The sequence below is a fragment of the Rhinopithecus bieti genome, unplaced genomic scaffold, assembly GCF_001698545.2.
Source record: "Rhinopithecus bieti isolate Rb0 unplaced genomic scaffold, ASM169854v2 scaffold_2872, whole genome shotgun sequence".
NCBI classification, from domain to species: Eukaryota; Metazoa; Chordata; class Mammalia; order Primates; family Cercopithecidae; genus Rhinopithecus; species Rhinopithecus bieti.
Genome location: NW_016803832.1, coordinates 3,957 through 72,274, shown reverse-complemented (window position 1 = coordinate 72,274; position 68,318 = coordinate 3,957). Strand labels below are relative to the sequence as shown.

The 68,318-nt window shown below is 38.0% G+C and overlaps 2 protein-coding genes across 2 annotated transcripts; one reads left to right on the top strand and one right to left on the bottom strand.

Moving 5' to 3' along the window:
- Positions 1–25,626: 25,626 nt before the first annotated feature.
- Positions 25,627–36,996, top strand: FBXL21 (Putative F-box/LRR-repeat protein 21). The gene is made up of 5 exons (XM_017854877.1): positions 25,627–25,698; positions 31,808–31,992; positions 32,456–32,578; positions 35,499–35,670; positions 36,037–36,996. The coding sequence occupies exons 3-5, from the start codon at positions 32,564–32,566 to the stop codon at positions 36,678–36,680; spliced, it is 831 nt and encodes a 276-aa protein (XP_017710366.1). The 5' UTR covers positions 25,627–25,698; positions 31,808–31,992; positions 32,456–32,563; the 3' UTR covers positions 36,681–36,996.
- A 2,011-nt stretch (positions 36,997–39,007) lies between these two features.
- LECT2 (leukocyte cell derived chemotaxin 2) lies at positions 39,008–50,034 on the bottom strand. Its single transcript, XM_017854888.1, has 4 exons — positions 49,782–50,034; positions 47,880–47,976; positions 46,233–46,378; positions 39,008–42,533 (listed from the first exon to the last, which is right to left on the bottom strand). The coding sequence occupies exons 1-4, from the start codon at positions 49,825–49,827 to the stop codon at positions 42,367–42,369; spliced, it is 456 nt and encodes a 151-aa protein (XP_017710377.1). The 5' UTR covers positions 49,828–50,034; the 3' UTR covers positions 39,008–42,366.
- Positions 50,035–68,318: the final 18,284 nt, after the last annotated feature.

Below are 68,318 nucleotides of genomic sequence, written 5' to 3'. Positions count from 1 at the left end.
CCCGCCTCGGCCTCCCAAAGTGCTGGGATTACAGGCTTGAGCCACCGCAAGTGGTCTTTGAATTTCCCACTAAAATTAAGTTAGTAAAAATTCAATTTAAACTCTAGTTTCCATGAAAACTCTTCTACCCCAGATACAGCCATTCAACTTCTCTTTTTCCAAGATCTGGCAACCACTGCCAGATCCTAAAACCAGTCATCTGGTTTCAGTTGTTCTTCTCCACACTCTTCCCCGTTCCTCAGCATCTCTCCATCTTCTTTTTTGCTACTTAATTAAATTTTTATTTTAGAACAGCTTTTTTTTTTACCAAAAGATTATAAAGGCAGTACAGAGAGTTCTCACATACCCCAAATCCAGTTTCTACTAGAAGGGTACATTTGTTACACTTAATGAACCAACATTGACATAAGATTATTAATTAAGTCCATGTCTTATTCAGATTTACCTAATTTTACCGAATGTCAAGTAACTTGCCCAAGACCACATACCTATTACTAGATGATAGCTGGTAATTTTTCTGTTCCAGGATCCTTCCCAGAACACCGTATTATATTTAGTCATCATGTCTCTTTAAGCTCCTCTTGGCTATAATTTCTTAGACTTTAGGGCCAGGCACAATGCCTCACACCCGTAATCCCAGCACTTTGGGACGCAGAGGTGGGTGGATCAGCTGAGGTCAGGAGTTCAAGACCAGCCTGGCCAAAATGGCAAAATCCCATCTCTACAAAAATACAAAATTCAGCAGGGCATGGTGGTGCTTGTCTGTAATCCCAGCTACTCTGGAGGCTGAGGCAGGAGAACCACTTGAACCTTGGAGGCAGAGGTTGCAGTGAGCCGAAATCATGCCACTGCACTCCAGCCTGGGTGACAGAGTGAGGCCCTGTCTCAGAAAAAATTCTTAGATTTTCTTTGATGACCTTGACAGTTACAAGGCACACTGGTCAGGTATTTGGTAGAATGTCCCCCCGTTGGGATTTGCCTGATGTTTTTGTCAGGATTAAACTGGGGATATGTGGTTTGGGAGAAAGACCACAGAAGTAAAGTGCTATTTTTGTTATATCATATCAAAGGTACATATTATCCACATAATTTATCATTGCTGATATGATGTTGATCATCTGGCCAAGGTCGTGTTTGTCAGGTTTCTCCACCACAAAGTTCATCTTTCCCCCTCCTTTCCATACTGCACTCTTTGGAAGGAAGTCTCTATGCATAGCCCACACTTCAGTGGAGGCGAAGTGTGCTCCACTTCTTCGAGGGCTGAGTATCCACATAATTATATGGAATTCTTCTGCATAGGATACTTGTTTCTCCTATTTATTTATTTATTTATTTATTTATTTATTTGTTTATTTATTCATTCTATCATTTGTATCATTAAGAGTTCATGGATATTTATTTTATACTTCGGGTTGTAATCCAATACTGCTTTATTTATTTTGTTGCTCAAATTGTTCCAATGCTGGTCACTGGAGCCCCTGTGTTCCTGTGTTCCCTTTGGCCCCTTCAATGTGGCTTTTGAGATTTTTTTTTTTTTTTTGAGCACTTATTACTTTGTGGCACTCCAAGACACTTCAGGCACATCTTGTCTATTTCCTGCCCCAGTCCTAGATGCAGTCATTTCTCCAAAGAGCCCAGGTTCCTTTTACTGGAACCATTTTATTATAAATCAAAATGGCAGCTAGGGCGTGCTTATTATTACTCCTGAGATATTTTTAGTTGTGCTATGGTACCTTTTATCTTTAGGAATTGTTTGACTATTTCTTCCTTTCCATAACAGCCTGCTCTTGCTTTAGTGATGTAATAAAACAGTTACCCCAGGTAACCTGCCTGTTATGATGTGATGTCTAACCAGCCCTCCCCTGATTCTCTTCCTGATTGTGCCATCCCAGTCTAAAACTTCATAGCATAACAGGGTTGATGGATTAGTTACTTATTGCTGCATTCAAACTATTGCAAAACCTAGCAACTTAAAACAGCACATATCTATTATTGCACAGAAGTTGCGTCTGTCAGGAATTGAGCACGGCTTACGTGTTCCCGTGCTTCAGGGTCTCCCGCAAGGCTGTAGTTAAGGTGTTGACAAAGGTGGTTTGGTCTCCTCTAAAGGCTCCATTGGGAGAAAGATCTGCTTCCAAGCCCACACGGCTTTGGCAGGATTCAGTTCCCCCTACCAAACTTGCTGGGCTGAGGATCTTGATTCCTCCCTGGCTGTGCACTGAAGGCTTCTTTATCACATGGACTTCTCTAATGTGGCAGCTGGCTTCATCAAAATGTGCACACTGAGAAGGCAATAGGGACATCTGCTAGCAAGAGAGAACTTGGAATCTTTTATAACCGTGTCGCTGAAGTGGCATCCTATCACTAGGTTCACTTCACACTTCAGAGGAAGGATTGTACAAGAATATGAACGCCAGGTGATGTGGGTCCTTGGGGGCCACCTTAGAAGTCTGCTCATACAGGTAGGGATAAGACCCGCCTACTCCAGTCCCCAGAGAGGATACATAGTTTTTCATCTAGATTGTTTCTGTGGGATATCAGGAAATAATGAGCATAGAACAAGGCATGGAACACTACCTTAGTCCTGGTACTGTGATGTTGATTTTTAATATGCTGAGTTTGAAGTTATGGAAGGAGCTCAGATGAAAACATTCAGTCAGTTGTGGCTGAATGAGACTTGTTTTAACCTTTCTTACGAGCCAGCTCTAGACTTAGATATTTTGTAGGATTATCTCATCTTAAACCTCGTAACAATTCTATGAGGAAGGCATTGTTACCTGAAGTTTGTGGACAGGGAAACAGAGGTAGAGAGGACCTAGGTAACTTTTCAGTGCCTGAGCATCCTAGTACCCTAAGCAGCACCCCCGCATTCCCACTACTGCTTGACTCATGCAATTGCAGTCTCCATCTCAAAGGAGACCGGGCTCTGTGCTTCAGCACTTCAGAGACAGCAATAGCTTCCACTTCCCATGCACCCCTCACATCTGCTAACTCTCTCAGGGGTTGGCCCCAAATGCATACTATTGACCTCTGCCTCTTTCCACCTCTCCGTCCTGCTCCCTTGGATGGAGTGCTTCATGGCAACTCTCTCCCTGGTTCCTGACTCACTCCTCCCCACAGTCATGACAAACTCCTTTCTTCTTTCATGACTTGTAATGGGTTCTAGAAGCTCAGTCCAAGTTAGAGAGAAGGCTCTAACCCACTGGATTACTCTAAGCTCACTGAGCTGGTGAGAGACAGAGCCAGGATTCAACCTACCTTCTTTGTCCTACTTCATTCTGCCTCCCTGGTTGACCATCAAAGTAAACATTTAATTCAAACTCTGAACTCAGACACTATTTTCTGATTATTCTTTCCATGGTCTAAATATTCTCAGTTTGATGAAATACGTAAAATGCAGTGGAAGAAATGAATAACATTCCTACTACGGCTGTAGGGATGTCACTGTTGGGAGTGGAGGTCAGGGTAGGGGTAGTGGGGCACAAGGAACTCAGAGCAATGGCAGGGAGAGGCAGCAGGGCGTGGGCGTCGCACACACCCCAGGGGTTTAGTTCCACTGCTCCTCTTGGGGGAAAAGGTGGCTCTACCTCTGGTTATGCTCCTGCCATTGCCAGAATGCCTGAGACACCAAGCACAGGACCCAGCAGGAGCCTCACCCACAATACCATGTGTCTGCCTGAAAGGATGAAAGACAAACATGTTTTCCAAGTTGATTTCAGAAAAAGATAAGCAAAGCAAAGAAAGAAATAGTCATTCTGTTCTTCATGCTACTTCATAAGAAGCAAACTGGGGATCTTGTGCAACAACTCTAAAAGTTCTCAGCACCAGTGTGGGAACTCCAGCGCCCATGTTCATGACTTCAGTCATCCTGGTGGGGCTCCAGCTGGGCTCAAAGAGCCCTGCATTTGCTAAATAGAGTATCATCGTAATTAAAAATGGTGACATGATTTTACAGAGTTTTGTGATCAATGGACCTCTTAAATAAATTATTAGTTGTGGGGTTTTTTTTTCCATTTCAACTAATTTTCAGTGTATCCTTCTAAGGAAAAAATGAAGGTCTGGGTCAGGGTCAGGGTTAGGATCAGAGTGTAGGTTAGAATTCTTCTACAGGCTTGGCATCCTAGATACAATTAATTCAACGAGCATTTTCTGCCTCTGGAAACCTGCTAGTCTCCTGGTCCCAGGGGCACCTCTTGCTAATAACGCTTTTCCTATCTTATGCACTGCTCCCTCTCAGTCTTCTGTGCGGTTCCTTCACTTTTTTCAGTCTCTACCTACCAGATTGCCCCAGGACTCAGTCCTGAGCTTACTGTTCTTCTCTTCCATGATATAGATGTTCCCATTCAGTCCATGGCTTTATTCATCCACGTGCTGATGACTCAAATGGTATCTGCAGCATCAATAGCTTCCCTGAGCTACGAAATCACATTATAATTGTGACATGTTTAAATAGGAACAGATTTTCTTTCCCTTATCAATAATCAGATCACCTTTTCTCCAACCTCCTCGGCAATCAAGATGCAGCTGTGAGACTGAAAATAATGTTTATAATCCTTAATATATTTAGGATTTAATATACAAAGAGATTTAATGAAATTTCATGAACAATGGTCCTCAGATAATTATGAGGTTTTTTATATATATATTATATTTTTTTTTTTTTTTTTAATTCATTTTTTTTCTTCATTTCAACTCATCCTCAGTATCTTTTTAAGGAAGAAATGAGGGTCTGACTCTGATGATTGGGCTGTGGTCTTGCTGCCCCCGGGCAGAAGAATGAACCAGGAGGAGTAAAAGTTGGAAGCCCAGCTTATCTGGTACCAAGGGATCAGAGGCAGCCATGTGGGTGCTGATCTCCCCTCTCTGAACTTCTGGCCAGTCAGGGAAATATGGGTTACAGCTCTTCAGGGGAATGCTGAGAGGAGAGTTTTTGCCTGATTTATTTTAGGAGCTCTGGGAGAGATCATCACCCAACTGGCCTTTATGCCACCAACCTGGGCAGTGGGAAGGAGGTGACAGGCAAACATATCAGAGTACAATCAGTGGCACAACTGGGTCAGGCAGAGACAGGGCTGGATTGTAGCTAAGCTACCTTAAGGTCCCCTGTGGTAGGGATGGGATGCAGAAATTCCCACATGTTGCCAAAGTGTCAGTGGACCATGTCTAGGTGGAAAGCTAGGGCCTGTGGCTGCAAGAGGCACAGTGGGCCACTGAACCAGGAGCTGGGTGGAGAGTATGGCAGACAGCTAGAGGGGTGCACAGGGCAATCCAACACGGGGCTGAGTCAGGGAGTCCCAGAGCATCCACCAAGCCCTCACCATGCCACACTAGCTGCCAACTTCAACAGTGAATGCCAGCAGGGCCAGTGATGTCCAGGGCTTTGCAAATAAGGTGCATGACTGTGGAGTTCAGAGGAGGCAGAAGACACTAAAATTCACAAAGACTCTTTCCCCGCCCTGCTGGAGGGCATGATAGGCTCCTGGCATCTTGGAGAAGAGGAGTGATGGGCTGAACATCTGAGAGATTGCACCTGTTTAAATGCTGCCCTCAGAAGAAGAATCCCAGGCTGGACTAACTCTAGTTCCCTCCCCCAGTCAACCCCTATCCCACAGTAGGTCAGCAGTCATGAAGAAGATCCGAGAGGAGGATATAATTGTATTGCACTTCTGAGTTACACTTAATGCAGTCACAAATTTCCTCAACTCATAAATCCGATTGTTGACATCTAACATGAATCTTAGATCAAACCTAGCTTAAACTGAATTCTTCTTCCCTCCCTTCCTACTAAACAACAACAACAACAAAATAAAGCACTCCACTCTTAATTTTCCCTGCCTTAGTCAGCGGCAGCATATCCTCCCATGAGTTTAAGTCTCTCGGTTGATTCCTCCTTTCCCATCACCCTGCACATCTCATCCACCAGAATGTCTTGCCAGCTCTACTTCCAGGCATATCCTAAATCCACCCCCCTCTCTCTTTCTCCACCACCACTATTATCCTTACAAAGATGATTGCAATCTCCTCTTCCCTGTTCCCACCTCTGAGGCAGCTTCCACATGGTGCTTTGTATGCAATAAAAAAAAGACAGCCCTTTCTACATGTGAGCACAGTCCCAGGCTAGACATGGAGCTTGGTAAACGGGCAAGGGCTGGATCTCAACTCCTACGCATCCACTCTGCCTGGCGCCATTGTGTGGACTCCACCCTACTAAAACACAGCCAGCCGCCCTCCTTGCTTCTTTGCTTGCACCCTATGATTCAGTATCCACCAGCAGCCAGAGGGATCTTTTAAAGACATAAATGAGATCTCGCTGCCCTGCTGAATATCCTTAATGTCTTCCCAACACTCTTAGAACTGTATTTCAACATCCCCCCATGACCTGTGATGCCCTGCACACTGGGACCCTGCTTCCTTCTCTAGCCTTGTCATTCTCCCTCACTATTACCCTCTTTTCCTCCCACATGATGCCAGACCATTGCTTTTGCTTTTTCTGTTTTGTCAAACTGGAATACACAGACTGGCTCCTTCTTGTCATCTAGGTTTGGGCTCCAATGTCACCTCCTCAGTAAGGATTTTCCTAACTGACCCCATTCATATTCTCCTCCTCCCACACGTTCTGTCATATTACATATTTTTTTTCCTGATGTTTATCAACCTCTAAAATCATTTATTCATTTGCATGTTTCTTGTTTCTTCCTCTTTTAATTCAGCAAGAATAAAAATTTCAAAAGCAGGGACCATTTCTGTCTGGTCCACCTCTATTTTCAGGATCGTAAACAGTGAATGGCACATCTTTGTGGAATGAACCCTTGACTTAAAGAATCAGTGGTGAAAATTTCATGTGGTGTTATTGTAGGTGTCTCATAAAAAGACAGTTAAGTTGTTGTTAACCAGCAAATCCAAGGCTTTAGTATTTCTCAGAAAGACAGTGACATGGACCTAGAAACACACAGATGGAAGAACAGACATAAGAAATCACTAACAATTTGCTGGACAGTGAACCAGCCACTCAGGTTATCCAGTTTTCAGCAATAAATTGCATGGCAAGTTGATATCAGTGTTGTGAGTTTATCTTAACAGATTTCATACTTCAGTTTTCTAAATATTTCAAAAGTTCAAAAATAGTTACTATAACATATTATGCTTGGAATAAAAAACTGTTGATGAAAACATCAATAAAACCCATTTATAACTAAAATTGGATCTTCTAGTTTACCATATGTTAAACTAAAGATTTCTTACTCGAAGAAAATACATTTTTTCACTCTGTTCCCAGGGTCTCACTGTGTTGCCCAGGCTGGAAGACAGTGTCATGATCTCAACTCACTGCAGCCTCAACCTCCAGGGCTCAAACGATCCTCCTGCCTCAGCCTCCTGAGTAGCTGGGACCACAGGTGCATGCCCCTATGCCCAACTAATTTTTAATGTTTTTGTAGAGACAGGGTCTCCTCTCCCTATGTGGCCCAGACTGGTTTCAAACTCCTGGGCTCAAGTGATCCTCCCACCTCCACCTCCCAAAGTGCTGGGATTTCAGGTGCTAGCTACCACACCACCCAGTCTGAAAATCCTATTTTAATACCTGAATTCACATGGCATATTCTATTTGGTTAATTCAATTAAGGTAATAATGAAACATCCCTCCCTTCCCTTGTTCACAATGTCTAAAGTTTAACTAAATACAGCATGAGAAAAGACACTTTTCAGTTGCGTGATTATGATACTAAGGAATCATTTAGGGTGTTGCCTTTCATTACTGAATTTGAAACTAGAAAATAGCAAGTTTTCAAGTGGCTGAATGCTTTTACAAAGTCATGGCAAACAAATTCTTTTGATAACCATCTTTTCTTCTGACTCTGAAACTTTTCTTCACCATTTGTCTGCATCCTGTTTGTGGTTTAAATAAAATCTGATCACAAAGAATGATATGACACATACTAAACAATAGTTAAAATCATCTTAAAATGTATTAATCACTAGATGTTCAAGTTTACTAAAACATTATTCATGGTGTTACCAAATCCAGGAACTGCTTACTTCTACACAATTTACTCTAATATACAGCCCTTGCAAACGAATATTACTAGTGATGACTGAGCCTTGTCATGACCAGTTCACAGAACTACTACAGTGAGGGTATTTATCAAGTGTTACCATCTTCTGTTACCTCATTTGCTCCTAATCTTCAGCCCTACTATGATGACCTTGTGGTCTGAGGCTCGGCCTTGAGGTTTCTCTTCTCACAGTTTCTTCGGTTCAATTTAGGAAAAGCAGTAGTTGCACAGTGGACTAAGTCTTATAGACATATTTTCAGATCACTGTAAGATACTGGTTATTAAATGTAAGCTCCGTTGAACAGTAGGAAAAACAATTTTTACTTGAAACCCACTCTATTTTTCTTTCTTCTTTTCTTCATCCTTCCTCCTTTTTTTCTTTCCTTCCTTTCATCTTTCCTTCACATATCTATTGTGTTTCCATTATGCAGGAAGTCTAGCATGAGACAACTATTTATGTACCATGAAAAACCCTGTTGCTATGCCTGAAACAGAGTAGATCTTCCATTGGAGGGGGAAAAAAAGAATGAAACACATGGCTTCTACCTTTGATGTTGACATGATTGAATCTTTTGTTTGAACTTACCTGGACACAGATCAACTAATCTAAGCTCTTGTCTTATATTTTAGAATCCTTCAGAAATGGTCCTCTATCTTTTGCTTAAATGAATGGATTTTTCCATCATGTAGTATGGTAGGGGAAGAGAACTGTACTATTATTCAGAAAATGTGGAATAATTCCCAAGAGAGAGTGCATAAAGCTCAGTGTAGTAGCAAATGCGTTGGAATTGAAATCAGTAGACCCGACTTCAAATTAAGATTTTGTTTCCAACAAGCTGTATAACTTTGAATCAGTCACTCCCTCCATATGAGCCTCACTTTCCACATCTGAAGAATGAGAAGATATATTATTACTTGGAATTCTTTTAAACAAAAGTGACAGGAACCCAGCTGAAACTAGTTCAGGCAATAAAGATAATTTTTCAACTAAACGTCTTCAGACACGGCTGGATCCAGGAATTTAAACCACGGCGCTAGAACACCATCTTGTTCTCAGCTGTGCATATTTCTGTGTTGGCCATTTCTCTCCTCCTATAAATGGGTTTCCACTGTGGGCCTAAGAGAATTAGCCACCGGTAACTTTAAGTTTGCATCATCCCAGCTTCTTAATTCCTAGAGGAAAAGACTTTTAATTCCCAAGATCTGTGGCTCAGTCTGAGGGAAGAACTCAGGTTGGCTGTGCCCTGTTCACACGCCTATCCTCTGGAACTATCTCTGTTGCTAGGGGAGTAGGGTTCTACTTTTGGCCAAATGTGGAATTTATGTCCACCTCTGTAATTGGATGTGGGAGGAATTTTCTTGGTCCCTGCTCTATTGTCCATTTTCTGGCCACAGAAAAAGCATTAAGACAGCACAAGTTTTGCCCTCAGTCTTTCCAGGCAATGTTTCTCCATGCCTGTGATAGATTAGGAGACGTGGAACCAGTGAGGCATTTCATCTATAAAGCAAAATTATTACCCATGTCCTTTGCTCACATACCTGTCATATTCTAGGGAATAATAGTTTTGTTACTCACTAAGAAGGTTTCTATTTTACAAAGAGATAAAGTACTTGCCCAAAGTGAAATGTCTGAATTGTGATAAAGTCTAGGGCTAAAACTCACACCTACCTTCCCCCAACCAGGGTCCTCTCCACACCACCATGCTTTCTCTTTGGTTAAGCAGAGTATACTGTTTTGCCATTTTGGTGCCAGTGGTCATGGGGCTACTCCAGTTTAGGGGCAGTGTCAAGTTAGTTCCTCCAGGCCCAACTTAAATCTTCTTAAGTATTCTATATTATTTATATTCCTTAAGCATGAGCATTTTTAGAGCATCCTGACCGACAAGCTCAGTCAAATATTACTACTCCAGACTAAGAAGAAGTGCAGAATGACTTACAGGATCTTTTGGAATAAAGGTAGTCTGGGCATTTCCAAGTATGTACAAAAATTAAAACATGGAATCTGTACTGAGAAGCTCACAGATCAGCAGATGACTTTTTAAAACCTCAATTTCCTCATGTGTAAATGAGGGAGTTAGACTAAATGACTTCTAAGGTCATCTAGCAGTCTGTGAACATGATTAAGGCCTGTTGGAGCTTCTTTCAGTCTGTAGACCCATGGAGCAGAGTTCATTTTAATAAGTAGAGAAGTTATATGCTGAAGATGCTTGGGGTGCATGGGTTGTGTCTGTCATACTCAACTTTATCTCCAGAGCATTGGCAGTCAAAGTCCTGACCCCAAACCACAAAGGCTGAACCTGGCTTGTTGATTCCTGAAATTTCAACATGGGGACTTCATTCGTTTTGCCCTCTCCAAAAAGACAAACAACAACCTTGGAAGAGGCGGCTTGTGTAAACTGTGATCAGAGACTTTCCTGGAGCTGGTTTTGAAAGGAAGAAGCACAATGACTCTGGACATCAGCAAAGGGGATTTAAGGTGCTGAGGGGCATGGCAGTAAGAGACCAGGGCATCCAAGCCACATGCTAAACATCTGGCAAGTGTGTGAAAGCTCAGTCTCATAAAAAACACTTGCCTTTACATTCTCAGTGTGGTCAACACAGAGCACATGTGTCACTTGCATTGTGACCTCAGGAAAACACTTCTGGTTAACCGCCAAGATTGAGGCTCACTTTTTTATCAGTGCCTTCCCTGAATAGTCTGTTCAACCATGATATGCCCACGGAGACAGGAAGAACCAAGTGAAGTAAAGTGAGATGACTGACTGGTCCAAGGTCACCGTGAGATTGTGCTCATAGTCTACATGTCATCCCACTTTTTTTCTTATGCTAATAAGCCAGGCAATGATAGACTTTCCAAGGCTTCAATGACATATTGTAAATGTCAAACTGCTGCTTGAGCTTATCTTGCATTTTTATGTTTCAATACAAATGTGTCAAGAGCCAGTGAGATCTTGAATCTATTAAGCCTTTCATTGCTACCTGATGTATAACAGCGATGTATAAATCCATGTAATTACAGTACTCTTTTTTTGGTAACACATTTTTAAGATGTCCAAATGAAAGGTGTTATTTAATACTTAATTTCTGAGAAATTGAAAATGTATAATGATTACATGCTGTCTTTAGCCTAAAATGGGAGAGTTCTGTCTGTAAGTCTATATTGGTACTTGTGCTGTTTTTCCTAGATGGAGGCGAAGGGGGGTAGTGGTGGTGACAGGTTATACCAACCTGTCCATAGGTGCTATTATCTATCAATCAATCAATCTGTTTATCTATCTATCATCGATAGGTTGATGTATCTATCTCCCTACCTATCCTCTGCCTACTGGAACAATGTTGGTAGATGATAGAACATTCATTCATTCATTCATCCCCTCTATAATTATGCATTGAGTACCCACCACGCCAGGCACTACTCTAAGTAGTCAGGATACAGCAGTGAACAAAACAGACAAAAGCCCTACCTGCCCGGAGCTTACCTTCTAAGGAGAGAGACAGATAAGCAACACAGCAGTTAGTTCTAAGGAGAAAATAAAGCAAGTATCCTTTGAGTAGAGCCCGGAAGGAGGAAAGGGAGTGACCCTCACAGATATCTGTGGAAAGAGCATTCCAGGTAGTGGGAGCAGTGAGTATGAAGGCCCCAAGGTAGGACTGGGCCTGGAAGGTTTGAGGAGGAGGAAACCCCTATGACTAGGGCAGAGGGAAGGAGGAAGGAGGTAGCAGAAGACAAAGTCAAAGAGGAGGGGAGGAGGGGAGGAGGTCATATTGGGAGAGACTGCATAGGTCCTCCTAAGGACTTACTTGGCTTTTACTCGGAGTGAGAGGAAACCTTTGGAGAGTTTTGAGCAGATGTGTGGCATGAGCTGACATTTTAACAGGACTCCTCTAGCTGTATACTAAGGAGACACTGTAGGGAGCAAGGTAGAGGTGGTGAGGCCACTAGGAGCCTGCTGCACACTCCAGGTGAGAGACAGTGATGCCTTGGACCCAGATAGTGGTGGTCAGAGCTTTAAGAAGTCTTCAGAATTCTACAACCCATCTTCTGCTGACAGATAAGAAGTAGAATGTGAAAGAGAATAGAGGAGTCAGAGACGATTCCAAAGTTTTGGGCCTGAGCAACTGAAAACATGGAATTGCTATTCACTGAGATAGGAAGACAAGTTTTAAAGGAGATCTGGAACTCACTGTGGACACGTATGAGGTGGCTATTAAAATCAAAGAGGAGTTGAGTAGAGAGCTGGATATAAACATCTGCAGTTCAAATGAACTGTATCTCCAGGGCTAAATCAATCACACAGGAGACTGCACTTAAAGCCATGCGATGGGATGGCACCCCAAGGGAATGAGCGCAGGTAGAAAGAAATGCTCCTGGGACTGAGCTGCGGAGCACTCCAGTACTTAGAGGTTGGGGGCTTTGAGGGGGATCAGCCAAGGAGAAGACTGGCTAGAGCAGTGGTGGGAATGTCAGAGGCTAAGTTCACAGTCTTTTACCATGAAATAGCACAAAATTAAGTAGTGTACTCCAAAATTATTTTACATTAATTGATCTCTATTTAGAAGAATGTATGTGATTTGGCCTGAGAGTCAGACAAAACATTGCTAAGGGAGATTCTATTGCATCAAGCAACCACAGAACTCTATTTGGATATGCCTTCCATCATTTTTTCTACTTTAAAAGAGGATGCACACCAAAGTTTTAGAACCAAAGCATTTGATTTAAAAGCTATTTGGATACATTTTTTTTCTGCTTAATTCCAGAATACAATAATTACAATTGTCAACATATTTCTACCGAATAATAGCAAAAATTATTCTGAATTAAATGTAGGTTGTGTGAAAATAGGTTTTTTTATGCCTTCCAGACTTTAGAAGAATCTGAATTTGTGAAAAGGATCTTTTGCTCAAATTTATTACCTTTTATAATTAAATAATGCTTTAACTCCAACCTGAAAGCAATTAAGAAAAATACCAGGGATGCTATGAATGTGGTATAAGCAATGTTGTGATGTATTAATTCAGTTTCTAGCACAATTTTCTAGTTAATAATTCAAACAAGTGCAACTGGAGTATTATGCTCAGGGGTCAATGAAGTATTTGCACATCATTACCACTACTCGTTAAAGACAGCATATATATATACACACACACATACATATATATACACACACATACATATATAATATATATAGGAGGTAGCAGAAGACAAAGTCAAAGAGGAGGGGAGGAGGTCAGATTGGAGATATATATATATGTATATATACAAGTTTAATATTAGTAAATTTTCCTGGATTGAAAATGAAAGCTCTGTTTGAAAGGGAAATGTGTCAGTACAATAAGAGTTTGACAGGGTTGTCTTCTGAAGCACCTGTATAATTATCCCACTAAAAGTAACAACACACTCTTAGGATATGACTCAATAGCAATTCACTCTTGGTGAAATATACTTCAATCAACAGGGGATAGTATGATGATTTCCTTTCAAAAATTTGAAAAGTTCCCTAAAAGTAAGAATGGGTGATAAATGTTGATAAAGAAAATAAATATCAAAGTTTTTTTCTAAAGACTTTCTTTATTAAATATAAGGGCAACAATGCTTGACAAGGATTTGGGAATTTAAAGTATACTCTGACTATGATTCAATCCAAACTGAATATATATGCTGAGGATCATCATTGTGGGAAGAAAATACTTCTTCATACACAACAAGATCTGCTCCCCACTTCTGGAAAGAAATCCTTCCCGTGACACAAAATGTTCCGCATTCTTTTTCTCAAAGCCCATCTTAGTGCCCACATCATTCCAAGTGCCAGATACTTATATAGTCAGGCAAGTGGGTTTCACTTAAATTTTTATTTGTACATGCTCTGCACACCTCATCCCATTTTTGTAAGGTTCAAATTCAAATGCACGTGAAAATCTGAAAATGCCTTTCTCCCTACAAGTGCTGTTCTTTATTATTTTACTCAAAACAGGGAGTCCATACTGGGAACTGTAAAAGTCAGACATCCTGTCCTCTATTTTAATTTCTATTTTTGTAATAACTTTAACACCACCATCTAGAAGACATGGTGGTAGGTGCTGGTGTGTTCAGAGATGATATGACCAGTAGTAAATATTTATTGTTGCAAGCACTTAGCTGCATTGTACGTATAAGTGTGGGGCCCACAGTTTGTTCTCTTGCACTGTTCCCCGTCCTGGATTGGCTGCATAGTCCTTCACTGGTAAACCTTGTTGATGTCAGTGAGTCTGATTTCTTAAAGCCTTCTCAATACCTTGTTTACAAAGAGTTGCTCTATTTCTGTTGGCACTGATTGGTGGGATTGCTGGCAGTATACCACTATCCTATGGCATTTTAAATATTATATCCATTAGCTATTGGAGCTCTTTTCTATTTACTCTGGGAAGTACTCTACTTTATGATTTTAGGGTAATTGGTAATACAGTATATTCCTTCAATTAATGATAATCTTTTTTTAAAAAATCACTTCAGAGCGTTTTCTTTCTAGAACCAGTAAAGCAAAATAAATGAAACCATTTAATTTTAAGTTCTTACTTTTTAATCTTAAAATATGTCAGTTTTCATAGATTGTAAATTAACATAGAAGGACATGCCATAAACAAACAAATCAAAATTTAGTAGCTTGAAACAATTCCCTGTTCTTTATAGGAAATATCTTTGTGTTAACATTTTCCTTTTGCTCAAAAAACTAAGAAATTTTTATTTTTGTTAATGACTTCTTTTTGAAATGCACTTTAAAATGATTGATCACCAGGACATCTATAAAACATGACCTACTAACCTACTTTTACTAGGTGATTTTGAATGACTAACTCTGTTTCTCTTGATGATCCCAGATTCATGCTGATAATTAAAGTAATAATACAGAGTTTCATCTTCCATAAATAAAATGACTACAGAAAATTATCTCCAGATCAACAAAGTATTCCTATGAAATTTTCAGTTAAACATGGCAATAAAATCACTTGCTTCTTTTTAAACAAAATATATTTGTAGAATTATTTTCCTTGAATTTCAGGTTTGAAAACCAAGTAATCTGCAAAGTTGGAAAACATGATTCAATGTTACATTTTATTTTAAATGCATTGCAATGTGAAAGCTTTACTAGAAGAGCAATAGAAAAGCAATAGGTTAAAAATCATTTTTCTTCCTTATTTTAAAAGTGTTAACTTCAGATCCATGAAGCTGTGCAAAAAAAATGTCTACCATAAACCAGAAGAACATGTTATTAATGAAATCTTGAGCTCCATACAATGCCCTTGACTTTATTCACTTTTCAACACAGAGTAATGGCTTTGAATCAATGTTGTCAGGGACGACTAAACCTGACCCATTTAGAAATGCTTATTTCATAATTCCCCATTTACGATGGCCTCATAGTGTGGATACAGTGCAAAGGGCAGCAAGTTCTTCTGCATTTAGAGACACACTAGCTGGATTTGTGATTTTAAAATGAATAGCCTTAATCTTGAAGCAAAGTTAAATAGCTCCTTTACTAATTTCCTTTAGGGAAAAATGAATCTAAAGAAATATGAAATAAAACTGCATCTCAAAATCCTGAGAGATTTTGCACAGACAAAATTCTTGACCTATTTAGATAATACGCTATTTATATTTTAAATAGTAAAAGCAAATGCTTAAAAGAAAATATGATCAATCTTCAGGACATAATTAAGTCCACTGCAGGTTTAAATGAGATGAATTAGAACAGAGGGAAATCTTACAGTGTCTTTTTATGCTGCCAAGGTGTTTTGCAGTGTCCAAGGGGAAACATGTACAAAATGTACCTGAACTTTTCTCTGGGAAGTGGGCAGTTTACATTTTAAGCCTAATACAGACATGATTCAGAGATATTGTGGGTTCAGTTCCTGACGAGTGCAATAAAGCAAATATCTCATTGAAGCAAGTTATATGAATTTTTGGTTGCTCAGTGCATATACAAGTTATATTTATGCTATACTGTAGTCTAAGTGTGCAGTAGCATTATGTTTAAAATCTTTATGTACCTTGATTTAAAAATGCTTTACTGAAAAAAAAAAATGCTAACCATCATCTGAACCTTCAGTTAGTCATCATCTTCTTGCTGGTGGAGGATCTTGCCTTGATGTTGATGGCTGCTGGCTGATCAGGGTAGTAGTTGTTGAAGATTGGGGTGTCTGTGGTAATTTCTTAAAATAAGACAACAGTGAAGTTTGCACATGGATTGACTCTTCCTTTCACAAGAGATTTCTCTGTAGCATTCAGTGTTGTTTGGTAGCATTTTACCCACAGTAGAATTTCTTTCAAAATTGGAATAAATACTCTCAAACCCTGCCACTGCTTTATCAACTAAGTTTATGGAGTATGCTAAATCCTTTGTCATTTCAACAACATTCACAGCATCTTCACCACAAATAGACTCCATCTCAAGAAACCACTTTCTTTGCCCACCCATGAGAGGCAACTCTTCATCTGTTCAATTCCTGTGAGACTGCAATAATTCAGTCACATCTTCAGGCTTCACTTCTTACTCTAGTTCCCTTGCAGTTTCCACCTCAACTGCACTTCCTTCCTCCATGATGTCTTAAACCCCTCAAAGTCATCCATTTAGGCTGGAATCAACTTATTCCAAACTCCTGTTAATATTGATACTTTGGCCTCCTCCCATGAAGCCCAAATGTTCCTAATAGCATCTAGAATGGTGAATCCTTTCCAGTAGGTTTTCAATTTGCTTTGCCCAGATATATCAGAAGAATCACTATCTACGGCAGCAATAGCCTTACAAAATATATTTCTTAAATAATAAGACTTGGAAGTCAAGCCTTGATCCATGGGCTGCAGAATGGATATCGTGTTAGCTGGCTTGAAAATGTTAGTTTCCTTGTACATCTCTATCAGAGCTCCTGGGTGAGCACTGTCCATGAACAGTAATATTTTGAAAGGAATCTCTTTTTCTGAAAAGTAGAGCTCAATAGTGGGCTTAAAATACAAAGTAAAATATGCTGTAAACAGATGGCTTTGTCATATTTCTACAGCACAGGCAGAGCAGATTGAGCATAATTCTTAAGGGAATTAGGATTTCTAGAATAGTAAATGAGCATTGGCTCTAATTTAAAGTCACCACTCACATTATTCCTAACAAAAAAGGCCAGCTGTCCTTTGAAGCTTTGATACAAGGCACTGATTTCTCCTCTTTAGCTATGAAAGTCCTAGACGGCATTTCCTTCCAACAGAAGACTGTTTAATCTACATTAAAAATCTGTTTTGAATGTAGCTGCCTTTATCAATGATCTTGGCTAGATCTTCTGGATAACTTGCTGCAGCTTCTCGATCAGCATCTGCTGATTCACCTTGCACTTTTATGTTATGGAGATGGCCTCTTTCCCTAAATCTGATGAACCAAACTCTGCTAATCTCAACCTTTTCTTCTGCAGCTTCCTCACCTCTCTCAACCTTCATAGAATTAAAGAGGTTGGGCCTTGCTCTGGATTAAGCTTTGGCTTATGGGCAGGTTATAGCTGACTTCATTTTCTGTCCAGACCATGAAAACTTTCCCCATACTAGCAATAAGGATGTTTCACTTTCTTGTCATTTGTGTGTTCACTGGAGTAGCACTTTTTAATTTCCTTCAATAACTTTTCCTTTGCATTCACAACTTGGCTAATTGTTTAACACAAGAAGCCTAACTTTCAGCGTATATCAGATTTTGACATGCCTTCATCACTAAGCTTAATGATTTTTAGATTTGAATGTAAAGTGAGAGACATGGAACTTATCCTTTCACCTGCACACTTACAGGCCATTGTAGGGTTATTAATTGGCTTAGTTTCAATATTGTTGTGTCTCAGGGAATAGAGACGCCCAAGGAGGGCGAGAGAGATGAGGAAACAGCCAGTGAGTGGAACTCAGAACACACACATTTATCAAGTTTGCCTTCTTATATGGGTGCAGTTTGTGTCATCCCAAACCAATTATAATGGTAACACCAAAGATCCCAAATCACAGATCACCATAACAGATATTATAATAATAATAAAGTTCAAAATATTACAAGAATTACCAAAATGTGACACAGAAACAAAAAGTGAGTACATGCTGTTGGAAAAATGGTGCCGATAGATTTGCTTGATCCTGGGTTACCACAAAACTTCAATTTGTAAGAAACACAACATCTGAGAAGTGCGATAAAGTGAAGTACGCCTGTATAGCATTACTTTATCTCACCACACTGCCAAAAATAAAGATTCTTTATTAAACAGAAAATAATATTGGTAGAGTTTACCTGTATTTTTTTTACAATAAGATACGTAAACAATTTCATTGTAGAGTTCTGAAATGATGTTGAGTCAAATACAATTTGATCCCAGTGTAGTAAAGAGTTAACCTTATCCAAAGAGAAGTCTGACTTTTGCACTTGGCTCCTAGGAGGTGATCTCTTAGTCCTTGGAGTGTCTTACCTGATAGGAGTGTCTTTGTTTACCTGGGAACCTCGGGCCACATGGGACAGTCTAATAATGTGGTTTATGGTGGAGGTTTTGGGCTATGTGATATCACCTTGACCTCAGGGGTGAAGAAGGCTGGAAACTAAAGATCAACCACACACAGGCAGTCAACCATGTCTATGTGACCAAACTCCAATGACAACATGAAAGAGCTTCCCTGATTGACAGTACTCTATTATGTATTGCCATACATTGTTGCCTGGAGAAATTTAACACTGCTCATGATTTTGCTGGAAGAGGACACTTGGAAGCTCTACATATGGATTTTTTTTTTTTTTTTTTTTTTTTTTTTTTTTTTTTTTTTTTTGGTATTCTTCTCCATGCTTCTCTTTCCTTGGATTATTTTAATCTGTATCCTTTCACTGTAATCAACTACAACGATGAATATAACAGCTTTCCATGAGTTTTGTGAGTCCTTCTGACAAATTGTCACATTTGAGGTTGATCTTGAGAATCCATAAGCTCTGAAGTTGGTGTCAAAAGTTCAAGCTGTCTTGAGGGTTTCTCAGAAATGTCCAACATGCATCACGCCCCCACCCACCCCACCAAAATGGAAATGTGAAATGTGAAAATATTTTTAGTGTAAATTTTGTTGCACAATTTTACTTGTAACAGTCAGTACAGATGTCCCCAAACATTCCAGGTTTCTTCTTCCAGGCATAAGGTAGGACAGCATTTCCTCACCTAATTTAAGTTAGGTGTTGTCATTTTAGCTAGCTTTGGCCAATGAAGTAAGAACAGAACTGACAGACAGTTAGAAGTTAAGGTGCGGTGTATGGGCCTCAGTGTCTCTTTCCCATGGTCACAGACTATTTTTCCAGACAGTGGCTGCTCTGAAATCCTTGGTCTCAGAATGAATACAACAGGGATGAGAGCTTCTAGCTGAATTGTGACAGAAATGTAGCATGACTGAGAAATAAACCTTTTTTGCATTAAATCACAGCCATTTGTTATTTCAGCATAATCTAGCCTATTCTGACTTAACCAAAATCTTTATTTGCTCAAAGCTTAATAATAATACTTTCTTTAAAAGATCTGTACAACGATGTTCTTTTTTGTATCACAAATGGCATATTGTGTATTCCTATATTGTAAAGTATATCATAATTATCTGACCAACATCATTTTAGGTATGGTTCTTTCTATCAAAATCTAATATATTTATATCAATAATTAAAATTCTAGAAAAATTTTCCATAATATTCACAGAAATGCACCAAGATACATGATCTTCACAGCCTACTTTATAATAGTAAAAACTAAATGTCCAGCAATAGAAGAAGGTTAAAATAATTGCAATGTTTCCATATAAGGAAATTTCTCATTTGGCCATTATGAAGTATGAGGAAGAGATTTCTCATTACAACCAAGATAGAGAAATAGATTGTCCCTCTGCATGAAAGAACAAAAACACAAAACCAGAACCAACCAACCAAACAACAAAATCAACAAAAAACAATACACAAAGTATTTGAAACAATGACTTTTGTAGGAATACAAAGGGAATGATCTTTTTCCTCCTTGTCATTATATAGGTCACAGCCAGCATCCATCCCTATGACAACAGGTTAACAAGAGAAAAGCATAACAAAGTTATTTGATCATAGCTTTATGTGATCTGGGAATCTTCAGAACGAAGACACAAAGGTACAGGGGAGCTATCTGATTTTTGTTTGGGTTTGATGAAGCAGGGACAGTGTGTAGAAATGTAATTAGATGAACAAAAGTGTATGAGCTAATGGTAATAGGCTGATTGGGAAAAACCTAGCAAGGTCTGTTTGATTAGATTCTTCCTGAAGAAGAAATACTGTAGCATTTCTTCTTCCTGGGTATAGGGTAGGACCCTTCTGGAATGAGGATCTTAATTTCTTTACAGCCAGCTGTTACCCAAAAGGCAGAGGAAGGTTAGAGCAACATTTTAGGTTTTATGGTTGGCTTTGGGGAAAACGGTTCTGGTTTCTATGACCCACCTTGGGGAAGAGGAATTCTAGTTTTTATGGTTTGCCTCAGGGGAGTATGAGGGGTGAGAGACAGAAGGGCAAAAGATCAGAGAGAAACTTTGCTTTTGAGGCTGCTTCTAAGGTCTTCACTTTGGAGTCATTTTCAGAGCTCCAATACTTTTAAGAAACAAGACATCAGGCAACAAAAGACAAAGATCTCCAAGAGGTAAGAAACAAATGAGATAAATCCTATGATTACCCCTATTTTGTTGCCTTAAAAGAATGTCTAGTCTGCTACACAGAGAAGGGGAATCCAGACTAAGTTTAGTGGACACCCTGAGTTTAGTAATTGACAATATGCTGCTGAGGCAGTACTTGTGGGTATATTTATAGCACTGCATGCCTATGTTAGAATAGAAGAAAGGTCTCAAATCAGTGAACTCAGAGTCTACCCTGAGAAACTAGAAAATACATAGCAATTTAAATTCAAAAGAAAGGAAATAAAGATGAGAAGAGAAACCAATGCAATATAAAGCAGAAAAAATAATAGAGAAAATTAATTAAACCAAAGGCTGGTTCTTGGAGAAGATCGATAAAATTGATAATCCTTAAACCAGACTGATCAGATAAAAAAGAGTGTAAACACAAATGACCAACATCAGGAATGAAAGAGTGACATCATTATAGATACCACAGACATTAAAATAAGAGAACATTATAAACAATATTATATCTATCAATTTAACAATCCAGATGAAATGGATAGATTTATTTAAAGATATAAACTACCAAAGCTCCTTTAAGAAGAAATAGATAACCTAACCCAATAGAAGAAAAGCCCTATATTTATTAAAGTAATTGAATTTCTGGTTAAAAGCCTTCCCACAAAATAAACTCCAGACCCAGATGGCTTTATTAGTGAATTCAACCAAACATTTCAGAATAAATAATACCATTTCTATATAGACTCTTCCAGAATTGAATAGGAGGAAATACTTCTCAGCTTGCTTTATGAGGCTTGGATTACTCGATATCAACATTTTACAAAGATATTACTAAAAAAGAAAAGTACAACCTATATCCCCCATGAACCTAGATGCAGAAATTCTAAACAAAATTTTAGGAAATTGACTCAAACAACAGGTAAAAAGGATAATAAATTATGATAAAATAAGTCTTTTGCCAGAAATGCAAGGTTGGTTTAACATTTGAAAATCAATGTAGTTCATCATTTTAATAAACTTAAAGGGAAAACAATAAGATTATTTCAATTGACACACAAAAGTACTTCACAAAATCTAACATCCATTCCTCATCTAAAAATTCTCAGCAAAGTAGGAATAAAAGGGAATTTTCTTAATCTGATGAAGAGCATCTATGCAATACGCATATCCATGCAATATGTCAATGATTAAAGATGAAGCATTTTCCCTCTTAGATGAGGAACAAGACAAAAGAGTCTGTTCTCACCTTGATGTAGAAATCAGTTTGGGGAGAATTCACTTCTTAAAAATAAGGAGTCTTCAAACCAATGAATGTCATTGATATATCTCATTATTAATGTTAATTATTTAACATTGTACTGGTGATATAGTGCAATCGGGAAAGAAAAAATAAAAATGCATTTTATATTGAAAGAAAAACTGTCTTTATTCACAAACAACATGACCGTCTATGTAGAAAATCCAATGGAATATATTAGATTCTAATAAAAATGTCTATTAATAAAACTAATAAGTGATTTTAGCAAGGTTGTAGGATACAAGACCAATATAAAAAAATCAATTGCATGTCTTCATACTGGCAACAAACAAATAGAAATTAAAATTTAAAAAACAATACTATTTACCATAACATTTAAAAACTATGAAATATCTAAGAATAGTTCTGACAAAACATGTGTAAGACTTATACCCTGAAAACTGCAAATGTTGTTGAGAGAAATTAAAGAAGACTTAAGTAAATAAGAGTGCTCTATCAATCATGTTTGTTGAAGACACAACGTTTTAAAGATGCCAATACTCCCTAAGAATCCCAGCAATACTTTTGTAGATATTGACAAACTTGTTCTAAAAAAATCACACAGGAATGTAAAGAATCTAGAATAGACAAAACAATTTTGAAGAAGAAGTTGGAGGGCTAAAACTATGTGATTTCAGTACAAGTACTTGTTATAAAGCTACAGAAATCAAGACAATGTGATTTTAGTGTAAAGTTGGGAAAATATATTAACGAAATAGAACAGAGGGTCTGCAAATATACCTATACAAACATGGACAACTGATTTCCCACAAAAGTGCAAAGGCAATTTAATGGAAAAATATAGTAGCCTTTTCAACAACTAGTGCTAGGTAAATTGGATGCAACCTGCACATGAAAAAAATACACCTTGACTTCTATCTTGCACCATACACAAACATTAACTCAAATAGATCATAGACCTAAATGCAAAATCTAAATCTATAAACCATGTAGAAGAAAATACAAAAGAAAGTCTTTGTGACCTTGACTTAGAAAAAAATTTCTTAAGTTTAACATCAAACAAATGATCCATAAAAAAACAAATTGATAAACTGGATTTCATCAAAATTAAAACTTCTGCTTTTCAAAAGGCACCATTAAGAAAACGATGCTGGCACGGGGCGCCATGGCTCATGCCTGTAATTCCATCACTTTGGGAAGCTGAGGCGGGTGGATCCCTTTGAGGTCAGGAGTTCAAGACCAGCCTGGCCAACATGGTGAAACCCCGTCTCTGGTGAAAACACAAAAACTTATCCAGGCGTGGTGGCACACGCCTATAATCCCAACTATCCAGGAGGCTGAGACAGGAGAATCTCTTGAACTCGGGAGGCAGAGCCTGCAGTGAGCCGAGATCAAGCCACTGCACTCCAGCCTGGCGACAGAGTGAGACTCCGTTTCAAAAAAAAAGAGAAAAGAAAAGAAAATGAGGCCAGACACAGTGGCTCACGCCTGTAATGCCAGCACTTTGGGAGGCTGAGGTGGGCGGATCCCCTGAGGTCAGGAGTTTGAGACCAGCCTGACCAACATAGAGAAACCCAGTCTCTACTAGAAATACAAAATTAGCCCAGACACAGTGTTGCATGCCTGTACTCCCAGCTACTCGGGAGGCTGAGGCAGGAGAATCACTTGAACCCAGGAGGCAGATGTTGCAGTGAGCCAAGATTGCACCATTGCACTCTAGCCTGGGCAATAAGAACGAAACCCCATCTCAAGGAAAAAAAAAAAGACATGCCACAGACTTGGAAAAAAAATAGTCACAATCATACATATCTGGCAGAAGTCCTGTATCCAGAATATATTTAAAAATTCTCAAAATACAATAATGAGAAAACAAACAACTCAATTTAAAATGGGCAAAAACATTGAACAGACACTTCATCAACGAAGATGTTCAGTTGGTAAATTAGCTTATGAAATTCAATAGGAAATTCATTATTCACTAGAGAAATGCAAATTAAAACTGCAGTGTGATGCCCCTAGATGCCTATCGATTAAGAAGACTGGTCATACCAAGTGTGAGTGAGGAGGTGGAGAAACTAGAACTCTAATACACTGCTGGTGGGAATGTAAAATAGTCCAACCTCTTTGGAAAACACGTTGACAGTCCTTTTTTAAAGTTAATCATAGACCTATCACACAATGCAGCTATTCTACTCGTAGGTATTAATATTTACTCCAGAGTAGTGAAAGCATATATCCATTTAAAATTGAAAAGTAAAGGCAGCTTTATGTATAACATCCTCAAACAAGAAATAATCCAAATTTCTGTCATGAGATGAATGCATAAACAGTCTGTGGTATAACCATACAATGGAATGCTACTTGACAATAAAAAGAAAGGAACATTATATAGGCAACAACATAGACATGTCAAAACAATTATGCTTAGTGCAAAAAGCTAGACCACAAGGAAGAGTACACACTGTGTGATTCAATTTATGTTACAATAAGAAACAGAATCTAATCTATAGGGTCACCAAGCAGAAAGGAGAGGAGCCCGAAGGAGGAATTACCGCGCAAAATAGGAAAACTTTTGGGAGATTTGTGTATGTTCATTATCTTGATTACAGTGGTAGTTTCAACGGTGTCACAACTTGTCAAATTACACTGCAAGTATGTGGAGTTTGTCAATTATACTTCAATAAAGTTATTCGGAAAAAAAGTATGAAAGAATCTGTGTATCAATATGAACTGTATCCTTGACAGTAGGCAAAAGAGTAAGTTCCCGAAAGTTACGTATAGCTTGATCTCAGATTTTAAAACGTGAACAAGAAAAAATAAAGTCCTTATCTATCACTATATACTTGTTTGCGTATTGGTTTGGTAGTTTACACAGTGAACTATTGAGTGATCATACCTGGGGGCTGAGTTGTACAGCACGAACAAGGAGAGGTGATATACACACATTTCACACTGAGCTGTTATCACTTGATATGTAGACGGTTCCTTTCAATGACAGTTGACCCTTGAACAACACGGGTTTGAACTGCATGGATCCACTTACACATGGATTTCCATACTGCAGATACTATATTACACAGTACATAATATATATAACATACAGCATACGTGTTCATCCAAAGTTTATGTTCTTGGTAAGGCTTCAGTCAACAGTAGGCTATTAATTGTTAAGTTTTGGGGAAGTCAAAAGTTATACCCCGATCGACTGTGCAGGGTTTGGCGCCCCTAACCTCTCTTCCCATTGCTCGAGGGTCACCTGCAATTGTGCATTGATAAAGGGGTGCGCTTCACCGGCAGTAAGTCCCAGAAACCACAAGCGTTGGAGTCACAGGCAGGTGGCCACGGGGAATTAGCTGAAGACCAGCAGGCAGGAAGCCTCCCACATGCTACCTAAGGGGCGCTCCCGGAACCGCAGCCCCCGTGGGAGGAGGGGCTGGGGGCTCAGATCGCCGTGCGTGACTCCGAGCTCTGCCAGGTGGGCGCCAGCTCCAGCACTGCCGCCTGCGGTGGGAGGCGGCCTCTGAGGAGAGAGCGCGAGGCGGGGCCAGGCGGGGCGGAGCCTTGGGCCGCTGCAGTCTGCGCGCACCCCGGCGCCTAGGCGCTCCTGTGCCCCCAGTGCGCGGAGCCGGCGTCTTTCGCGCACGTCACGGCGCCGACCGGACCGCCGGACTCCAGCGCCTTGGCCCGGCCCGCGAACGCCGAGCACGCGCGGAAACCCTTGAAAGGTAGCACATCTTTCGGGTGTCGCGGGGGCACCGCCGGCGGTGGCGACGTGGGGCGGGATGGGCGCGCTCTTCTTGCCCGGGAGGCTTGTGCTCGCGCCCTGCGCCACGTCTGGGCGGTCACCTGCGGCCCCGTGCCCCCTGGAGCGACCGCTTCAGCCGCCCGGGCCCAGCCGCCCCCGAAGCCGGGGTGAGCGGGACCTGACTCGGACCGCCAGTGCTGAAGTGCAAGTGCAGCCCCAGGGCGTCCGCTTTCTCGCGGGGTTGGGTTTCCGCAACGCTGGGCGCCCACCCGGCCACCCCATGAACCGCGCGTCTGGCTCTTCGGTGGAGTGAGCCTAGAAAGGGCGGCGTTCGTCCAGTGATCACTGATACCCGAGGTTGCTTTTTGCACGACTGCTTGCAGCTAACTTCGCAGGAGTTGATAGTTACCACAAAGAAATGTCAAAAAGTAGCCTTCTCGCGAGTTGAAAGCGCTCATCTGTGCGCTTTAAGGTGTTCCGTCTTTGTCTTTGGCGAGTGTGCCTTTTAAGACGCTTCCAAAATAAGAAATTGAAGAAGAAATTATGATTATTTTCTCCCGGAAAATCTTGCAAAAATGATTTCTGGAAACACCTGTGTTCGTTGTTAGCTCCCTTAGCATGCCCAGCCCGAGGCGGGCTCCCCCTGGCTTGAAAGGCCTCCCCGCGGATGGGCCTTGCTTGCTGTCCGCTCCCTTTTCCCTTCCAGAGTCGGAGACGCGACTTTGGGGTCGATGTGGAGAGAGAAACAGATGCCCTTGGCGCCCCCCATTCAGGGATTTTCACAAACTGCCCAGTTCAGCTTTGCCCCTTGCGTCTCCAAAGGTGTTTTCAATCTACATATATTTGGAAAACTTCAGTTTTCGTATGATTTATTTAAAAATAAGCATACATATTATGTGTATTAGGAAGTAAAACTTTTCTTCTTAAATTGATATGTGCTGATACCACAGAGAGACTTGAGTGTAGAAAATCGCTGAACCAGTGACAAAGTGCCAGAACACTGCCAAGATGGCAGCTTCTGCTTTAGGAAATATTTGACATAAATATTTTTCATCTTTTGTCTCCTTAATACCTGGGTGATATTTTATTTGATTTGAAATTTTAAAAGAATTGTAACTTTTAGATTTAGAAGGGAACTTAGAGTCTTATGGGCTGCAAAGTACATAAATCTTTTTGACAGTGTCTCCAACAAATTATGTTTTGTTCGTTGCTTGGATTATATTTAGTAGAAAGAGGTGTTGCCCCATTCTTTTGTTGGAAAACTGTGTGTTTTTATGTATATTTTGGAGCGCGAGGCTTCGGCCCTCCTGTCCAGGCCATGCTTTCCCTGCCATTGCACTGGTAACTAGGATTCCAGACTCCTTAACATAGACCATCTGCCTGGGGCAACAATCTGATGGCTCATCGTGAAACTTTAGGAAGGAGATTAAATAAAGGACGTTTAACCGTTATTTCCGTTTACTTTTGCTGCTCCCAACACATTTATCCACCCTTTTCAGATAATTTTGCATCTATATTCCTATATTCTGTTATCTGTAGTATTCTCCTATTATTTCTATTGTTGTGACCATTGAAAACTTGAAACTATTAAAAGTAACTTTTGGGTATTCATTTCACCAATCTGAAAGAACCTAGTGATGGTGCAGAGGAGAGCTGCTTCCATGGCCTTTAGTGAGTTGACTGTGGATGTTCAGTCAGTCTTCATCTCATCTGTCTTTGATAATCTTGCCCTCAAGAATACTGTGGGCAATCTCTAAGATACTTTTAGAGATCCCATTCATGTGGTCACCTGATCTACCAAATTAGAAAACACATCAAAAAAGACATTTAAGTTAAGGTGGTTAGTGGAGCTCCTCAGTGCTAATAAACTTGTTTCATACTCTGAAGTTGTGCTGAAGATCCATGTCCAACTTTCTCTTTTCTCCCTTTTTGGAAGAATGGCTTATCACTTGGTGGGGTCCTGTATTCTGGTTTTGTTCCCTACCTGTCCTCAACATTCTCGTGACTATGAGACAGCCATCACGTTCCTTCAGCAACCAGAGAAGTAATTCATCTGATTCAGAAGACTTCAGTGAACTGATCTAAGTAGTGGTGCGCTATCTTCTTATTGGTCTTAGGTAGCAACTCCCTATTGATATGTCAGTATTATGTCAGTATTCTCACATGAAGAATGGCCTATTGGCACAGAAATTAGCCATAAGTGTAACTCAGGAGAAAAGTTTCTGCATTAAATAAAATTGTGTGTTACCTGATTTGAGGAATAACTAGTAACTCGACTTGTCTTTCTTTTATTTTTGGTGTTTCACTGAAAGTGTTCCCTGGAGTTCCTTTCCCTCTACTTCTGGAATAAAGGAAGGACAGCCAACCGTGGCATTATCTGGAAAACTGTGGAACAGTAGGTGGCAGTGAGGAAATCAAATGGTAGATCCTGAGCTCAAATACATTCCGCTAGCCTGTCCTCCCCAGTTCTGCTTTAGGAGTTGGATTCAGAGAGAAATGGAAAATTAACAGGTGGTAGACAGTAGAGTTTTAAGGGAACTGTTTAGTAAATTAATAGGTTGCCTTGTTTACCTCCTCTGTGTAGTTGAGTTTGGTTTACAAAAGTAGTAGAATGTATTTATTTATTTTTACCTTACGACATTTATTCATGATGCCAAGGCTCTGAGTTTTATCCTGCTGTAGACCTATATTACTATTTTCTTCAATTTCCATAGACTTTCCTGCTAACTCTGACAAGTCATTTTCCTGAAATTTGGCAAACCTCAGAGTATGACTGAATCGATGCCATCTCTATCACTATATATGAAATGATTTTTAAATATGAAGCATATATTCTATTAACAGAGACTAGTCCACCTATATTCATATGGGAATGATAAAATAATAAAAATCACATGTCTGCCTCTTTACTATAACTGTAATGGTATTATGCGCTGCTAAAATCTGGAACTGGAAGATTTACAAAGCCTATAAACAAATAATTGTGGTCATGAATTCTCTCACATTTGTTGTAGTATCTCTCTATAGACATTAATTAAAATATGGATTCTTAGAGTCCATTCACTCTTTGATCCATAGACTTGGTAGAGCCTCAAGAATAATTCCTGGGAATCGTAACAAGATTTCCACTAACCATGCTAGTTTTTTGGAGTTTGTTTTTGTTTTTGTTTTGTTTTATTTTGTTTTGTTTTAGTTTTTGAGACAGGGTCTCACTCTGTTGCCCAGTCTGGAGTGCAGTGGCATGATCTCAGCTCACGGCAACTGCTGCCTTCCTGCCTCAGCCTCCCAAGTAGCTGGGATTACAGGCGTGCACCACTACCACCCAGCTAATTTTTGTATTTGTAGTAGAGGCGGGGTTTCACCATGTTGGCCGGGCTGATCTTGAACTCCTGACCTCAAATGATGCACCCGCCTCAGCCTCCCAAAGTGCTGGGATTACAGGCGTGAGCCACCGCACCCGGCAGGGCTAGTTTTTTAATGAACAACAACAAAAAACAGTATTAGAATCAATAATTTCCTAACAAAATCCTTCAATATACAGAGTGATATATAAAGAGCCTAAGCATAGAAATTACTGGATGTTTATTTATGTATTCTGATGAATGTGTTTTTGTGGTATTTTACCAAGATAAGAAGTGAAATCAAATAGATGTTGGTGAGTACCCCACGGCAACCATTGCTTCATTTCATTGGTTTAGAGTGAACTCTAATCTGGAAGCCTTCCTTAGGTAAGAAAGGCTTGAAAAAGAAATGATCGACTTTTTAAATGGTCACATATCTTTAGGCTAGACTGTTTAGATTAACGTCTTCAAGCTAATAAAGATCAATTTGTCTAAAATATATTTTACAATATACATAGCTATAAAATTACATGAAATTTTTGATTTGTGGATGAGTATAATCTTTATGCTTTGAAGATTATACAACTTAAAAGAAAATTAAAATATTATTTTTAAGAAGTTACTGGTATTAATATAATACCCTTAATTACTTATTGCGATTCTACTATCAGTGAATTGGCAATTTAATGATATTATTAAATAATTTTAACAATCCATGCCACATACAATGAGATTTAATATATAGCACAGTCCCTCTGTTTAGAACTGCCAGGTAGTTTTCTAACCTGGCATTTGAGTGATGTCTTTATGTGAGCATCACTGGTTTTCAAGTAAACGATTCTATTAAGGGTAACTTCTTTATAAAAACTTAGTGAAAATTTATCCATTTTGTAGATTTCCAAATGATACGGTTACAAGCAAAATGTCATTGACTATGCTCCACATCAGAGTTTAGAATCCAGCATCTCTTCTTGTACCTTTCAGTATTAAGGAGTTAGCATTGAAGAGTAGTAGATCAGGCCTTTTAAAATAGCATATGCTTTGAATTCTTGGTAGTCAGCAGTTTCACATGGTCTACATAGTATTGCTGGACAGGGCCTGAGTCATGCCTGTAACTGGTTTAGTCAGACTAAAATGTATGTGGTAGCTCTTTTGCCTGATGCTTGAGATGCAGCTTTGTAACTATTTTTGCTTCTCATTTCAGTTTTCCAAACCCTAAAGATGACTTTTCATTGTGTTCAGTGACTTTACAGGTCATTCCTGCTTCTGGGATCAAACTCTATGTTGTGCTTAAGAAATGTGTCACATCAGACACAGTGAATCACAAGACAGAGATAGTTTCTTATTACATAAATATTTTATTAGATTTCAAGGTGTGTTTCAGTTATGACACTGAATCTTCCCTGTGTACATTCCTAATATTGCAGGGGTTAAAGGGGGGTTATATAGTTAACCAAAGTTCAGTAAAGTTCAGAACCACTCTTACCATTATTTTATTTTGCCTTTCAAATAATTGTATACTTAAAATACTTTGTATTCTTATATAAAATATATGTACAAGATGACCATATATACTTGGACATATCTGGACTTCAAATTTGCTGGAACTTAGTTGTGTCCCAAGCTGGCTAGTATCTAGAGATTCATCATTTCTGTTTGGAGGGTAAGAATGCTCATTCCCTGGCTGCTTTACTGGAGAGGATCAGGTGTGTTGCTTGAACTAAGACTTTGTCCCTGCCATATCTAACTTCTCTGAGCTCCTGTGTCCTGGCTGTCATCTGAAAATTGTTGCAGATCATTTGAGTTTTTGTTAGAGTTTTGATTTGACTTAAGTAATGAAAACAGTTCAGAAAACTGCACTGAACAATTTAATATACCAACACAGACTACAACTAAACTATCTGCTGGTACTTTAATCCTCACATTGATCTTATAGGTACTTTTCTTGTTGGAGATGAGGAAACTGAGGCTTAGAGTAATTTGTTCTGACAAGATCATATGGTTAGTAAGTAGCAGAGTAGGGACTTATCTAGACCTATGCTTTTAATTGTGTTTTACTATTTCCCAGCCCTCCCAGGTTTTTGTGTATGCGGTTTTTTTGTTTGTTTGTTTGTTTGTTTAGCACAATTGCAATGTGATACTTCCTCCTTTAAAATTAAAATACAATAATTGACTAGGAAAAAAAGAAAAAAAAACCTGGGACATACACTGCTTCCTTGGACATTTCCTCCTGGAAGCCTCCCAAGCCACCTCCTCCACACACAAACTCAATCACATGCATCCTTTTTTCTTTCCATTGAAACTTATCCCAACTTTGGTCCTAGCATTTATCACTGTATTTCACCATTTGACCATAAGTCTTTGAGAACAGGTTTGTACTTCTTTATCTCTGTATGCCCAGCACGAGGTAGCACCTATCCATGCGTGAAAGTGGAAGATACCTACTAAAATTGTATTAATTAAACAATTTTTCATTTTCTAATGTTATTCTGTACAGTTAGAGTGCCAATATTTGGTGGAAATGTGAAAAAACTATCAGACACTGAACACTTTCTAATGTTTACAGAATGAAGAGGAACAGTTTATCTGTTGAGAATAAAATTGTCCAGTTGTCAGGAGCAGTGAAACAGCCAAAACTTGGGTTCTACTCTTCTCTCAACCAGACTCATACGCACACAGTTCGTTTAGACTGGGGGAGTTTGCCTCACCATGTAGTATTACGAATTTTTCAGTATCTTCCTTTACTAGATCGGGCCCGTGCATCTTCTGTATGTAGGAGATGGAATGAAGTTTTTCATATTCCTGACCTTTGGAGAAAGTTTGAATTTGAACTGAACCAGTCAGCTACTTCATATTTTAAGTCCACTCATCCTGATCTCATTCAGCAGATCATTAAAAAGCATTCTGCCCATCTTCAATATGTCAGCTTTAAGGTAAGAAAAATAAGCATTAAATGGAAACCATGACTTACATTTTGTTAACAATGCTTTTGTATATCTAGAGCCTTATTTTGAGGCAGTCAGTGAGTTTTGCAAAGCATTTTATCCGAAGCGGTTTCCTGTTTTTCTACAGTTACTTGCATCTATTGAAGTGTAGAACTTGAACTGTAATTGAAAAACTTAAAATGCAGTTTCCATCATTTGTATGCCGTTATTAAAATTCAGGTAATTGTAAAAGATTTGAAAATATGACGTGCTTGGAAAGCTAATTTGTCATCATCTCTGTTTTTCATTTTATAGTCTGAGACATTTTGTACGAAGAAAAAGTACTCATTTAGACGATAACTCAAGGAATGAATAAAATTTTGCAACTGAATTCTACTAAATAATTACATTGCCATTATTTCTGATAAATTATCTTCAGGAAATTATTTGAGATTAAAAATTGTCTGTCTAGGTTGACAGTAGTGTCGAGTCAGCAGAAGCTGCCTGTGGTATACTCTCTCAGCTGGTAAATTGTTCCATCCAGACCTTGGGCTTGATTTCAACAGCCAAGCCAAGTTTCATGAATGTATCAGAGGTAAGGATATTATGCGTTTTTGATGAGCTATACTACAATCCCTAAAGACTGCGAAACTAGGCAAAAGCCATTTTTTCCTAAAGACAGACCATCTCCTATTTGTATTCAAAGTACTATTTCAAGCTGTTTTCTGTTGACTAGCACTTATTTTTGCAAAAATAGTTTATGCATGTTTTCATTCTTTAGATATATTTTGTAACTGTAGTCATTGTTCCCACAGTGTCATTAATATAAAATTTGGATATTGTGCTTATTTTACTTTGAACATAGAGCATGTAGAGGCAATAGTGGATGTTTTTCCTGTGATTCTGTGGCCTCTCTTTTGGAGGTGGAACAATATAATATTTAACTAAATGAACTACGCTTGCTAGCATGATGTTTACATTCATGCAGTAGGAACTCCAAAAGAAAAGTGGCTTAAAAACATGATCAAAGTATATTTCTCTCACATTAAAGAAATTGATAGGTGAGAGTCCATAGCTGGTATGAAGGTGGTAGGAACCTAGGTTTCTTCCAGCTGCTCCACTCTCTCCAAGGTGTGTCTTCAAGATGACCATCTGAGCTCCAACCATCATGTCCTTGCTCTGGGGGCTAGGGTGTTAGACATGGGGGAAGAAGGGTGTGCCTTCTCCTTATCAAGGGGACCACCCAAAAGTACTACACAGTGTTTTCTGTTTACCTCTAAGTCTGACCACACCGGATTCCAGGGAGTCTGGGGAATCTTTGAGCTGGGTGGCAGTGTGCCCAGCTAAAAATTGGAACTGATTTAACACACAAAGGAAGAATGGTTGCCGGGAAGCAACCAGCCACGCTCTGCCATAGAAACTAATACCATATTCTCCTCGTTCAGACTTCAACCTGAATGCCGTCTCCTTGGAGAGCCCCTCCTTAACTGTGAAAATGGCACCCCCTGCTCCAGTAATAATGTACCCTACTGTTACATTATTTTTATCTTCTTCATATCATTCATCAGTACTTGAAACCACCTTTTTTTTTTAATGTGTTTATTCTCTTCTCCTTACACCAAACATAAACTCATTGAAGGCAGAGATTCTATTTTGTTTACCATTATAAACCTAGAGTCAGAATAGTGCCTGATATATGATAGGCATTAAATTATGGTAGTTGGTAAAGCTGGCTAATGGAAATTTTCCTATGGAAGAAGATAGAGGAATAGCAGCATCTCTCTTATAAACTGGGTCATGGCACTCTTCTAGCCAGTAATTCTGCTGGCCTGTTTATCTTCTAAAGGGATGTGCTGAAAAAAATGGGTCATTTAGGGATTAGAGTAATGTAAGTAATCCGATGAAATTTACCACTTCTAGATAGTTATTTCCTTGTTTATGAACTACAGAATCAGATTACCCTGAAATTCTTCTTATATTCTAAAAGCTGTCTCTAATGTTGCACATCAGCTTCCAGGGCCAGCTTCTAGGTTCGCTGGTGCAGTCACCAGAGCTAGATACCAGGAATTAATTAGCAAGCTTCATTTCAAGCTCTGCCTCTACTGTTTAAAGTGAGCTCTGGCAAGGTCATGGATCTCTCTGAGACTCAGTTTTTTAAATCTGTAAACTAAGGAAAAATAAAAGTATAGCATTTTGCCAAGTATAAATAGTACTAAACTAATACATTGTTATTATAATGAAATATGTACTCTAATGGTTTTTAAAGTCGTCCTTCAGGACTAAAGCAGTCAGTTGACAGTTGATTAAAGGGAAACTAAACCTTGTGTTTATATCTCCCTAATAATTTTGGCACCATAAAATTTACTGAAGAAGTCTAGCCTTCTGCCGTTTCAAAATTTGTGTAAACCAGTTTACGATTAGTATAAATCAATAAGTTTTCTTATAAATTAATGAACATTTATAACCAATTTGGTCATTCTGTTAGGCATAATAGAACCTTTGGTAGAATCCAACTTGATTGATTTTGAAAAGGGAAAAATGATCATGTACAGATTTGGTTTCCAGACTTTCTGTCTTTGCCAAAAGATACTGAATCTGAAAATTTCTGAAGTTCTACTCATTTTCAGGTCAAACTAGAAGTAAGCTTTAGTCTGTCAGTCTTCAAAGCATTTACAGACTTGGATTTACTTTGGATAATTTGCTAGGAAAAGGCTGTCACTGAAGATTGTGAAATCTTATAAAATGAATTAAAATCTCATTTATTCATTCAACAAATTTTTATCGTCCATTTGCCATGCTATGTGCCAGATACTATTTTAAGTGCTAGACATATGGGAGTGGATAAATCAGATAAAAATTCTGTTTCTTCTAGGGTAGGGGTCAAAAAGATTCAGATAGCAAGTATTTCAGGCTTTGGGGGCCAACTAGTTACACCGCGACTACTCAACTCTAACACTGGAGTCTGAAAGCAGACACAAATACACAGACAATATTTAAATAACGGGCATGACTGTGTTCCCATCAGACAGTATTTAGGGATACTGAAATTCAAGTTTCATGTAATTTTCATGTCATAAAATACTATTCTTTAAAAAATTTTCCAACCATTTAAAATACAAAAACCATTCTTTGTGAGCCATACAGAAACAGACCATAGGCTGGATTTGGCAAGTTGTCTGTAATCTACCAACCCCTGTTCTAGGAAATAAATATACAATAATTATGTCCTTTTAATATTGAAAACCAAATCCTTAATTGAAGTAATCGGAAGACATGTTTTATGAAATCTTTGGAGCTTTTTTTCCTCACTATTTTGTTTATCAGTTATAAAAAGTATAAAACTATACTTCATTATAAAAATATCTTCTACTGGAAAATGATTCTGTGGAAACAGCCATATGTTCATGGTTCTTCCTATGTTATCATTAGCATGTATTGATATGGTTTTAGTGAACTTCTTAAAGCTGTACATTTTAAAATAATGTTTTCATAATTTTTTCTTATGGCCATGCAAGTCTCATTTTGTGTCAGCACTTACAGTTGTTTTTATCAACTCAAAATCGTTATCATCAATCAAAATTGAAGATACACCAGTGGATGATCCCTCATTGAAGATTCTTGTGGCCAATAATAGTGACACTCTAAGACTTCTAAAAATGAGTAACTGTCCTCATGTTTCATCTGATGGTGGGTTACATTTTTTAAAGCTAGAATGATATGATATTTTTATTACAATAACTATAAAGATGCAGTTTCTTTTGAAAATTATATTCCTATGAATCATAAATTATTTAAGTAAGTTTTTTCAAAAGACTTCTTAATCTGCAAGGTAGGTATAGTTATAGTAACCTTCTCCTGAGATATTTTAATTTTACATATATACATATGATTTTCATTATATACTTAATACCTCCTGGCAGACATGCTCTCAGAAGTTGTTAGATAGCTTTTTCGCAAATAATGAATAATTAATATCAAATTTAAATTTACAAAATACTGTATTAGGATCAGTATGATTCTTTGTTCTTAAGAATTTTCCCCAACTTCCCACAGGAATTCTTTGTGTAGCTGATCATTGTCAAGGCCTTAGAGAACTGGCGTTGAATTATTATATCCTAACTGATGAACTTCTCCTTGCACTCTCAAGTGAGACTCATGTTAACCTTGAACATCTTCGAATTGATGTTGTGAGTGAAAATCCTGGACAGATTAAATTTCATGCTATTAAAAAACACAGTTGGGATGCACTTATTAAACATTCCCCTAGCGTTAATGTTGTTATGTACTTCTTTCTGTGTGAAGAGGAATTTGAGATGTTCTTCAAAGAAGAAACCCCTGTTACTCACCTTTATTTTGGTTGTTCAGTCAGCAAAGTGGTTTTAGGACGGATAGGTCTCAACTGTCCTCGACTGACTGAGTTAGTGGTGTGTGCTAGTGGTCTTCAGCCTCTTGATAATGAACTTATTTGTGTTGCTGAACACTGTACAAACCTAACAGCCTTGGGCCTCAGCGAATGTGAAGTCAGCTGCAGTGCCTTCGTCGAGTTCGTAAGACTGTGTGGGAGAAGGCTAACACAGCTCTCTATAATGGAGGAAGTTTTGATCCCCGATGAGGATTATAGCCTAGATGAAATTCACACTGAAGTCTCCAAATACCTGGGAAGAGTGTGGTTCCCTGATGTGATGCCCCTCTGGTAATTGGCTACCAAAGATTCCGAAATTGTTGTTATTTTTTTTAGATCAGTATGATTAGCTGCTTTCCATCCAAGCAAATGTAAATTTTAAAATGTGTTGCTGCCATATTTTAGGTCAAATATTTGATTGTTTGCAAACTGTCTTAATGGATTGCTGCAGAAACGTTTGAAAAAAAAAATAAGAAATTTGAAAAGCAAGGAATTGCTGTACATAGGGCACAAGCCCTGTATTTGGATTAGATGGTTGATATGCCAAAAACTGCAGATGGTTTCTAAGTAGATTTCTCAGCTTTCCTTGAAGGCATATTGTAGCTTGCTAAGTAAATGTGTAATATTGAACTTGGATTCTGTAAGTTATGTCATTTACTTTATTACATTGTTTTATTTGATTCTATTTTATCTTGGTATTAATATATTTTATAAAATATAAAATATTTTAAAGCTTATTTAATTATAACATTTTAGCACTATATGAGATTATCTTATGATTCAATAAATAACTTCTAATTTCCAAGGTACTTCAGATCCTACTTTATTATATCGAGAGATAATGGACATTCGATTAAAATTTTAAAATACTAACTCATTTCATAATGATACTGATGTGAAAAGAGAAGAGATACGCATTCTGATTGTTAGTTGGTAGACTATTTGAATAAAGCAGTAAATGCTGCAGGATGTGTTTGGGAGGGAGTCAGCATTCGCTGCCTCCTGCTATGGATCTGGAACTGTGCCAGATCCTCTGCATAAGTGATCTTAGAATTTAATTAGCAACACAGTTAGAACTCTTTAGTGGCTGCTTATTGTCTTAAGGGTGAAGATCTAGCCTTAAAATAACACACAAGGCCCTGCAAGGTCTGGTCCCTCCCTGCTGCTTTTGCCTCATTTCCCATCAAGCTGCCCCTTGCCCTTTGGTTCCCATTTCCTCTCAGTTCCTCAGAACTGCCCTGCACCCTCTAGTCACAAGGAATTGACTCGTACCTCTCTCTGCCTGGCTTACTCTCTGTGCTCCTCAGATCTTTCCTCTAGCTGTATGTCCTTGATCATAGAAGCCTTCCTGGACACCCGGCCCATTCCCCGCTCATAGGTCAGATCCACGTTGTGCACTCTGTGCTGTGCACTCAGCACCCTGGCTTTACTGTGCAGCACTTATCCCTGTTATAATTCATCACTTACTGGTCTGATTATTACGAGTTTGTTCCATTACACTGTAAACTCCATCAGTGCAATATCATTGCTGGTTTTTGCTCTGTAGAATCGGCCATGCTAGAGGTTTTATCCCCAGAATCGGCCGTGCTAGTGGTTAGCACATAGTAAGCACTCAGTAAATTTTACTTAAGTACTTTGGTTTTCAAGCTTGTTCCATTCAGTTCGCCTCACAGTATCTTAAATTTCTAAGAAATCAATTAAAGTAAAAAGAGACAAATATGTTCATCACTTTCCAGTTTGGGATATTAGGAAAACGTTATGTTTTTTTTGTTTTGTTTTGTTTTTTACCTATTAAGCAATTAGAATACATTGTGATGTGTAAATGGAGGTTTTAAAAAATAGCACTTTTATATCCCTGTATTTAGAGACTATGTTTGTGTGTACATTCTCACCACTGTTCCATGTTATTTCTCACTGTAACGTCTGTAAGGCTTCTCATATCTACCTATATGTTTCTCCCTCTCAGAACAGTATTGCTACATTAGTAAGTACTCCATAAATGCTAGTGGAGCTGATTTTACTGGTTAAAAATTAAAACCAATTTCTTCAGGACTGGGGTGGTATTACAATTACAGATAGTATAATTTATACCTTAAGATTTCAGGAGGATACAGAAGCATCATATAATAGGGGACTTAAAACTGGATTAGGGGCCGGGTGCGGTGGCTGACGCCTATAATCCCAGCACTTTGGGAGGCCAAGGCGGGTGGATCACAAGGTCAGGAGTTTGACACCAGCCTGGCCAATATGGTGAAACCCTGTCTCTACTAAAAATACAGAAATTAGCCTGGCGTGGTGGCAGTCACCTGTAGTTCCAGCTACTCGGGAGGCTGAGGCAGGAGAATCACTTGAACCCGGGAGGCAGAGGTTGCAGTGAGCCGAGATCGCACCACTGTACTTCCAGCCTGGGCGACAGAGCGAGACTCCATCTCAAAACAAAACAAAACAAAACAAAACAAAACAAAACAAAAAACCTGATTAGGATAACAGGACAAACAAATAGCTTGATAGAGATGGAGTTGGGGATCAGAGCAGTGGTGGACATTCTGAAGGGATAAACCTCTGGTCTCACCTGGGATCACTCTACCATGATATGTTCTAGGAGGGGTTGGGAGTATACATGCCTGAATGGTCAGGTGATAGAATGCCAGTGGAGTTTGCACTGAGGATAATGGAGCAAAACAGGAACTAGAGAAGGGAGGTTGGGGGTGATTTTTTCCCCATTGTCAACTAGTATGAAGAGATGATGAGTACCATTGGCCTCTTCTACATAGAATGAGAAGTTGCTGCTCTAAATCATGCTTTTTAGTGGCCCAGTAGTTGAACCTAGTGAACTAAGCATATAATGAATCTTAGAGCAAAACGCAGAGTAAATCTAATTTCATGAACTCATGTAAATTACCTTGATTGGCCTGACTTACTGGGTAAGTAAATGGAAGAGTAAAACATTTCTACAACAGCCAAAAACAAGACAAGAACTTACAGAGTATTTTTAATGTTTTGTCTAATGAAAATGTCTTTACTTTGGAAGTCTGTGAAAAGTACTGTTTATTTAAAAGTAGTGGATTCTAGATAAAGGAATTTGACATTAGATGGATTTCAAACTTTAGTCTTTGGAGAATATTTTAGTTCTGTAAGCAAACTTTTTCATGTTAAAAAACATTTACATTTGTTAGGTGATTCTGGAGAAGTTTGGATAATTTTGTGGGCAAAATTTGGTAAACAGAGAGAGTGGGGAAAGGTCTTACTGTTTGTGCTGAAGAAACACAAAAATAGGATGCTCATATTTTTTGTTTTTCCTTCCTTGTGATCCTTGCTGGCCTCATTTGTATTGTACCGAATATGGGAGAGGTGAGGCAGGAGACAAGCCAGTTTTTCATGGGTGTTTATTATTATGAATAACATGTCACAGAGGCAATAGGCATGTGATTACTGTCATATACCACTGAGTGTGATAAATGTCAAATGCATGCAAGGATTCTTCCCTTTGTAGCCTGGCCTCTTAAATTGGCCACTTATCTCTTTCTTTTTCTTCTATTAAATTTATTTCTTGAAGATAAAACATTTTCAAAGTAAATATTGATTTTTTCACATTATTCATGTGTAGCTATCAAACCTGACAGAATATTTAATATCACAATTTTTGAAGTGTATATTATCATCATGGTTACTAATGAAAAGTAAGTTTCTCTGTGCTATTACCCCTCTGTCATTCAAACTTTTATAATATTTTTATACTTAAGTCAAATGTTTTGACATCCAAACCTAAAAGACAAGCGGGAAAAAAACACGCATTTGTTGTTGCACTAGAGGGCGCCGTATTCCAGTTCTTCCTGAGAAAGAAGTCCTTTGGTCCAAAAGTTTGCATTTCCATTGAGCAGATGCTGAGGGGAAGGCAATGTCCCTGCTCTACCTTGAGAAATTTCACCATTCCAGGTCATGAGTCTGGTTTTTAAAACAATATCCATATCCACCTGTGTTTTGCCTCCTAAATAATCAGAAGGATGATTATTTAGAAAACTAAGCATAGATTTTGTTGTTCAAATATTTCAGAGCTTCTTTTAAAATTGCCTTTAAGAGCTGATGTGGTATTTCCTTTTTGTGTGTCCTCAATGGAGTACAGCATTTATTTTTTGAAAGCCAAATTTCTGGAAACAACCTAAAGTTATTTGGTACCAAGGAGATGCATATTCAAATCAGATAGTGCTAGATATGGTTTGCCATTGAAAGTAATGGCAAAACCCGTGATTACTTTTGCACCAACCTAATAGATCTAAGAAGGTGCTAATTGTATGACATAGATTCTCAACTACCTGAGAGTCATCATGATAACTCTTTCTTCCTGGCCACCCACTGCAAGTCTTGTTGCTTCTGTGACATGTTATTCATAATAATAAATGCCCATGAAATCACCTCCCAACTGCAAAACTACAGCACTGGTAGTAACTTAAATCTTTCTGTGTGATCCTCCCTATCTAGTTATGAGTTAACTAGAGTTCCTTATTTTCTTGCTTCCCTTTTATATGATTTTGTTATATAAAAGGAAATTGTATTTTAATTTTAACTTTTAATTTTATAAAAAGAATATCGTGTGTTATGTGATCTTCTGGACTTTTGTAAACTTAAAATTATATTGTCATGATTCATTCAGGTCATTATGTTTAGCTGAAGTTCATTTATTGTGACTGCTGTCAACTATTACATTCTATAACTTTGAGATTATTTATTGATTTCACTGTTGATGGTCATTTGGGTCATTGGAGGTTTTGCTGTGAAAAATAGTGATACCATGAACATTCTCGTACATGTGTCCAGATACACAAATGCAGCCATTTCTCTAACAATAAACTTCAGTTAATTATGTTTTCCTCTAAAAATCTACACATAAGAATGTAATCATTCGCTGGCATTTTCTGCATTCCAAACAAATTTAAGCAGAAATTCATGAAGAAATTTTCCAGAATGATTAGTTCAACGTATTCATTTTCTTACCTACTGGCTAAACTCTTAAGGAGCCAGAATTATTTCTGGTGCTTTGGACATTTGTATGGCCTTGTTTCCTCTTAGTACCTGTTGTCAATGTAACTAACACAGAAAAACATAGCTATAATACAATGATGTGTAGAAATAAGTAGCTGTAATATGCATATGGCTAGATGAAATTGACAGGCCCAGTTCCATGAGACACTTCAGATAAAGGTAGGCCTCATTCTCATTCTGGTCCTTCCTGTAGTGCAGCCTCACTGAAATCTGGAGTATGTTTTCCTGGACTGCCATCATTCATAATCATGTGGGCGAGTGTGGATGGAAATACCAGCAAATCCTTTATTATGCAGGAAAGCAGCTCTCTCTACAACCAATATGATAAACCTAAGGATACTGCTGAGAGTCTACTACCTAAACTCAACGTATTCATTGAATATGTATTGCATGTATACTAAATCTAGCATTGTAAACCACTCACTGTTCTTGTACCATAGAAGCACTTTCAGGCTTTTTCTTACTTTCAAGCAGAAAGGTTGCTAGTTTTAGAGGTGTCAGAAATGCAGCCTGGCCCAGCTTAAGTTCCCTTGTTTATTTATCTTAGATCTTCAGGACTGAGAAATCTAAAAAACAAAACCACTCAGATTCCTTGGGTGACGGAAAGATCAAAGAGCCTGAAGAAACCAGTCCACTCGAACATCAGAGTGACCATAAGTTAAAATCAAAATGTTTTCTTTCTCGCACTTATCATGTTTCTATTTAAACTCAAATTTCCTTTTTTAATTAAAAAAATTTTGTGGGTACACAGGTGTGTACATTTATGAGGTACATGAGATGTTTTGATACAAGCACGCAATGTATAATAAGTCCTGGAAAATGGAGTATCTATCCCTTCATGCATTTTTCCTTTGTGAACCCAAATTTCTCGAAGAGCGGGGTATGCATCCAGGTTTTTAAGATGACTTTTTATTTTGAAGATCTGACCATTGGCCTTCCATTTATAGGTATGCAGTAGGGTCACTCAAGTCACAGTTTTCAATGTGCACGTGCGACTGTATGCCAGGATAAACTTTCTGCAAGGGCAATAGAGTTCCAAGTTTTTCTCCCTTCTTAATAGGACCTTTATACTTAATTGGCTTAATGTAGAACATTTTGACACAAAAACCTAAAAGAAAATAAGTACAATTATTTATCTGGGCTTCAGTAACCTTGAATCTGAAATTTAAAAACCAACAAATGGACAAAAAATAAAAAATCAAAAATAAAGTTGAATGAACTCCGGAGAAGAATAGATGAAAATGACAGAATGATATTAGAAAGGAAGACTAAATTACAAGATGCCAAAGGAAGAATAGATTCAAATGAAATGCTAATAAAGGCATTGAAGAATAATAGCAGGAAAATACTAGCTAGTTAGAAAAGGTGAACCCTGAACAAAGTCAGCTCCAAGACATATTCTGATAAAATTAATTGGACTTTAAAGGAAAATGGAAATAACTGGAACAAAAATAAAACCTTGCTAAATATCAAAAGAACTAAAAAGGCAAAGACCCAAGTAGAGAAATAGAGTGCAATACAATAATTATAAAATAAAATGATGGTGTTGGGTACAAATATAGGAGTCATATCTGTAAATGTGAATGGCTTTATCTTGTCTATTAAAAAATGTCCCATTGGGTTGAAAAGCAAACCCCAATTTAATGCGGTATGGAATAAAACACAGCGATTGAAAAGGCTGAAAGTGAAGAGCTGGACAAAGATTTGCCAAGCAAATGGACAAAGATTTGCCAAGCAATAAGAAAGCAAGGGCTATCGTCCTGTTACCAGAGTGGAAATCAGGCCAAAAGGCATTGAAACAAGACAAAGGAAGATAATGTAAGAGAGTAAATGCCACAAGTCACAGTGAAGATACAACAGTTACATCTATCCATGCACTAAATAACAGGTCATCTGTATAAAGCAGAGACCACAGAGACGCCAGGAGACATAGATAGAAACCCACCAATAATAGACTTTAATACACTACTGGCACTGCAAACTGGTCAAGTGAGCATAAAAATAAGGCTGTAAAATTATGCTGTCCAATAGGGTAGCCACTAGCCACATGTGGTTATTCATTACTTGAAAGGTAGTTAATCTGAATTGAGATGTGCTTTAATGGTAAAGTACACAGTGGATTTTGAAGACTTAGCATTTAAAAATGTTAAATATCTCAGTACTTTTTGTATTATATATTGATATACTTTGAAAATATTGAGTTAAATAAAATATTAAAATACCATGTTTTTTTACTTCAATATGGCTACTAGAAACTACTCGCTCTGTCGCCCAAGCTGGAGTGCAGTGGCGCGATCTCGGCTCACTGCAGGCTCCGCCTCCCAGGTTCACGCCATTCTCCTGCCTCAGCCTCCCGAGTGTCTGAGGGACTGCAGGCGCCTGCCACCACACCCAGCTTATTTTTTGTATTTTTTAGTAGAGACGGGGTTTCACCGTGTTAGCCAGGATGGTCTTGATCTCCTGACCTCGTGATCCACCCACCTCAGCCTCCCAAAGTGCTGGGATTATAGGCATGAGCCACCGCGCCCGGCCGAAAATTTAAAATTATATACATGACTTCTGTTATATTTCTGTTGGGTAGTTCTGCTGTTGAAGAGCTAAAACTCCCATCAGGTAGGTTTTATGAATAAATATTAAACAAAAGATGTGCAAGATCTCTACACTGAAAACGACAACAACCATTAATATAACAGTGTAGGAAAACCTAAGTAAGTGGAAGACATAATATGTTCATTGATTGGAGGACTCACTACTTTAAAAATATCAGTTCTCAATTTGATCTGTATATTTACTGTAGATTCAGTCAGAGCCCTGGCAGGATTTTTGGTGGAAATTAGCAAACAGATTCTGTTTGGAAATGCAGATAACCAAGAATTGCCAAGGCAGTCTGAAAGAAGAAGAAAGTCAACTCCAATTATGCATTCTGGAACTGGGGAAATAGCCTCTTGGTAGTTTGGAGGATGCACTGGGCTCACTGTAAGATGGATTGAAAAGCTCTGTAGCACTGTAAGATAGCTAGTGAAAAGCTACATTGACCACCTGACTATAAGCCCCTACTTTATAGTCTGACTGGTGAATCACAGTGGCCTTTTAGATCTCCAGGAATTAGTGTCAGTTTTGAGCAAGTGTCTAATAATCTCTGAAGAGCCTAATTATTTCTTCCCCAATGTGCTGTCATCCTGCTAAACCATTGCAGGTCCCTTTGGGGATGGCTAGAAGTAAGGTTTACAGTGTAAATTTTTGGCTGCATGGCAGGACCCTTATGCAAAAGGACTGAGCCTCCCTTTCTTTCAAGAGGCTCTGGGACTGAACCAATTCAAGCCTGGGAATTTATTGGGAATTGGAACCCATTATTGTGATGACTGAAGTCAGCATTTTGTTCATCAGACCTGGAGCATTTCCATTCACACAAGTCCAATAAGGCTTTAGTTGGCTGCTCATCTATTCAGTTCTAGGGTCACCGTGATTACTAGCCAATGTCACAAATCTCTGCGGTTTAGACGAATCTGATTACTACTGCTCTCACTGACCTTGGCATTAACTGTTAAGCACCACTTCAGATAACCCAGTTCAACGGCAGAAGTTTCCCTTGCGACATTGGGCCTAAAGAGGACAACCACTATGTAGCTCCTCAAGGATGTGGGTTCCCTCACAAGATGCCTCTCACAGCCTTGGTGAGGAGAGTCTCCTCTGGACTCACTCCCAATAGGAATGCATATATATGTTCATTAAAAGGTATAAGAAAGTTCGTAGCCGCAATTTTATAATCGCCTAAAACTGGAAACTACCCAAAAGTCCGTCTGAGGAAGAATGGATAAATGGATGAAAATATATACATATAATGGAATATCATGCATCAGAAAAAAATGTGGATACAAAAACATTAATCACATAATCATGAAGTGGAATGAAAGAAGACCCACAAAAAAGAGTGAATGCTGTTTAATTCTATACCATTTTTAGAAACAGGAAGAACTAATACATGGTGTTAGAACTTGGGATAGTGATTATCTTGCTGGGAATAATGACTAAATGGTAGCACAAGGGATCTCTAGGATGTGGGTGATGTTCTTTTTCTTGATCTGAGTGCTGATTACACAGGTATATTCGCTTTTGAAATTCACGGAGCTACACATGGATGTGTTGTGCACTTTTATGTGTATATTTTATACGTTGGTGGAGTAACCAAACAACAAAGCCAATACCTGGAGTACCAGGAGACCTAGCTTTACCTAAAACTTAGAAGCTTTCAAAAATATTTCACATTCAACTCTTGGAGAAATGCCAGCATTTATGATTTGTGGGATTTGAGTAAATACAAGTATCTATCCATTATGGTTAGCATTGCTGAAAGTGGCTTCATTTATAGATTGTTAAGCAAAACCACATGGGTCACAGGAAGGAATGCCTCCAATCAGCTGTGGGGTTTCATGGAGTGTGTGCGTGAAGCAGAAGTTTTCAGAGAAAATGGTGAAACATCCTTGAAAGTGCCTCAGCTGGGAGAGGATCAGAAAAAAAATATCTATCAGGTACTATGCTTATTACCTGCGTGGCAAAATAATCTGTACACCAAATGTCTGTGACATGTGGTTTACCTATATAACAAATGTGAACATGTACCCCTGAACCTTAAATAAAAGTTTTTTAAAAAACGCATCAGCTAATTTGGGTACACTCTATATTCTTTCTGTTCTAGGTTTTATCATTTTGAAAGAAGTACAAAATCTCTATGTATGGAACCTGCATTAAATAAATAAGCATCAACATCTCCAGTAGACACCCCAGGTATAGACTCCACCTCTCTTACCTCTTCCAGATATTCGAACACCATTATTGATAGCATTTTTGTTTTGATAAGGTTTCTCCTGGCCCTCAATCATTCCGGTGAATGGTGCATACACAGTAGATCCAGCAGAGCACAAGATGTCCACACCCTGGTGAGGCCTCTGACTTCTAGGATGTAAATAAGAATGAACAAACTGAGGAGCTGCCCTGGGGAGCTTTACTGCCCGGGAACATGGTATTAGCCCACTGTTTCCAGACGAGGTACCGAAGCTTGAAACTGCCAGAACATGTTGGGATGTCCCAGGATGCCTCACTCTATTTAGACCAATTTTAACCTCCCTCCCTGCAGGTGCTAATAACCATGTTATAAAGATGAAAGCATTTAAAATGGTACTTGGTACATAGTAAGCTTTAAACAAGTATTAACTACTATTATTTTATGTCATTTGGGAGGAATGAGGCAATCCATGTAAGTGCATTTTCTAGATACCTAGATCTTGACATCTTCAAGCCCACTTTGAAAACAGCTGGCTTTTTATGGGAACCTATCATAAAAGTATCATATGTTACCCTCTTCTTATTTTTCTTGCAGTGATCTAGAAAAGTGATTGTAAATGCCACTTACTATATATGGTATTTTAATACAGCGTGTGAAACCTCCTGAGTTTATTAAAGTGCATGGGGCCCAAACCAAACTATTCCAGATCGTGAGGTGCCTTGAGTTCGTCTTAGCAACCCCTCAGCTCTTGCTTCCTGCTGCTGTCACTATGCCTGCTCTCACCAGCCTTCTAATAGGCTTCTAATAGGCTGTCGTCTGAACAATCAGATTTACCAGGATTGCTACAGTTATGTACAAAGCAACACTGAGCAGGCTCAAGACAAAAGCCAAGAAGTTACTGTATCAATCAAGTGCATAAACTTTACAGTATGAGCTGAGTTTAAATTTAGGCAATTCAGGGGACATTTCCCGTATTTCCCTTCTTAGTCCTGTTTCAGTATTTGAGGTTGCTTTGTAAGTTGTATCTGTATATGTGAGAGTTTCCCTCTAGTTAGGATGGAGATCAGTGAAATGACTGGACACATGGCTATTTCACTAGCAAGTGGCACCCCAAGTTGATGCTGGGTATAACTGAAAATTCACGAGTGTGACCCTCATTGTCTGGAAGAGATAGTGGTGCTCTCTTGCCTGCTTAGAGTCAGCCTCTAATATTCAACCTCCAGAACCTGGGCCAGTAACAGCGTGGTTTGGTGGGAAGAGGAACCAAAAGCCTGAATTCAGGTCCAGCCTTCACCATCTCCAACTGTGCTTGACAGGTCCCTTAACCCTTTGGCACCTCAGTTCAAGTTTCTCTTCTATAAAATGGGATAGTGGTGTTTGATATCCCTTTGGAAAAACTAAGTGAGGTAAGTCAATATGTGAAGACATTCAGAAAGAAAACTGTTTGCTCCCTGCTCTTTTCCTTCTTCCACATTCTGATCCCAATTCACAGCTCATAATTGAAGCAGAGTTATTGGAAGCTGCTCCAAAGACAGTGATGTAACTGGTTACATCTCTAGTTTTTCATGCTGTCAGAAATGTGAGCCCTTGAGGCAACCAACGTTGGGCAAGGACACTGAGAAAAGAGGTTAGGGACCAAAGGGTTGGATGGTTGTTTGTGCAACTTCCTACCTTTGAGCAGAGTACTGTCCACAGCCATGGCGGTCACATGTCCGGATCTCGTTGGAAGACTTGCCAGCACATATATTAGCCCACGGCCCTGCCAGTGCTAAAAAGGAGAAACATGAGAGCAGAGCTCCTGGCCTCAGACATTCCCTATCTCCATTTGCCTTATCAGTCACACAGTGGATCCTGACAATTCTGTTTTCACTGTAGGTTTCCCCAAACTTTATGTATTTGTGGGAAGGTCGTCTTTCCAGAATTTTATATCCTGATTCAGATGTAAAATTGGCTTTTTCCCGGGCCACAGAATTCTGCCTTGTTATGTTAGAGCATTAGTGAATACAACTTTTTTTTTTTTGAATCGGAGTCTCACTCTGTTGCCAGGCTGGAGTGCGGTGGCATGATCTCAGCTGACTTCAACCTCCGCCTCCTGGGTTCAAGTGATTCTCCTGCCCCAGCCTCCTGAGTAGCTGGGACTACAGGTGCACACCACCACACCCAGCTAATTTTTGTATTTTTAGTAGAGACGAAGTTTCACTATGTTGGCCAGGATAGTCTCGATCTCTTGACCTCGTGATCTGCCCACCTCAGCCTCCCAAAGTGCTGGGATTACAGTCATGAGCCACCGTACCCAGCTGAATGTGTTTCTTTATAAGCATTGGCCTCCATCATTATACTTTGCTTCAGATCCATTAGTAAATGGTATATGTTGTGCTTTTCTATTTTTCTTTGCTCATTATCTGCCATGGGGATCATTATTTTTAGATTAAGCAAAAATAATAAAAGAGCATGGCTCAGAAAATAATTTTAGAAATTGTAATTTTGAAATGGTTAGTTCTACTAATCAATTCCAAGCAAATGTTTGAATTAAAGGAAAAAGGAACTCTGAACTAGCCAAGTTTGTTTAACACTAGATATCTCATACTTGCAAACATGGAAGGGAAGAGGGAGATTGTTAGAAATAATCTGAAACGTTAAACCAATTTAGCCTGGATTGAGATTAGGAGAGAAGGTGGGAAAAGGAGTAGAACCAATTATATGAAAAATTATGAAACATGGAGGAAGGGCTGCTTTCTCAGCAGACTTGGTGAAAACTTTGTTTTAGGCACAATTCATCTCTTTAGTATAGTACTTGATAAATGTTCAATTGAATTAAACGTCCTGGATTTCCGGTGTTAACATTCACAGAGAGATACAGTAAGCACACTCAACCTTGCACTTTGAAACAAACAAGCAAAAGCAAGAGTCTGGTAATTTGACTATTGATTTTATTTAAAGACATTTTACTCTTCATTAATACCTATGCTGTGAAGAGAAGCTCCAGAATATGGCCATTAAGTCTCTTCTTTAAAATAGTTTTAAAAGGTGGGTTTCAAAAGTTTTATGCCTTGGAGCCAAGCTCCAAATCAACACCTTGATCAAGATATAATCCCATCAGTTTGGCAACTAATATTTATCCTTGGGAATTGAGGCAAATATCAGACAGTGTAGTAATTTATGCACCTTTTCTCCTTCTGTGAGTATTAAGGGAGCATTCCCTTTGTCTTAATCCACACCAGTCTCTGTATTAGTATCTGTATCAGAATTCGATTTGATCAAAATCAGAATCAAATTCTTATATCAACTTTTTATTATCTAGTTTTGTTCTAGTTAAGTCCCAGACCAAGACTGAAAGGCTTTGTCATGTCTTCTCAACCCACTATTGTTTCCCTCATTAAAGAACCGGAACATTCCATTTAAATTATTTAGAGCATCATCAGGACCATGTATCATTCCTGTTTCATTTTTTAATAGCCAAATACATAAGTCCTTGTTGTGATCATGCTATTAATGACTTTTAATCTTTTAATCTTCCCCTGAAATAAGTTTTTAAAAATTAACCAACATTCTAAAATTGCACTTTCAACTTACCGGTAGAAATCAGACCAGCCAAAAGGAGGACTTTGGTGGAAAACATCTGGGTTTACTTCCTTTATGTTTCTTTCTCCTATTAGAGTTGCCCCCACAGTCTCTTTGAAGAATATTCAAGTTTGAATGAATACTTCCTAGCTATTTAGCCTTAGAATCATGCATCTTTCATTTCTTTAGTGTGAGACACAGAAAGTATAAGAGAATGGAGCAAGTCAAGTTCTAATATTCCATGGATAGCTATTTGATTTGCAGGTAGGGCCTATGTAAAAGCCTTTGATCTGAAGAAGCAGCCAATTATATTGGAAACATTGACTAAATATTAACAGAAAATGATAAGGCTAGGTGCATATCGACAGTCTTCTCGGCCGTGGCTTGTAGGAGAATGTTTGTGTGAATGATGGAATATTTAGTGCTGTCTGCTGGTAGATCTTTCTTTTATTTCCTTTAGAGCACGTATTTCAGAAGAAAATTGATCATTAATAATGTATAGCCCTTCATAACATATTCCTTAATATATCCCTTAAGTGTTTTTGAATTATCAGTTTAATTATATTTTATCTGTGTAATATTTGCAAATAACTTCAATATTTTAATAAAATTGCCTGCACTTACCTTAAATATGTGATTTTTAAATGTTTTCTTGTTTGTGATATGATAAGTTAACACCATTAAAAGCATCCATTAATAAAGGAAAAAAGATTAAGTATAATATAGTCATTGATATGGTTTGGATCTGTGTCCCCACCCAAATCTGATGTTCGATTGTAATTCCCAGTGTTGGAGGTGGGGCCTGGAGAGAGGTGATTGAATTATGGGGCTAGAGTTCTCATGAATGGATTAACATCATGCTCTTGGTGCTGTTGTCATGATAGTGAGTGAGTGAGTTATGGTGAGATCTGGTAGTTTAAAAGTGTGTAGCACCTCCCCTGCTCTCACTTCCTCCTGCTTTAGCCATGTAAGACGTGCCTGCTTCCCCTTTGCCTTCTGCCATGATTTTCAGTTTCCTGAGACCTCCCAAGAAGCTACCATGCTTTCTGTACAGCCTGCAGAACTGTGAACCAATTAAACCTCTTTTCTTTATATATCACCCAATCTCAGGTATTTCTTTATAGCAATGCAAGAACAGACTAATACAGTCATGCAATGGAGTAAAATACAACAATTTAAATGAAAACAATCTATATGTATTAACACAGCTAGATCTTTAGATATATGGTTGAATTAAAAGCTATTTTAGAATTATATATAGAGAGTATACTATTTATGATATTTAAAATCTGAAAACAAAGAAGAATATTAATCTTTGTGAATGCTGTATATATAATAAAAATATGCACAGACTACCTTTAAGATAGTAATTACTTCTGGATAGTGAGAGAAATAAAACTGTGGAAGGATATACAGAGTACATAAACTCTAAAATATTTTATTTCTAAAAAAAATCAGAAGCAAATATGTAAAAATATTAATTTGTTAATTATTGGAGACAGACACATGGATGTTACGTTACCCTGAACTTTTCTGGGGACTTAAATTTTCAGTGTGTTTCAAATATATGTTCACAACTCCTTTTTAGCTTACTATTAGATGAGCACCTGGAATTTTCTAAGGAAGCTTCCCCATTTAAATTTAGTGTCAGTAGCTGTGGGAGATTGGGATTGTGGCCCCCGTTCTTCACCCTCTCTGCGTCCACACCTTTGCCATGTCTCATGGGGGTAAAGGGAACTTCCCTCATCCTTGATTTTGGGTTTAACTGTGTGTCTTTGACAACTAAGATGAGGCAGAAGTGGCAGTGGGTCAGGAAAGCCTGGGTCCTCTGGGGCCTTAGTCTTTGCAAACTCCTTCTGTGTTTTTGCATTGCCGTGAGGCAGGTGATCCTGCTGCCCTGGGAAGGGAATGGACTCCACGCAGAGCATGGTTGCCCCCGCAAAACCCAGCCTAGTACACCCTATAAATCTGTGGGCTTAACTGGCTGTCATTGGAAGCCACTGAGTTTTCGTGTGGTATGTTACACAACAATAACTAAACGATGCCAATGAGATTATGCATCTAATTGTTTTTGCTTTACACACAGCCTTTCAAGGAGACATCTAATGTATACAACATAGAATGCCAACACATTGAATACATCAAGGATCTGAGTCAATGTACTAAAAGAATAGATAAGTGAAACAAAACAGATGATTCAGAAATAGACACAAATATATACAGCATATAGTACACAATAGAAGTCATACTTTAAATGATTAGAGAAAACATAAGTCGTTCTATGAGCAGTATTGAGACAACATCTGGCAAGAAATAAAAGTGCAGTCTAGGTGTGGTGGCTCATGCCTGTAATCTTAGCACTTTGTGAGGCCAATGCAGGAGGATCACTTGAGGCCAGGAGTTTGAGACAAGCCTGGGCAACATAGCAAAACCCCATCTCTGCAAACAATTTTTAAAAATTAGCCAGGCATGGTGCGTATGTTCATAGTCCTGGCTACTCAGGAGACTGAGGCAGAAGGAATATTTGAACCCAGGAGTTTGAAGTTACAGTGATCATGCCACTGCACTCCACCCTGGGTGAGATAGTGAGACCCTGTCTCAAAATAAATAAATAAATAAATAAAGTTCAATCCATATCAAAGTGAACCAAACATTTGTATGGAAAAGGGGAGAAAGAGGGAAGAGAAGGAAAGAAAGAAAAGAAATGAACTGAAACCGTAGAAATACTAGGATAAATTATGAATGCTTTTTAATGGTATGGATTAGACTTTTCAAAGAACGTTAAAAAACCCAGAAGCGATGAAGGAAATATTTGGTAAATGTGTTAAAACAGTTAAAAAAAAAAAAAAAAAAAAACCTTCTACAAAGCAAGCAGTATCCTGATCAGAGTCAAAAGACAATAATCTGAAAAAATATCTATAACCCATATGATATGACAGATAAGGAACTCATCTCCCTAATATACAAAGAATTCTTAAAAAAATAAAAGGCGTAAACAAATGGATAGAAAAATGGGCAAAGGCCGGGAATGGTGGCTTACGCCTGTAATCCCAACACTTTGGGAGGCCGAGGCAGGTGGATCGCGAGGTCAGGAACTTGAGACCAGCCTTGCCTACATGGCGAAACCCCATCTCTACTAAAAATGCAAAAATTAGCTGGACTTGGTGACAGACGCCTGTAATCCCAGCTTCTCGGGAGGTTGAGGCAGGAGAATCGCCTGAACCCAGGAGGCGGAGTTTGCAGTGAGCTGAGATTGTGTTGCACTGCAGCCTGGGTGACAAGAGCAAGACTCCGTCTCAAGAGAAAAGTGGGCAAAAGATAGCAAAGACTTTCATAAAAGAAAAAATACAGATTACCAATATATATTTGAAAATATGATCCACTTCACTTAAAATTAACAATTGTAAACCAGAATGAGGTGTAGTTTTTTACCCATCAAATTGACAGAGTATGTAGAAACATTTATTGAAAAGTGTAAGTTGGTTTAACCTCTTTAGAGGACAATTTTGCGATACCCCTCACATTTTTAAATGCACAAAACCTTTGCTCCAGCAATGCTATTGTTTTCCTACCTGTGGCTTGCTTTCCTCCCGTTTTCCCTGCCTTCTGTATTAACTGTTTCCAATGCATATTCCCCTCTGAAGCCAGTGCCATCCTCAAAACTGCGGAAGAGATGGTAGGAGACTGTTTTGAAACCCATAATGGGATAGGACCTGAGCAATGTCATCAGTGCTGAAAAGCTGATGAGAAACTTTGTAATGGATGGATCAGGCTGACGATACCTAGTCAATCTTATTGTTATGAAGAGAGAGAAAGAGTATATCAGACATTTTATACCTCCTGTTGGAAATGCACAACACAACCTATAAAGTATTCTTGTCAAAAAATCAGGCTCAAGTCTTATAAGGCCATTAGCTCTAACTTCCAGTTTACAGGAACTATGCAGCACAGGGATGCATGTTAAATGTACCACAGGAATGCAGGCAGCCAAATGCAGGCTGTAAGAAGTTCTACCAGATAAAGAACCTGGTTTCTTCAACAAACAAATTCTGAGGGAAGGAAAAAAGACGGAGGGGCAGTCTGTGGATTACAAGAGATTTACAAGATTTATCAACAAATGCCGTGTATGGACTTTACTTGGAGTCTGAATCAAATGAGGAAATGATAGAGAGAAACATAGAATAGGGACAATTTTAACACTACTTGATGATATTAGAAATTATTCTGTGTAATTTTAAGCATAATCATTAGGTGTTTGTAAACAGTTCCTATCTTTTAGAAATACATACTGAAACATTTGTGGGTATGAACTCATAGGATGTTTCAGATTTGCTTCAAAGTAATCCAGGAGTTTGGAGAGTAGGTAGCATATAGATTAAACACAATTGGCTATGAACGGCTAATTACTGAAGTACATGAGTAATGAGTACTAAAGTAATGAGTACATAGATGTTTACTATACTATCCTCTCCAGTTTTTTTATATTTGAAGATTTTCCCATAGTAACAAGTTAAAGACATTTGTTGGACAACTAATTTGTTGGCAATAACTTTTGAACATATAAAAGTTCCCACACAGCAAGGAAAAATTGATTTTTCTGTAACCGTGGTAATATTTAGCCACCCATATTTTAAACCCTTTAATTAATCAATGGCAACCCACATTTGGTAAACATGCTCTTCAAAACAACCAATCGATAACAGCCCCTCACTTCTGACTTTCAGCCAATTAGGAACGGACTCACTCTGGTAAGTGATTCCCAACCAATCAACAACAGTCTTACCTGAGCACCGTGTTTCTTAATCAGTCAAACCCCTAACACTCCGAAAGTCCACAAACCCCTGAACTCCCAGCTTTCCAAATCCATACATAAATAAGATGAACAGTCTGCTGTGCTTAGAAAGATTGTGCCTGGCCAACACAGCTCTTCCTAACTATTGTCACTCATTCAGCTTTGTCTTTTTATTTCAGGTCGCGGTCGAGTGGTGGTCTCGTCCTCCTACGACACAGAAATACCCTACGACAGAACAGCTTCACTCTTAGTTATACTCTCATATCTGTGTGTGTTCAAAATGTTCATAGTAGTATCATTTGTAGTAGTGTAAAACAGGAAACAACCCATATGTACATCAACAGTAGAGTGGGAACAAATTCTGGCATTTTTATTTAATGAAATACCCTACAAGAATGAGAATGAATAAAATACAACCAAATACATCAACTTAGATGACTCTCAAAAACATAATGGTGATTAGAAGAAAGGAAATAGGCTGGGCGTGGTGGCTCACGCCTGTAATCCCAGCACTTTGAGAGGCCGAGGTGGGCAGATCACAAGGTCAAGAGATGGAGACCAACCTGGCTAACATGGTGGAACCCTGTCTCTACTAAAAATAGAAAAATTAACTGGGCATGGTGGCGAATGCCAGTAGTCCCAGCTACTCGGGAGGCTGAGGCAGGAGAATCGCTTGAATCGGGGAGGCGGAAGTTGCAGTGAGCCTAGATGGCGCCACTGCACTCCAGCCTGGTGACAGAGCAACACCCCATCTCAAAAAAAAAAAAAAAAAAAAGGAAATCACAGAACAATATGCAGTACATGTTCATTAAAAGTTCAAATGCATGCTTGAAACAGGTAAGCTTTATAAATTGTATCTCAAGATGAAGCTCTTTCTAAAACGTTCAGATACAGGCGAATCTAAAGCATATATTGTTTAGGAACACATACATATATAGTAAAACTATTAATATAAAGAAAAGCAAGAGAAGAGTTAACACAATTTGTATACTGGTTACCTCCAGGAGAGAGGAAGGAGATGTGATCGGGGCGGGCACCTGGGCTTCACCGGGGCTGACAATGCTCCTGTAAACCAGGTGCTGGGCACAAGTGTTCATTTGGTTATTACCCTTTGTACATATACGTTTTATACATTTTATATTTTCCAGATTTTTATCTTTCAGTATGTCAAATTCACATACAATTTTATGTGACAAAAAAATTACAATAAAAAACAAGATCAGAGTGGAACTGAAGGAGACAGAGACACGAAAAAACCTTAAAAAAATCAATGAATTCAGGAGCTATTTTTTTTTAAAAAAGAATAGTTAAATAAACTGCTAGCTAGACTAATAAAGAAGAGAGAAGAATCAAATAGACACAATTAAAAATAATAAAGGGACATCACCACTGACCCCACAGAAATACAAACAACCATCAGAGAATACTATAAATAGCTCTATACCAATAAACTAGAAAATCTGTGAGAAATGGAGAAATTCCTAGACACACACACCCTCTCAAGACTGAACCAGGAAGAAGGGGAGTTCCTGAATAGACCAGAACAAGTTCTGAAATTGAGGCAATAATAAATAGCCTACTGACCAAAAAAGCCCAGGATCAGATGGACTCAACAGTTGAATTCTACAAGAGGCACAAAGAGGAGCTGGTACCATTTCTTCTGAAACTATTCCAAACAATTGATAAGGAGGGACTCTTGCCTAACTCATTGTATGAGGCCAGCATCATCCTGATACCAAAAATTGTCAGAGATACAGCAACAAAAAAAGTCAGGCCAATATCTCTGATGAACATTGATTCATCAGAATGAGCAAAATTTTATTGAGAACAAAATTCTCAATAAAATACTGGCAAGCTGAATCCAGCAGCACATCAAAAAGCTTATCTACCACAATCAGGTTGGCTTCATTCCTGGAATACAAAACTGGCTCAACATACGCAAATCATTTTTTAAATAATAAAAAAATTATGCAATAAAAATTGTTTAAAGATTTGTTTCAGAAGTCAGTGGAGGCAAGCTTACTGTACAACGTGTATTGTAACAAGTGCATTCCCTGTATAATTTAATCCTCGCAAAAAACTCAGCAATAAGGTTGAGGAAGCTTGAGGCTCAGAGAACCGAAGTGACATGTTCAGTGTCCCACAGCTGGATGTGCCAAAGCCAAGGCCTGAACTCAAATCTACTAGACTCTAGAATTCATACTCTTACATATTTTGCTGTATGGTTCAATGAATGACTTATCATTCATACACAGCTTCTCTCATATTTCAGAATTTGAAGCTCGACAATCAATAAATCAGCTTCGTTTTACTACCTATAAAATGAAGGTGATATCAACCTTCATAGGATTCTTGTAATAATCAAATGAAGTAGTATTTCTAAAATAATTACATTAGGCTAAGCACATACAAAACACTAAGGCTGGGTGCAGTGGCTCACGCCTGTAATCCCAGCACTTTGGGAGGCCAAGGTGGATGGATCACAAGGTCAAGAGATTGAGACCATCCTGGTCAACATGGTGAAACCCTGTCTCTACTAAAAATACAAAAATTAGCTGGGCATGGTGGCACACACTGTAGTCCCAGCTACTTGGGAGGCTGAGGTAGGAGAATCGTTTGAACCCCAGAGGTGGAGTTTGCAGTGAGCTGAGCACGCCACTGCACTCCAGCCTGGTGACAGACACTCTCACCTGCTTTGTTATCTACTCTAAAATGGAATTAGATGTAAACATCAGTTATTTTCCTATGGAAGCCAATTATAATCCCCAAGATATAACCCCAAATGTTATAATTCTAAATGTTGAAATTCCAAAAGATCAAAATCCTGAAACTATAATTCTGGAAAAAAAATTAAAAAAAAATTTTGAAGATATGCATTTACATTTTCCGAAGGGAATTTACTTGAGACACATAAAAACGTGACAGAACACTATAGACTAATTTACACAATAAAATGGGCAAAAATGCATATTTTGTAAGCATAAGCACTTGGGTATACTAACAACGGTCATATAAATATAGTAGTGATGAGCAAATAAATCATATTCATAAAGAAATGGGTCAAAAAGGGAAATGTATCAGTGCATATTACTATTGTTGGAAATAGTGTGCACCCAGATTTAAAATTACAGTTATCTGAAATACTGTGATGCACAACCCAAGTCTTTTGATAGGATTAATAAAAAACCACAGTGAATCACCATCGTAACATACAGATGTTCAAAGATCTGAGATCTTAAGAAATTTTATCTTTCACAGATGCAGATGCACAAAAGGAACATTTCTTTATTCACTGAAGATGTTTCGACGTTTTTACGTGCAGGCACAATGTTTACACACAAAGTCATTGTTGTGATAATACACTTTTGGGAAGTCAAATTTGCAAAAATGTATGCAATGAATTAGAACTTTCTAAAAGTCTCTACACAATTTATACCTCCAGTATTGGAAATGATGCCAAGATGAAATGCTCATAGTGAATCGTAAAAAAATGCTGAAAATTTAAAATAATAAAAGAAAACTTAAAAAAAGAAAAAACTAAAAAGAAAGTTTCACATATGAAAAAATATGTTACAGGAATAGATTATAGGCATTGTGCAAAGATAGTCCATAAAAAATGACTGACTTTCCCAAGCATTAACTATATTTTGAAATCTTGCATTTCAATGAATAGCTGCTTTTTTTCTTTTAGGACATGGCTTTCCTCAGAGAATATGTTCACCTGCATTTTCTATGTGGCACTGCTCTTTTAAAAATTCTTCTATGATTCTGTATACAACAACATAAGCCTTCCCTATTAAATTTTCCCATCTTCGGCACCATGCTTCCATGTTGTTTGGGGTACATAGAAGTCCATCCTCAGAAACAATACTGGTGCACAACTGTTGCGGGTCTTCTTATCCTACCATGCACATAATTATTTTCTAACCAGGCAGTAACTTCACTGGCTTCTTCGAGCAAATGTGACTTTAATTCATTAAAAGCCCCTGGAATGCAATGAGATGGAAGGAATGCTAATGCGGGCAACCGATGGCATTTTTAAACTGAAGTTTTCATTGTTGTCATATCGCATGACCAATCATCCTAATTTTCCACCAATTTCTTCTCTTTAAACCACACTTAATTTCCAAATAGAGACACTAACAAGATAATAGTTCTCCTAATATGATGAAACTATCCTGTTATTGTGATCTTCAGGATTTTAAGATGTCAGGGATTTTAGACTTTAAGGATTTGGACTTTAGAGGTTTTGATCTTTTGGAATTTCAACATTTAGGATTATGGCATTTGGATTGTGTCTTTCAGGATTATGATCTAAAACTGTTTCCAATGTCCTGTGGCTGGAATAGGTTAAGGAAACCAGGAGGTTACATAATAAGGTGACCTTGTTTATAGGGCAAATTCTGGATACTACATATATTACATATACTACATGGGATGTATACCTCAAAAAGACTCTGAGGTCCATGTTCTGATTCCGGGGCCCTTTCTGTGTCACTAATAAAGGTTAAATAAAGATGTTTACACCCGTGCTGTGGGTAGGCAGGCATTTTCTCCTGTCATTAGTTTTTCCTATTCTGTTATTTCTTTCTGGTAAGCCATTGGCCAAAAAATCATTTCCTTTTCTTCTGTTAAAGCTAATTGTGTCTTTCGTTGATAACTTGTCTATTGATATGTAAGATGTAGCTATATTGATTGTTCTAATAATATAAGCAATACATTCTTATTGCAAAAATTACCCCAACATGCAAAAGAGTATAAAACAAATCCCCACTGTTTTTCGTGTATGTATTTTCTTTTCTTTTAATTTGTCTCTATTGTCAGGAAAATATCAGTGTTTTATTAGATGCGCACTATCTTCAACTGAGCACAGCACTAAAAGTAAAATTTAAGAAAAGAGTAAAGATTTGTATAGAATGTTAAATAACAGAAGAGTTAAAGTATTGGACATGTCTGGATGTTTTTATTTGGATAAAATTTACTTAGCACCATTTGGTTTTACTTAGCTGTGGGAATAATGGGTGAGAGGGTATGGAAATCAGAAATCTCTTCGGTATCTTTGATTGTTTATTTGATCTGCAGTTTGGAAGCCTTTGAGAGAAGGATGGAGAACATGTGCTTTGCAAAGGGTTGTCCTGACTAAACACGTGGGGATTCCTCCCTCTCTCCTCCTCCTGTGTTTCAGTGGAAAGAACCTACCCAGAAACAGCAGGCTGTGCTAGGCCACTGACTTATTAACCAAATGCATTCAGAAAACTGAAGAAAGTCCAGAACCACTCTATTAATAAAGTCTGCATACTCATGATCAGAGTGGAGAAGGCATTACATCCACATGTTTTGGCCAGTGGGAGCCTTAGCTTGATAATGAGTCCCCACTTGGTATCTTCCATCTCTGACTTGCAAATGCCAAGTAAACATTTAAAATATTCCATTTTACCTGTCCCCATTCTTCTGCCTTCACACATGCACATACACACACAAATCCTCTGTGCTGAGTGAGAAAGAATGGAAATAATTACAAGTATGAAAGATTAGTCATCACCAATTTGGGAAGTGAAATATGCAAGGGGAGATTTGATGGCAACAATAATTTTAAGATGGGAAATCATTTCTAAGTTTTCTAATGAATGGGATGTGTCTACAGCCATACCACCCTGAACATGCATTATCTAATGTATGGGGTCTAAAGTAAAGGGTGGTTGACTTATCCTAGAAGAAAGGAACCTAAAGAAGCATTCTCCAGTGAGTCATTTACTTTGTCATTGATGGAATAATGGATGGGACAGGTTGTAATCATTACAACAGAGTGGGCATTTGGTTTGATTTGCTTTAAATTAAGCTGCGGGCTGCTGAAGGTGAAATGTACACATACAATACAACTTCGTATAGGGCCGAATGCAGTGTTTCAAGGTTTGAGTGATATAACCAGGAGGTTTTCTGGCTAGAGGCCCCTGAGGGAGCATTCACTAAGTCAGGGTGGCATATCTGCAGTACACAAAGCCTGATTTTCCTACATGAGTTCAAGTGAACATTACTAATCAAGCACGCCATTCTGTCAAACTAGATGCAGACATGTCCCTAGGATCTTGCTCAGCACAGAAACTTTCTCAACTGTTAATGTATTGAAGTTAGCATGTAGATTAAAATCTACTTGGCATCCCTGATGGAGGTTAATTTACCTTAATCCAGAGTCTTGGCCCTTGGTTTTTTTCAGTGTCCCAGACTCAGACTCAGGGAGAGTGATTCAAGTTCATCAAGTTACTGGGGACCAAATAGATGAATACAGTGACAGATGACTAGATGATTGATGATAGATGGATAGATGATAGATAGATAGATGATAGACAAGATAGATAGGAGATGGATATGATTTTCAATGGCAATAGTCCTTCTATAATGGGAGGAAATGCTCCCTTCCTGTTATTATAATCCTTGGGATTACAAATATGAAATGAGAACAAAAAAAGGGTGGAGAATTTTAAGGGCTTTTCCAACTAACTGTGTGGTCTAATCTGAAATATATTTTCTTTCCCATGAAAAAAATGGAGTAGAAAGTGATTCCCCCTGGGCATCACCTAAGGGACCTGAGAACCTCTGAATCTTTGATTCCCTTTTTGACTTCCTAGGCCCATGTTTTTCAACTGCGAGTGCCTGGGAGTGGGCCAGGCAATACAAGAAGCCACAGGATAAACATGGCAACGCAGGACGTCAGTGTTTCCTTAAGATCTGGGAATAGGACAAGAGGAAAAGGAAGAACTATTATGTATCTCAAATGCCTTTTATATCTGCTAATTAGTATTTAATCTGTTTTAAGTTGAGATTTAATTCACAAGTGATAACATCCACCCCGTAAAGTGTACAATTCACTGGTTTTTAAGTATGTTCATGAAGTCATGCAACCATTATCGCTATCTGATTGCAGAACACTTTTGTCACCCCAAATGAAAAACCATGCACATTAGTAGCCATTCCCCATTCTTCACTTTCCTGGTCCCTGGCAACTATTAATCTACTTTTTTCTCCATGGATTTGCCTATTCTAGACATTTCGTAAAAATGGAATCATACAGTATGTGGCCTTTTGTGCCCAGCTTCTTTCACTTAGTGTGTTTTCAAGGTTCATCCGTGTATCTGTACTCATTCTTTTTTTATGACTGGATAATACCATTGAATGGATATACTAACATGTTTATTCATTCATCAGTTGATGGACATTTGGGTTGTCTTTACATTGGGGCCATTGTTAATAATACTGCTACAAACGTTTGTGTACAAGTTTTTGTGTGGATATATGTTTTTATTTCTCTTGGGTATGTACCTCGGAGTGAAATTGCTGAGTCATATGGTAACCCTATGTTGAATTTTCCGAGGAACTGTCAAGTTATTTTCCAAATCAATTTACGTTTGCACTAGCAATGTATGAGAGTTCCAATTTCTCCACAGTCTCACCAATATTTGTTATCTATATTTTCAATTACAGTGATCCTAGTGGGTGTAAAGTGGGATCTCATTGTTTTTATTTGAATTTCTCTAAAGACTAAGGATATTAAGCATCTTTTCTCATGCTTGTTAATCATTTATTTACCTTCTTAGGAGAAATGTCTATTGAAATCCTTGGCCCAGTTTTTAATTGGGCTACTTATCTTTTTATTGTTGAGTTGTAAGAATTATTTAAATATACTGGATGCTAGACTTTTGTGAGATATACAATTAGCAAATATCTTGTTCCATTATGTGGGTTTTATTTTCACTTTCTCGATAATGTTCTTTGAAGCACACAAGTTTTATAATTTTAATCAAGTTTTATTATGTATTTTTTTCCTTTGGCTGCTTGTGCTTTAGCTGTCATATCTAAGAAACCATTGTCTAATCCAAGGTCATAGGATTTTTTTTTTAGCTTTATTAAGGTATAATTTATACACAAAAAACTGCACATGCTTAATTTGTGTATTTTGATAAGTTTGAACATATATACACACATGTGATATAATTTAGTACAATCAAGGTACTAAACATATTCGTAATTTTCAAAAATTTTCTTGTATTCTTGTATGTGTGTGGTCTCTGTTTATTATTACTTTTGTGTATGGTAAGAACACAACATGAGATCTATCTTCCTAACATATTTTTAAGTGCACAATGCTGTATTTTAACTATAGGTACTATGTTGTATGGCAGATCTCTAGAACTTTTTCATCTTGCATGACTGAAGCTTCATACCCATTGAGCAACAATTGCCCATTTTCAACTCATCCCAGCCGCTGGTAACCACAATTCTATTTTCTTCTTGACATTTGCTAAGAGAGTAGATCTTAAGTATTCTTACCACAAAAAAGGTAATTGTGTGAAGAGATGAGCACATTAATTAGCTTGCCTGTAGTATTCAGTTTACTGTGTATATGTTTATCAAAACATCACATCACACACCTTAAATACATGCAATTTTAATAAAAAATAAAAAAATTAAATAAAAATGTAAAATGAAGATTTCTGATGGTAAATGTAGTGCCTGCTGATTATAAAGTATTCAAATAGACACTTTTCCAAAGAAGACATACATTCTTCTGGGTGTTTGACTATTTTAAATATCTCATATAAGTGGAATCACATAGTGTTTATCCTGTGAGTGGCTTATTTCACTTAGCATAATGTCCTCTAGTTTCGTTACTGCTACTGAAAATGGAAGGATTTCCTTCCTTTTTTTTAGGATGGAATAATATTCCATTGTGTATATATGTCCCCACTTTCTTTATCCATTCATCTGTTGACAGACATTTAGGTTGTTTCCATATCTCGGCTATTGTGAATAATGCTACGGTAAACGCGGGAGTGCAGATATCCCTTCAAGATCCTGATTTCAATTCTCTTGGATGTATACTCAGAAGTGGGATTGCTAAATCACATGGTAGTTTCTATGTTTAATTTTTTGAGGAGCCTCTGTACTATTTTCCATAGTGGCTGCACCATTCTCTACATTCCCATCAACACAGTAAAAAGAGTTTCAATTTCTCAGTGTCCTCACCAACACTTGTGATATGGTTTGGCTCTGTATCTCCACCTGAATCTCATCTTGTAGCTCCCATAATTCCCATGTGTTGTGAGGGACCCAGCGAGAGATAACTGAATCATGGGAGTAGGTCTTTCCCATGCTGTTCTCATGATAGTGAATAAGTCTCATGAGATCTGATGGTTTTAAAAACATGAGTTTCTCCGCACAGGCTCTCTCTTCTCTTGTCTGCCACCATGTAAGATGTACCTTTCACCTTCTGCCATGATTGTGAGGCCTCCCCAGCAATGTGGAACTGTTAAGTCCATTAAACCTCTTTCTTTTGTAAATTGCCTAGTCTCAGGTATCTTTATCAGCAGCATGAAAACTGACTAATACAACTTTTTATCATTTGGCTTTTTTCTTGATAATAACCATCCTAACAGGTGATAGCTCATTGTGATTTTGATCTGCATTTTCCTGATAATTAGTGATATTGAGCACCCTTTCATATACCCATTGGCCATTTGTATGTCTTCTTTGGAAAAATGTCTGTTTGAATACTTTATAATCAGCAGGCACTGTGTTTACCATCAGAAATCTTCATTTTATATTTTTATTTAAATGTTTTTATTTTTTATTAAAATTGCATATATTTAAGGTGTGTGATGTGATGTTTTGATAAACATATACACAGTAAACTGAATACTACAGACAAGCTAATTAATGTATTCATCTCTTCACACAATTACCTTTTTTGTGGTAAGGATACTCAAGATCTACTCTCTTAGCAAATGTCAAGAAAGGTTATTAAGATTTATGCCTATGTTTTATTCTAAGAGTTTTATAGTTTTATCTCTTGTGTTTAGGTCTTTGATCCATTTTGAGTTAATTTTTGTATATAGTATAAAGTAAGAGTCCAAATTAACTTTTTTAATTTAGATATCCAGTTTTCCCAGCACCATTTGTTAAAAAAGATAACTCTTTCTCTCATTAAATTATCTTAGCACCCTTGTCAAAAATCAGTTGACCATTCCGGATTCTCAATTCTGTTCCATTGATCTACATTTCTATTCCATGCCAGTGCGACAGAGTCTTGATTAGTGTAGCTTTGTAGTAAAATTGGAAATCTAGAAGTGGGAGTCCTCCCACTTTGCTCTTCTTTTACAAAATGGCTTTGGTTATTTTGGATCTTTTGCATTCCCATATGAATTTTAGTGTCAGTTTGTGGGTTTCTGGGAACAACAGCAACTTGAATTTTGATAGGGATTAAATTGAATCTGTAGATCAATTTAGGGAATACTGCTGTCTTGACAATCCTACGTTTTTCAGTCAATATTAAGTATTGCCATTTTAACAATATTAAGTTCTTCCCATCTCAAAGAACATGAGGTGTACTTCCATCCATTTAGGTTCTCTTAAATTTCTTCAATAATCTTATTGTTTTCAGAATTCACTTTGTGTTTCATTTGTTGGGGTTATTACTAATATTTTATTCTTTATGATGCTGTTATAAATGAAATTGTTTTCTTAATTTCTTTTCCAGAACGTTCATTTCTAGGGAATAAAAATACAATTGCTTTTTGTATATACAGTTGTGCATTGGTATCTGTGGGGAATTGGTTCTCAGACCCCCAGAGATTTCAAAATTTTCACATACTCAAATCTTGCAGTTGGCTCTTTGGAACCCATTTATACAAAACATCCGGCCTCTATCCACAGGTTTCACATCTCATGAATTCTGTGTATTTTATCTGCATTTGGTTGCAGAGGTAGAACCTATGGATATCAAAAATCTGCCTTTAGGTGGGCCCACACAGTTTAAACCCATATTTTTCAAAGGTCAACTGTATGTCTTATATCCTACAACCTTTTCAAGCTAGGTAACCATTGCACTAATACTTTTTATTTCTTGGTGGATTCTTTCAAATTTTCTATATTCAAGGTCATGACTTTTTGTTCCTCCATTCCTCCATAACTGACTTTTTTTAATGTTCTGTAGACACTTTTTGTATCTTTTCACTTCCTTGTCATTTTTTACTATATATTTTTGAGTTATTTTCTTAGTGGTTGCACTGGTGATTGTTACTTAGTTTATGATAATATAATTCAGATTATTACCAACTTAACTGTAATCATATATAAAAACTTTGTCCCTATATAGCTTCATTCCTTCTCCCTTCCTTTGTGCTTTGTCATAAAAATCACATCTTTCTATGTTGTATACCCATCAACACATGAATTTATAATTATTGCTTTGTTTACCTATGTACTTACTTGTACTGGTGTTCTTTATTCATGTAGATTCAAGTTACTATCTAGTCTGTTTCATTTATGCCTAAAGGAGTTCCTTAGCATTTCTTGCAGGCAAGATCTGCTGGCACGAAATTCGCTGTTTTTGTTTATCTTTAATTTCTGAAAGATAATTTTGCTAGGTGTAGAATTCTTGGCTGAGATTTTTCCTCCTTTCAGTACTTTCAGTACTATGTCATCTCACTGCCTTCTGGCTTCTGTGGATTCTGATGATAAATCAACTGTTAACTTCATTGAAAATTTCTCATCTGAGGTGAGTTCCTCTCTCATTGCTTTCAAGATTTGTCTTTCAATGATTTGATTATAATGTGTCATCTTTGAGTTTTTGAATTTACCCTACTTGGATTTTCTCAGGCTTCGTGGATATGAAGATTAATGGTTTTTATCAAATTAGGAAAATTTGACCCATTATTTCTTTAAATACTCTTTCTACTGCTTTCTCTCTCTCCTATCTTTCTAGACATCACCCCCCTCCCCCATTATGCCTATATTCTTGTGCTACAGAGTTTCCCACAGGTCTCAGGCTCTCTTTATTTTTCTTCATTGTTTTTTCTTTCTGTTCCTCATCCTGGATAATCTCAATTAACACATCTTCAAGTTTGTTGATTCTTTCTTTTATTTGCTCAAATCTGCTATTGAGCTTCTCTAGTGAATGTTTTTCAGTTATTGTGCTTTCACACTCCAGAATTTTTATTTCATTCTTTTTTTATATGTAATTTCTATTTATTCTTTTATTCTATTTATTCTTTTATTTATTTCTATTTATTCTTTCTATTTATTCTTTCTATTTATTCTTATTATCTATTTGGTGAGACATTTTTCTCACACTCTCCTTTAGTTCTCTATACATGGCTCCCTTTAGTTCTTTGAATGTATTTAAAATAACTGACAGTATTTTGTCTAGTATGTGCAACATCTGGTTTCCAAAGGGACAATGTCTATTGCCTGCTTTTGTCCTTGTATGTGTCATAATTTCTTGCCTCTTTGCATGTCTCATACATCTTCGTTGAAAACTCAATGTTTAAAATAACATCATGTGGCAATTCTGGAAATCATATTTCCTCCCCCACCCTTCCCAAGTCTCCAAGGTTTGTTGTTGTTTCTGTTTTATTATAATTTTTGATTTAGCTTGTTTACTGACCTTTCTGAACCAATTCTATAATGTCCATAATCTTTGTCATGTGTGGCCACTAAAGTGTCTGCTTATGTTTGGCCAGTTAATGTTTAGACAGAAATTTTCCTAAACACCTGGAATCAATAAGTAGCTCTGTCTTTGCTTAGGGGTTTATTGTTTACAACTCTGCCTAAGCCTTCACTCCCTGCTTGTGCAAAGCATCAAGGTCAGCCCAAGGTAATACCTTAGGGCCTTCTCATGTCTTTCCTGAGCACCTGCACAGCTCTAGCCATGCACACAGCCCTACACATGACTTTGTTCTTTTAGATTCCCAGGAATATGCAGGAGTTGTTCAAAGTCCCTATGGACAGCTTATCTTTTATTTTTATGCTTTTTAGTTACTCTGTTGTTTACCCCAACTTTTATTCACAATCTCAAGCAGCTGTGGATTTAAGCAGTTGTTTGTAATTGTTTTTCAACAACTACTCTGAGGGAAAGACTGTTTGTACAGGGCAAGCTCTAAGTCAGTTCAAAAACAGACAGCCTCCAAGTGGGGTCCTTGACAGACATACTGACAGTCAAATAATGACAATTCTTGGAAATGAGCTTTGAAAGAGCTCAAGCTCTATTCTGCTTCTGCTGGTTGCTGCCAGGCTACTGGTTTCAAATGTAGGCTGGTAAGCAGTAGATAGGTTTTTACTGAGTCAAAATACCACAAAGCTTACTGTTCTTATCAAGATTCAGCCATTTTGTTCAGTAAGTACTCCCAGGATTAGTTCATTTCCAGAGTTCTGAAAAGTTGATGTGACAAGTTTTGCCTGTTTCTTGTTATTTTATGAAGGATGGAATTTTAGAGGTTCTTACTCTACCATTATGGCTGATATCCATGACCATTATTTTTATATTAAAACAAATGTGGACATCTTACGGAATAGGATGCAAAAATCTACATAACTTAGTAAGGATGTAATATAAAACTTCAGAGACATTGAATTCTACTAGCAGTAGACATCTCCACTCTGTATTCAGTACTTACATGAAGTTGTGTGACTGTATCTGGCAACCTGATCCACAACTCTACGGAAAGTATGCATGTAAAATATACATATATACATATGTAGAATGTAAATGTCCTCCCTCTTTCTACCTACTGTGTGCTAAAGGAAGAGGACCAAAAGGAGAAGATTACCTCTTACAACTTGGTAAATTACAGCATCTACCTTTACAGCTTACAACTATTCATATTTACCTAAAGTTGTTCTCAAGAACTCTTGTGAACTGACTAACTCTCTGTCTCTGTCATATCTTCTGGCCAAAAAAAAAAAAAAAAAAAAACGAAAATTTT

Bases quoted from the DNA above. Each gene is read 5' to 3' on its own strand.
- FBXL21 (XM_017854877.1), top strand. The intron at 35,671-36,036 runs GTGGGTTACATT...AACTTCCCACAG, and splicing joins TCCTCATGTTTCATCTGATG to GAATTCTTTGTGTAGCTGAT.
- LECT2 (XM_017854888.1), bottom strand. From the start codon at position 49,827: ATGTTTTCCACCAAAGTCCTCCTTTTGGCTGGTCTGATTTCTACCG. The intron at 47,977-49,781 runs GTAAGTTGAAAG...TCTCCTTTTTAG, and splicing joins GGCTGGTCTGATTTCTACCG to CACTGGCAGGGCCGTGGGCT. The intron at 46,379-47,879 runs GTAGGAAGTTGC...TTTACATCCTAG, and splicing joins GGACAGTACTCTGCTCAAAG to AAGTCAGAGGCCTCACCAGG.